Source organism: Neomonachus schauinslandi, chromosome 6 (genome assembly GCF_002201575.2).
Source record: "Neomonachus schauinslandi chromosome 6, ASM220157v2, whole genome shotgun sequence".
Taxonomy (NCBI): Eukaryota; Metazoa; Chordata; class Mammalia; order Carnivora; family Phocidae; genus Neomonachus; species Neomonachus schauinslandi.
Window position 1 is genome coordinate 142,895,902 of NC_058408.1, and position 70,987 is coordinate 142,966,888.

General features: G+C 47.3%; 2 protein-coding genes across 10 annotated transcripts in view; both read right to left on the reverse strand.

Annotated features, from left to right (window-relative positions):
* Positions 1 to 7,575: 7,575 nt before the first annotated feature.
* On the reverse strand, positions 7,576 to 45,335 carry RGS10 (regulator of G protein signaling 10). 3 transcript variants are annotated; one of them, XM_021699877.1, is made up of 5 exons: positions 45,237 to 45,335; positions 33,543 to 33,661; positions 32,264 to 32,350; positions 21,226 to 21,369; positions 7,576 to 7,985 (listed from the first exon to the last, which is right to left on the reverse strand). In XM_021699877.1, the coding sequence occupies exons 1-5, from the start codon at positions 45,283 to 45,285 to the stop codon at positions 7,839 to 7,841; spliced, it is 546 nt and encodes a 181-aa protein (XP_021555552.1). In that variant the 5' UTR covers positions 45,286 to 45,335; the 3' UTR covers positions 7,576 to 7,838. The 3 variants fall into 3 exon arrangements, with proteins under 3 accessions (XP_021555552.1, XP_044772547.1, XP_044772548.1); XM_044916612.1 differs by lacking the exon at positions 45,237 to 45,335 and adding an exon at positions 40,953 to 41,052; XM_044916613.1 differs by lacking the exon at positions 45,237 to 45,335 and adding an exon at positions 39,750 to 39,769.
* Positions 45,336 to 65,089: 19,754 nt separating this feature from the next.
* Positions 65,090 to 70,987, reverse strand: part of TIAL1 (TIA1 cytotoxic granule associated RNA binding protein like 1) — an 18,534-nt gene continuing 12,636 nt past the window's right edge. For 3 of the 7 annotated variants that reach the window (XM_021699474.1, XM_021699473.1, XM_044916166.1), the window contains exons 5-12: positions 70,947 to 70,987; positions 68,981 to 69,056; positions 67,743 to 67,851; positions 67,332 to 67,427; positions 67,147 to 67,231; positions 66,773 to 66,896; positions 66,296 to 66,435; positions 65,090 to 65,467 (exon numbers count right to left, since the gene is read on the reverse strand). The exon at positions 70,947 to 70,987 is cut by the window's right edge and continues 47 nt beyond it. In XM_021699474.1, the coding sequence (XP_021555149.1) occupies positions 65,341 to 65,467; positions 66,296 to 66,435; positions 66,773 to 66,896; positions 67,147 to 67,231; positions 67,332 to 67,427; positions 67,743 to 67,851; positions 68,981 to 69,056; positions 70,947 to 70,987 (798 nt within the window). In that variant the 3' untranslated portion in view covers positions 65,090 to 65,340. Of the gene's footprint in view, positions 65,468 to 66,295; positions 66,436 to 66,772; positions 66,897 to 67,146; positions 67,232 to 67,331; positions 67,428 to 67,742; positions 67,852 to 68,980; positions 69,057 to 69,517; positions 69,803 to 69,824; positions 69,894 to 70,946 lie in introns of those variants that run through there. The other 4 variants (XM_044916169.1, XM_021699483.1, XM_044916168.1 and 1 more) reach the window with 4 other exon arrangements.

The following is a 70,987-nucleotide window of genomic DNA, read 5'->3' on the forward strand; positions in this document are numbered from 1 at the left end:
TAAAGGTTTTGCCACGTGACTGATTTCCCTAATGGCAAAGAATCAGAAGAAAGTCTGAAAGAGCTCTGTGCATGGAGGAGAGGCCACTTGGTTCTCACTCCGCGCAGCTAGACAAGGAGTTGGGGACAGGGCATGGACACTCTCCATCTGCTGAGAGCCATAAAATATGGAAGGTAGGAAGGAGGAGAAGCAAGGTGGGAACTCTGGCTTCCTTGACGCCCCCCTAGTTTCAGGGCTCAGGTCAATGTTCCTGTGGGTTCCTGGGCATCTTAAGAAGATGCCCCTTAAAAACTATACCCCAGGGGCACCTGGGTGGCTGAGATGGTTGGGCGTCTGCCTTTGGCTCAGGTCATGATCCCGGGGTCCTGGGATCGAGCCCCACGTCTGGCTCCCTGCTCAGCGGGAAGCCTGCTTCTCCCTCTCCCTCTGCCTCTCCCCTGCTCATGCTCTCTCTCTCTCTCTCTCTCTCTGTATCTTTATGTTTCAAATGAATAAATAAAATCATAAAAAAAAAACTATACCCCAGATGCTGGTGGTGCTTCCATATTCCCTGAGCTGCCCACTTAAGATTTGTCTACTTTACTGAACATTAGTTTTATCTCAATTTAAAAAAAGCCCCCCCCCAAATAATCACTCCAGAGAGTAGGGGAAGAAAGAGTAAAATTTTAGCTTCTTATCTTGGCAGCTTCAGAAATAATAACTACATTTCAGAACAAATACCAGAGCTGAAAGATGGGGATTTGGAGATATATTTTAAAATCCAGCCATGGGAGAGGGAGAGACTTAATAGCTCCACTATTTTAAACCTTTAAGCCTCTGCACACACAGTCATTTCTTGATCTCGTTGTTAATATAACTTTTAGTAGCAGGCAGTTTATTGCATGAAGTCTTAGAGTTCTTTAAGTAATAAACTCGCATCAAAACATTGTTACCAAGGGTTTAAAAAAAATTAGCAGTGACTTTAGAAATGAATGAAATGAAGAAAACAGTCTCCCACTGATGGCCCCCGGGGGGGGGGTTATCTGGGGTCTCTAGAGCCAGCAGAGACCAAGGTAGGGGCATGGGGGACAGGTGGGGGGTCAAGAACGAGTGGAAAGAGAAAGAAAACCTCAGTGCAAGCCTGAAAGGGCCTCGTCCTCCTGCCTGAACAGCCCTGGGACTGTGGGAGCTAGGCAAGGTAGAGCAGCTACCCCACCTTCCTGCCCAGTCTCAGCCTCGGTGCCACTCACACCTGGATGCCAAGGTGGTGGCCTTGGTCAGCTGACACACACGTGGTATTTCCAGGGCTGCCCCGTCCCTGGGCCCGTGCTCTCTGAAGCTGATTGGCACAGAAACCCCTTTAGGGCTGGACCTGGGGAGGAAGGACTGCAGTGCACCTGCAGGGGTGGGGCTGGCGGGGGGGGGGGGGGGGCCAGGGCCTCAGAGGGTCCTACACGGCTCTCTCCCTCCACAGCTCACTAGCTCCCCCGTGAGCCCAAGCCAGGAACTTCAGGAAGGCTATCCTGCCGGGTTCCTCGGCCTCGAGGACTCTGGGGCGCCCTGGCCATCCTGCAAAGCACCAGGGCAACTCCTCCCTGGCATGCGAAGGTAAAAATGGACCCACATTTTCATGTCTCCAGATCACCCACCTAGAAAAATTCAGAGAAATGCTCCCTCTGGGAGGGACAGGGTCAGCCTTCCTGGGGGATCAGGGTCTCCCCTCTGTAATCATCAGGATCTGTGAATGCAGATATTTATCAAGCAGCCTACAGCACTGTATTTCTTCCCCCTTCTTTTTAGGAGGGTTGGGGTGGGGGGGGCATGTGGACCAAAAGCCACATACTTGCAAAGGCATCCTTCCTCTGGAGACCAAGAAGCACCAAATTCTTTTCCTGGGAACATCTCTATCAAGCAGACATCTGTTACTCTTAGGCGATCTGTATGCCATAACAGTTTAAAAAACAGTGTTTAAATGCTTAAATAAGAAGAAAACAGTTTGCCTGTGTTGCAAAACAGCTTATAAACCGTACTGGAATTAGCACAAGGGAAACATTTATCTTCCCTAGATAATCTTGAAACTGGACTTTTTTGGGGGATGGTGTATAATTATGTTTACTGGCATAGAAAGATGGTCATGATGTATCACTAAAGGAAAAAACTGGTGGCAAATACAAAACCGGTCTATTTAAAGGAGCATTTGACTCTTACTTCCCTAGTTGGGGAAAAGCCCCTTCTGCATGTCCTGCAAAAGAAAAGGAAGAATAGGCCAAGAGCGGCTGGGTGGTGGCCTTCTCCCTGGGAGAACAGAGAGGAAATTCTCTTTTCTCTAGTTGGAATGGCCAAAGATTGGCCCAAGCTGAAATCTGGCCCCACTCAGGACCATGACAGGCAGTGTCCTGTGGGGTCTGAAAGACCTGCATTCTAATCCTGCCACTATCAGCCATGAGCCGTGGTCCAGGTTTGGTGCCTCTGAAGAGTATTTCCCCCGGGATACAGTGGAAGTGTCCTACCATCTGCAGTGGGCCTCACCCAATGCCCAAGCTCTGGGAGGCACCCAGGAAATGGTGGGTCTCTCCCATCCTCCCAATTCTGCATTTTTATGACCATCACAAGAGTTGGCCATTAGCCATGGGCAACAGCAAGGTGCCAGACTGTGCAGGAAATCAACCAAAATTCAAGATGCTGATCCATTTGGCATTTCATTCGCTCATTCAGGAAGCATTTACGGAGGGCCTGGGGCTATGTGGCTGCTCTGGGCCGGGCACTGGGCTCACGACCCAGAACACAGTGAAACACAGGGGTCCTGTTCCTTAGGGAGAGAAGTCACAAACCTGTAACAAATAAATAGTCATGTGCCAGGCTCCGAAGGGGCTGGGAATGGGCCTACAGGTGGAGGACAGCTTAGCGGGGTCCTCAGGAAAGGCCCCTCCCAGGAGCTAACATGTGGCCTCACACCAAGGACGGAGCCAGCCACACCAAGGTCACGAGGGCACAGCCCATGAGAAGCCGTGGAAAGCAGCATCTCGGATCAGAAAGTAGGTCCGGGAGCCGTGGAGGGGCAGAAGGTGAGGGGGGCTGGGCTCGGCTCTCCTGGCCTCTGATTTTTTTCTTCTGCAACCAAGGAAGGCCTGGCAGGGGCTTGCACAGGGGAGCAGCACGGGGAGGTTTGTGCTTTTACAAGATAGCTGCTGGGTGTCGTTGGGGAGCAGGAGTGCAGGGCGGAGGACGGGCCATCGGGAGGCTGTCTCGGGCTTCAGGGCTGGCGAGGAGGGAGGCAGCTGGGCCTGGCTGCGGCTGGGCTGTGGACATGGGGAGGCATATTTGGGCTCAATTTTGGAGAGCATCTAGAGGACCAGCTGATGAATCAGACATAGAAGTACAGGCAAGGGGAGGTTCTTAGGCTACAGCCAGGTGCCCCTACCTGGGGGCATTGTGGGAATTGGCCAAGGTCCCCCTATCCCCAGACGGATGCAGCGCCGTGAACGCCCCCCCGCCAAGCACCAAGGGAGGGCACGACCCACAGGCCCCTCACTCCGAAGTACCAAGACAGTGGCCCCCTAGGTTTCTGCTTGGGCAAGTTTGGACTCACAAAGCACGGAGAGCCTGTGAGAATCCAAGGAGAACTAGCCTGCTCTGCCCAGGGTCTGGGAGCCACTTGGGCAGTGATCCTGCCCCCGGCATGAGCTTTCTGCCCTCCTCACCCCGGCGCCAGCCCTCCCCCAGTGCCCACTGCCTTGGATGCAACCAAACTTGGGAAGAAGCACAAGTTTAAAAAACCTGGACGCTAATGGTACAATAAGACCATTTAGCACTTGAATAAATGCACGTTCTAGAACATCTGCAGCCAGAACGAAGGTAAATAATGAGACACTATGAGTCATGACTGTGCTTGCCTAGCAGTTTACAAAGCTCATAAACAAAGCGTGCTCCCAAATTCAGAGCCGGGACCTGGCGGTGGGTACCAATTCGTCAGGCCTCGACGCTGTAACACAGGAAGGGGCCTGTGTCCTTGTGAGCAAAACCACAACGGGAAACTTGGCCAAACTAATTCTTCACTTCCCAGAAGTCACCTGAGACTAGAAGGAAAAGCTTATGCTCACAAGAACAGAGCACCCATTCTTGTGTTTTTGGAAGCAGTGATTTCCCCAGAGTCAACATAAAGCCTGACGTCCTGATATTTAGGGGAAAGATAAAACGACTGAGCTTGCAAACTGAAGAGATGAGCACAACCAGCCAGTCACGTCCCAGTGGCCCCTCTCCCGGGGTGGGGGGTCGGTGCTGGTCACTCCTGGGTCCAGTATTTGGCCTGGGATCTAGCAGGGGGTCATTCAGCCTCTGTCCAGGCAGAGGGAGGGCCTGAAAGGGAGCTGGGATCAGGGGCCAGAATGCTTGGTTCCAGCCTCAGACTCTCCCACTCACAGGCATGCTCCTGTCTGACTCAGGTCACTGGTTCTTGTTTCCCTTCTCTAAAATGGGGGAAGTAGCTGTTCCCCTCACCCTCCACTTCTTTTTTTTTTTCCAAAGGAGGCTCCACACCCAGCATGGAGCCCAACGTGGGGCCCAAACTCATGACCCTGAGATCAAGACCTGAGCTGAGTTCAAGAGTCAGATACTTAACGAACTGAGCCACCCGGGTGCCCCTAGTTGCCCTACTTTTTAAGCTTTGGTGTAAGAGGCAGTGAGAGAGAAGCACTTGAAGGGGGGCTCTGCGTGTATGTTAGGTGCCCCCCATGCCTAGGAGGGAGAGCTGCCCGTGAGAAGGCAGGGCAGTGAGGACCGTGCAGAGGACATGGACCACAGCCCCCTCCTGGAAAGGCAGCCAGGTCAGAGAGTGGATCCGGGGCTGTCCTTAAGGACTGCGAGGTCACAGAGGAAAATGCCACCCAGGCCGTGCTCTCTGCACAAAGGAAGGCGAGCTCAGCGCACAAACTCTGCAGTGGACAGAGCGTGAGTGAATGGCCCAACACAGGCAATGGGGAGTGACGGGGCCTGCAGCCACCTGATGCGGACACTCACGCTCTGTCCTAGGCATTTGCATGGAAAGATTTAAAACACCTGCCCTGTCACACGCATCTATGGCCTGCAGGTTGGGAGTGTGAGACCCCACAGACTGTTGTACTAAGCATTTTTAAAAAAATTTTTTTTCTGATGTCGGGGGCCTTGCTGACCCTGGAGGGGTGCCCTTCCCAGGGCTCGCCAGTTCCTAGAGCTAGCGCCCCACTGGGGCTAACGAACCGATGCAGAGCTCCTCTCCCAACCACATCCTTTCTCAGGTTCTCACCAGGCTCTCACCCTCCGGGCCACCTGCCCTCATCATCTGGGCCCGGGTACCGGACAACCAGGGACAGCCCCGGGGCCGCAGAGCCTGGGGAGGTGATTCAAACCAGCCAGCCCCACGCCTGCTTACCTTGCTTGGCCTTTCCCAAGGAAACCACAACAGATGCCCTTGCCCACAGCTTCCCGCTGTTCCCTCTGCTCCGCAGCCCCAGGCAGCTCTGCATGGCACGGCCTGCCCCTCCTCTCCGGCCCCGTCACAAACTCCCTTTGCGATGCTCATCATCTCCCGATCTCCTCCCCACACCCGAGTGAGAACAAAACCTCCATTTGGTAACACCGGTGCATGCCACGAGTGCATGACTCCTCGCGGCTGCCCCCCGCCCCCCGGGGAATCTTGGCACCCAGCCTGGTCGCTGGCCCCCTGCAGACACGACTGAGATCCTAATCAGCACGTGCCCGGATGGTCAGACGGGGGTGGTCAGGGGGGCGAGGGTGAAAGCCGGGGGAAGCGTCTGTCTGGCTGCCTGGATTCCCCACACTTCGGCTTGCTTCCGCAGGAGCTTCAGGAAGCTGAGTTCTGTCCAGGCCTCAGCCTGGCAGTTGGCGGAGGGTGGGCAGCCAGGCGGGAGCAAGCCAGAGGAAGTGGCGGGAGCGCGCGTTAAACGTCCGTGGCTCGCATCCCCCTGGTGCCCAGCTCTCCAGGCAGCTCCTTCGTGACCGGCTTCCCTTTGCTAGACCATCTCCTGGCTGGCTCGGTCTCCTTTATTCAAGCGCTTATAAAGCGGCCACCACTCTAAAGGGTCTCGGAGCCCAGGAAGAGGGCTCCCGGCCCAGCTGCGGTGCCCCGTACAAGGCTCTCCAAAGGGAGCACCAAGCCGCTTGCTCAGCTCGCTGGTGACCCCAAGTTACCCTCTCTCCACAATGGTGCAGTGGGCGTGCAGCCCTGCACTTTTCTGGTTAGGAAACTGCAAATTGCAAATAGAGGATGGCGTGTCCCTTGCTTGTCCGTCTCAGTGACAAGACCTCGTCCCAGGCAGAGAGAAGGCCTGTCTGGGATGTCCTAGGGAAGGCAGGGAACCCCTGTTAGGGGATCAAACATTTGCCGTTTCTGATGAACGCTCGGTCGGGTGACTCGGTTCTCAGCAGTGAATGGCTCCCTGAAGGCCGTCCCTTCCCCAGGCCCGAGATGGATGGACAAGAAACCTTCGACCACAGCAAGTGGACAATGACGCTGGGGAATCAGGGGAACAGCAGAGGGCTTCACGTGAGGGGAGGGTCATCGTCGCAAACTGGCTCACTCAGAACAGAACCCGTCTCTGCCCGTTATCCCGTAATGACTAAACTCCGTTCCCTTCTCTCTCAAAACTATCCTGGTGTGATTAATAAACTACACAGTCCCCCTCAACATCAGGGAATTTTGCAAATGGAAAAGTCTGAGTGGGAAAGCTCACAAGTAACAGTCTGGTTGCTCTGTTTGTACAAACAGGAGCTGAAGGTTTGGCAAACATGCTGGAGAGGTCTGGCAGCAGCAGATGGTGGGAGCAAGCAGCAGAAGGGAACCGTGCCTGACCTTGGGCTCTGCTCGCAAAGGGGAGGCGGGGGGGGGGGGGGGGTAACCTGGGCTGGCTGGCACAGCCCTGGCCAAGCAGGGCTTCACTCACAGCCTCTCCACCGAAGACGAGACTTTCAAAGAGCATTTCTTTCCCCTCGTTGGAGTGCCAAGCCTGGAGTTAACAAGTCCAGTAAAGGGTAGGGGAGAGGAGAAAGGGTTCCAATGTGTCCCCAGACGGGCTATGGGAGAACGGAACATCCCCCCAACTCCGTCATTGGCACGGGCCAATTCATTCAACACCACCTTGCGTTGTCGCAGGGACCCTGAGTGATTTTGCATTTATCTTTCTTCCTGGTTGAGATCTTGTTTCTGTCAAGATGAACTATTTATCTGTGTTGCATGACATGTCACGGACTGTAGGCAAAACCAGGACAAACCCACACATAAGAAATAAGAACCCTCCGAGGGTGCTCATACACTGCTCCCCAAATCTGTAGAGGCTGTCAGTGATGACTTTTCTTTTCCCAGCCCTGAACTTACTCTCGACAAGTATTTAACCAAAAGGCGCCTGACAGACGACACTCCCAGGGGCCTGAGTTTGTCAGATCAACTCATTCTCGAGCTCATTTGCCAAGTGAATCTGTGGACATGCATGACCCCTCCCCCAGAGGCCGGGCAAAGACTTAAAAGGTAACAGGTGGCTCTAAGTTTCACCTGGTGGCCTCAGAGGACGTTTAATCAAGTTACAAAATGCTCAAAGTATCCAGTGTTTAAGGACTCTTCTGCTTATGTGTGCTTGTGTGTGTGTGTGTATGTGAACTAAAACTTCAAAGCTATTTATTTTTTTATGTAAGATTAGCCATCATGCAAAACTCACTGGTCAAGCAGTTAATAAAATACACATATCCCACGGGAGGGTTTTGTACATTTCAGTCCTTACAGATAACAAAGCAATTATAAACCCTGCGTGGTCCTGAGAGGGAGTTCCTTCGCTTCTGAAAGCCGCCAGTCCTGCCAGCTCTTCGGAGGCTCATGTGTTATAAATTCTCGAAGCCCTTTTAGCTGCAGTTTGGGCATCGGGGGGATCTTCTTCCTCTTCCTCGGTTCGCTTGTGTTTTAAAAACAAGTCAGACTTCAAGAAGCGGCTGTAGCTGTCATACTTCATGAGGTTGAAGATCTAAGGAGAAAAGGAAAGACTCAGACTCAGACCATGAGTCATTCTATCAAATGTTTATTAAATACCTATCACGCGCCCAAGAAGGCAACTACGTGCAAAACACACAAAGCAAGTAAGTCATGTGCTGGGCAAGGAAGATTTCCTGGATGGTTTTGGTAGTTATGAGACCGTCTCAACGGAATATAATAGCCACACGAGCGAAGCTACCTTTACCTTCCTCGGAAGGATAAATGCACACAGCACTGATTCATACCCTTGTATCAAGAGGTCCGTTAAGAATCTCTACTTTATTTGAATAGATGACACAGGGACGTATCTCTCCAGAAACTTGAGGTGGCAGAACAGAAACCATTCCTGTAGGGAGGGTGGTTATTGGAAAGGCCACCGTCCTCTCAGATGATGCCAGTATTGTTAAGAACCCCCCAGAAGTCCGGCATCCAAGATCTCAAATAAACCTGTTATTATGCCAAGAAACAAAATGGGGCTTCTTTAATGCAGGCAGGGGAGTGAAACGACCGTGTTAGCGAGGAGAGGCTCTGGGAACAGGCCCTAATTAAAGGAGCAGTTGGCTGCAGCGTGTGGACACCTGCACACTCATTCAGCCCAGGAGCATGGCTCTGGGAAAGCAATGACTCTCAGGTATGTTCTGCAGGTACGAGGGGAGGACCCCTAATGGAGCCTAAGTCTCCTGGATTATAGGGCTGCCTCATGCACCGCAGGTCCTCAGAATTGCCCCCTCTCCTTAGCCATGGTCCCTATTCCCAGCATCCCCTCTCCCCCACTCCTACCCGATCCTTTGCCACCCTCCTCCCTTGCCCTACAAGAGCGGTGGAGAAAAGAGAAGCATTTTCCAGCTGTTGTGGAGTACAGTCTCTTGAGAAATCTTCCTCCTTGTCTCTCTCTCAAACCTTTCAACTGAATTTTCAGGACATTCTGCAGATGAAAAATCCACGCCGTGCACCCTGGTATCTTCGCTTCCTGCACTACGATGGGCTCAACAAGTGGAAAGTTCCAGAGGTGTCTAGAATGTCACTCACAGCCAGGAGGGGTTATCAAGTGGGTGGTAAAACCCTGACATCTTTTAAATTCCACCTCTCCCAACACACACGCAAACTATTTTGAAACCGAATGTCTGATGGAGTCTAAGGACTCAAAACATCTCCCAGGGGGATGGGAGACCTGGAACCTTCTGCCTTTGTACCTTCCTTCCCCCAAGACGGCTTCACCCACAAAGAGAAGCGCCTAAATCATTCTGCTATCATCAGAGTCCACTGCTCAGGGAAAGATTTAGGACTTTGTGTTTTCCTTAAACTCTTACACTAGTGCCTGCCCTTCCTTCCCTGGGTATCCCCCCAGTCCTGCCTCTGATCTGCAGCTGTTCAGGAAGAGCACGCCTCCGTAAGTCCCCACCTTGTGCCTCTCCTTGGTCGTCACCTCTTTTACAGCAATCTTGCAATCCTAGACTGATTTGCTGAGGTTTGGAGAAATGATTCATTTTAAAACAACAACAACAACAACAACAACAAAAACCCTCCCAGAAAACACAAAAATCAGAGCCAAGGGCAAGGCGGGGGATGAGGAATGCCATTATCGGTCCAAGGCCGCCCACAGATGTGCTGTGCAGGTGTGACCATCCCTTACCACCTGCATTATTCAGCTTTTCCAGGCACAGAGCTCCCAGAGGGCACTTTGACATGCGCACCTAGCTGGGAGGCTGGAGCGAGGCTCCGAGTGACTCACAAAAGCCACCTCGTGAGGACCCCTCCTTGCTCTCAGCCCTGCACCCTCTCCCACGCCAGGTCCGCGGCAGATGGGACCCACCACTGCCAGCAGGATGCGGTTCGACCCAAGTGTCTCGTCTGAAGTCTCTGCGTGTGGGAGTGGGACATCCTGTTTGCCTGCCGCAGCTCGAAGGCTCACACTTCAAAGAAGAGAAGAAAAAGGCACCCCGGGACGGAGGAGGCGGGGGACAGAGGGCAGGGGGTTGCTTGGGCTGGGCGGTGGGCAGGACTCGGCCTTCGGGAGATCCCCAGAGGCCGCAGGCTCTCGGCACTCCGCGGTGCCAGCCAGCTCGAGGGGACGGGTCTGCCAACTATTTAACAGGAGCGTAAGGGCCACTCCCTGCCATGGGCAGGTGTGAAATGCCCATGAAGGCTTTCGGGCTAGGGGTCCCTCCGCCAGGGGGCTTCGCCTGCCCCTTGGAGCTGTGCAGTCACCAGGTGGTGGCCGCAGCCATCAGACCCCTATGGGAAAAGGAAAAAGGAAAGTGATTTTCCGGGGCTGCGAGCTGCCTAAATAGCTCATCGCTGTCCCCAGCAAAGGGGCTCCTGGGCACTGGCCTCGGAGCGTATGGCAACAGGGTGCTCCCATCCCAGGGCCCCCCATGGGGGGTGCTCAGTGAAAACGGCTTGGAGGATAGAGAATGCTCCTAAAAATCCCTTCCCAGAAAGTGGCCAAAGGCAGCGTACCCCACTGCTGACCGCAGGCCACACCCTTATTTGTCACGGGGCAAATGGCCACGACCGGGGTCCAGTAAATACCTGCCCAGTGAATGAACAGAAACCACCCAATGTGCAGGGACAGAGGGCTGGCGAAATGAACCAGGGGGGTACCAACCCCGCCGAGAGCACCTTCCAGCCCAGCGCCAGGCCGCGCACAGAGCATTCTCTTGTTAAATCCTGAGACCCTGTGAGACCTGATTGCAAAGAGAAGAAACTAGGCCTCAGAGGTTCGGTGCTTTGCCCCCGTGGGTAGCGTATCCATCTGCTGGGGCTGCCAAAAGAAGTAACACAGACTGCAGGACTCAAACAACAGAAAGTTCTTTCCTCGCCTTTCTGGAGGCTGGGAGTCTAAAATGAAGGTGTTGGCAGGGTGGGTTTCTTCTGAGGCCTCTCTCCTTGGCTTATTTAGATGGCCCCCAACTGAGGAGGGTTCAACTTACGATTTTTTGATTTATACTGCTGCAAAAACGACGCACATTCAGTACAAACCGTACTTCGAATGTCGAATTTGGATCTTTTCCCGTGCCAGCGATAAGCGGTCGGATCCTCTCTGGTGATGCTGCCCCGTGATCACGGGCGCAAACAGCTCATGCTGACAACCATCCTACTCCCATACAGCCGTTCTGTTTCCACTTCCAGTACGGTATTCCATAAACGATGTGAGATATGCAACCCTTCATTGTAAAACAGGCTTTGTGTTAGATGATTTCAACGAGCTGTAGGCTCGTAAGTGTTGGGAGCACGTTCAAGGGGGCCAGGCTAAGCCATGAGGTTTGGTAGGTTAGATGTGTTTAATATCATCCTCAACTTGCAGTATTTTCCATTTATTGTCAGGATGCACCTCCATGTTGAGTCGAGGAAGATCTGTACATGGTGGTCTTCCCACTGTGTCCTCACACGTTCTTCCCTCTGTGTGTGTCTATGTCCTAAACACCTCTTCTTAGAAGGACACCAGTCGTATTGGATTAGGGGCTACCCCAATGACCTCATTTTACACTCATTATCTCCTTAAAGGTCCTATCTTTAAACACAGTCATATTCTGAAGTACTGGGGCTTCGGACTCCGACATCAGATTCTGGAGAGGACACAGGCCATAGCAGCCCAAGAGAGATGGGCGGGATGCGAACGCGGGCCACCTCGCTCCCGAGCCCATACTCCGAACAGCTAGGCTGTCCTGCCACTCACCTGGCAGACCAGGAGGCAGTCACTGAAAATGAAGTCTACAAAAAGAGTTAGACGTGGAAAGAATGCAACATGTGATTATTACACGTCTAAACACTAAATTTAAAAAACGTGCTAAAACGAAAAACAATCCCAAATATGTTCCTCAAGAGTGTATCTGTGGGGGCGCCTGGCTGGCTCAGTTGGAAGAGTGTGTGACTCTTGATCTCGGGGTCATGAGCTCAAGCCCCATGTTGGGTGTAGGATTACTTAAAAAAAATAAAAAAATCTTTTTTAAAAAAGTGTATTTGTGTGTATAATGGGAAACAAATATCCCTAAAAATCAGTGTGGTGGGTTGAACAGGGGACCCGCAAAGTGTACGTCTACCTGGAACCTCAGAATGTGACCTTATCTGGAATAGGGTTAGTTGAGGATCTCGCGATGACATCTTCCAAAAAGTGGTGTCTTCCTAAGAAGAGAGGACACACAGAGGGACACAGAAGAGGTCACATGAAGGCAGAAGCAACAATCAGAGTGATGCAGCCGCAAGCCAAGGTACAGCAGGAATGCCAGCCCTCACCAGAAACCAGGAGGAGGCAGGGAGAGAGTCTTCCGTAAGCCTACCGGAGGAACACAGGCCTGCCGACACCTTGACTTCAGACTTCTGGCCTCCTGAACTGAGAGAATAGATTTCTGTTTTAAGCAACTCAGTTTGAGATCATTGGTTAAGACAGCCCTTGGAAACTAACAGTCGGCTTCTTGATTTCAGCTCACTCCTGCTTGTGCATAGACAATGAGATGGCCCTAGGTGTTCCAGAAGATTCTACAAGAGGAGGACTCTCTGATGGGGAGAACTGGCCTCACGGGGCCTGAACTGAGAGCATCACCCTTCCAACACACCTCAAGTTGTCCGCGGGGAAGAGAAAGCAGAAGGTGGAGACAAATCGGGGGTGGGGGTGAGGCTCCAGATGGGCAGACGGCATCGGAGCAGAGTGATATGGCAGACAGACGGTCCTTCTGAGAGACAGGCAGCCGATGAAGCAGAAAACCCCAGCTGGCAGCTAACGGGCATTCCATACCTTTTTTTTTTTTTTTTTTGGCCAAGACAGCTGGGGCTCAGCAGGTTGCAGGTTTGGGCAGCCCCACATCTGTCAGCGGCATGCCTCGACTATAAACTATTCAGCATCGTTGCCTTGGGCTCCACTCCGGCAGGTGGCCAGAGGTGGAACTCTCAGTGATACAGGCAAAGGGAGCCTCCTGCCCACGGGCATCAATGCGCTGGGTCCCATCACACAACCAGGGCCCCTCCCTCTCCAGATCCCGGGCCACTGATTGATTAGGATTGGCCTTTCTGCGAGGGAGAATATCCACGCGGCGACTCCAGCTGGAGGTTGTTCCGAATCTGCTGCTCCAAGAAAGGACACCCTCCCAGAAGCACGCTCGGCCGTGGAGAAGACCGGACGCTTAAGCAGGCTTGAAGGCCCCTCGGGAAAGATTTCATCGCTGTCTCTAGTAAGTGCGTTTCAAGCCTAATCTTTTAATGCCTCTCAGACAGCAGGAACATGAAAAGACCTAAATGAGCATCCTCCCTCCTTTCCAAACCCCTCTGCCATGTTATTTCAACTGGATGCAAGGAGGAAAAGAAATCCTTTAATGCAGCAGAAAATTTTAGTAGTGAGATTTCATATTTGCTTCAAGAACTGGGTTCTTGAAAGAAGGTGGCAAGTGCCACCATCTCTGAACTGCGCCTTCTAGAACATGCTCTCTTCCCACGCACCCAGACCACAGACATGCTTTCCTACCCACACGTACAGATAGAAAGTGCCAAGAAAGTGAGCTACCTCCCTCCAGCCCTGAGGCCATGAAATGATCAGAGGCCATGGGGCAGGGCACACACAGGGATGTCCCCACCACGGAAGTTCAAGACCGTCTCCCCATCTTCTGAGTGGAATGCATCCAGAAGAAGGTCTGAGGGCAGCCAGCAAAGAGCAGCTCAGCTCAGCCCTTGTCCCAACCTGCCAGGCCAGGCCGTGGAAGTTTCTCTCCTGCTTCCCAGACAGGCTGCCAGAGAAGGACGCCATGCCGGGTGGGATCAAAACTCCAGAAGGAGGGTGGACATGGGCAGAGGAGGAGAGATCCCTGCTCAAGGGTGATACCCCTCACAGGCCCATGGGTCTGGTGCTGTCACATGGAGCAGCGGAGCACTTGGTCCACTTTTTTTTTTTTTTTTAAGATTTTTATTTATTTATTTAACAGAGATAGAGAGCACAAGTAGGCAGAGCGGCAGACAGAGGGAGAGGGAGAAGCAGGCTCTCCACCGAGCAGGGAGCCCGATGCGGGGCTCGATCCCAGGACCCTGGGATCATGACGTGAGCTGAAGGCAGCCGCTTAACCAACTGAGCCACTCAGGCACCCCACACTTGGTCCACTTTTTCCTGGAGTCCATCACACTCAAATCCAAGGCTCAAATGACATGCTTTCTACATGGAGTGAAGGTATTTTATTTTTGCCTTAACTCAGGAGAGTTAAAAGCTATTCTAGCACCCACCCCACCTTCTTCCCCTAAATACCTTTTTAAAGGTATAAAAAAAAAACAAACAAACTCAAAGTATTTCAAATACTATCCTTCCTGCCCCGCCCCATCCCTCCTAAGGCTGTGGTAGACGCAGGGAGCCAACTTTTCTTCCATTTGAATGAAAACCCACGACCTGCCCTTTCGGGCTTTGCACACTGGAAAATGCCAATTTCGGAACTGGACTTAATCTTCAGGGGCAGATGTCAGCAAGCACCCACAAGGCGGAGGCGCCCAGAATCCCCGGGCGCAGCCACCACTGCGGACTGGGAGATACAGGGGGTGGGGGAGGGAGTGGACCCCCACCTGACCCCGGAAGCACGGCAGCCCCTCCCCCACGGCCGGGTCCTCCCCCACCGGCCCACCCCTTCTTGATGTCTAAAAAGGAAGTGTTTCTCACTTCTCGGTTTCTGGGGAAATTCAAAGTAAAGACACTGCCAACAAGGGGCCGGACGCATGGTTCCTTTCTCTGTCAAGGATGTGGCTGGGAGCACTGACATCTCACTGAAGTCGTTTCTACCTTTTTTTTTTTTTTTTTTTTAAAGCATCAGAGGTCGAGGGCTTCCTTTCCCGTGGAGAAGGCCACCTGCATTCTGCCTTCCCCAGACCAGACTTAACACCAAGCCTGGGTGAGAGTGTCCCGGCAGCACTTGAAACCTGCTTTAAGTGTAGGCACTGGGATCCCTCAGGTTTAAGAAAGAAGAATGAGCAGCCCTGCTCCCCCTCAAACCTCTTTCATGGTCCCAGAAAGCAATGATTTCAAGGTGCCATGTGCAATGACCTTGACCCTCCCATCACCTCCAATCTCCGCGTTGTCCCAGAGGGAACCAATCTGGCTAGTCTGTGGAATTCAAACCAGAGGCTTCAGAGCAAGAAAGGTGGTAGAATGGTGCAGAAGAGACACTTCTAGGAGCAGAGTTGTGTTTTAAATCATTAACATGGCACAATCTCAAGTCACTGAGCAGATTTCAAAGCATTCCATTCTTACACCTTCAGGGAAGGGTCTGGAAGGATATGAAATATACGGGCGTTACTGTTAGGGAGGGAGAGGGAAGGCACGGCCTGAGGTGTTTTAACGTCTTACTTCAGACCCTCCTGGGTTATGTGAATTTTCTTTTCTTCTCAACAATGAACATGTAGTTATTTAACAATTAAAATTCATTTTCAGGGGCGCCTGGGTGGTTCCGTCGGTTAAGCGCCTGACTCTTGGTTTTGGCTTAGGTCGTGATCTCAGAGTCTTGAGATCGAGCCCCACATGGGGCTCCGCACTCAGCATGGAGTCTCTCTCAGCTCAGATTCTCTCTCTCCCTCTGCCCCTCCCCCCACCTGTGCTCTCTCTAAATAAGTATACAAAATCTTTAAAAAAATTAATTTTAAAAATTAACCTGCTCAGAATCTGAGGTGACACAGTAACGGGATGTGCTCACGGCTCGTGCTGGCCGAGGGGGTCCCTGGGCCGGCCCTCCTCCCTGGAGCTCCCAGCCATGTGGCGGAACGGCCCAGTGTGTTCACCCCGCTGAGCCGACAAGGCCAGCAGGGACGGGCACTGTCATCTCTTGTACAAAGGAAAGCATGTTAGGCCGCTGAGACCGATTTGACCCCTTCCTGTCGTAGCTGACTCGGTGCCTGAGGGACCGACAGGGATGTTCTAGAATCAGCCAGGCCGGGGGTACACGAGAGCCCGGCGGGGCAAGGGAGACGGGTGAGGGAAAGGAGAAGGCGAGAGCCCTGGTGGGTCTTTCAAGGCCAAAGACAGCACTGCTGTGAAGCATGTGTGGAAGGAAAGAGGTGGCCCAGACCAGGAGGAGGACGGCAAGGCCGGGTCCCACGGGGTGGCAGGCCAGCAGGTCGGTAGGACGGGTCCAGGTGCACAGGAAGCCCCGCACCCACGCGGGGTCCCCTCTCGGGCTAGTCAGGTCGCCTTCCCCTGGGGTGAACTTTTTCACTTGCAAACCGAGGTGCCGGCTCCCAGCTTCAAATAGATGCACAATGAAAGCACTGTGGGAGCGGTGAGGAGGCTCAGCCCCAATGTCTTCCCGAAGTCACGACGGTGCAGAAAGCTACACGTTATTGGCTGTTTCTAGGTGGGGACCCGAGGCTCGGTGAGGGCAAGGCACGGCCACTCTGCATGGCTTTGGAAGCCGGGGTTTCTCAACCTCAGCACTGTTGACACTTGGGGCCGGATAATTCTGTGTCGGGTGGGGCTGCCCCCATGCATTACATTTACCAGCATCCTGGCCTCCACCCACGAGGTGCCGGTGGCGCCCCCACCCCTGTTGTGACAGCCAGAAAGGTCTCTCCAGACATTGTGCAGGATCCCCTGGGGAGGGAGGCAAAATGGTCCCCGGTTAAGAACTGCATGAAGTTAAAGTTTATCTTCATGTGACATTCTAAAGGACACGTGCACTAACACTCCTGGAGGGCCCTGAGTAAACACGCCACAGATACACCTGCATTTCGCCTCCCAAGCGTCTTATCATAACCTCCATTTCACCAAAGAGGAAGCTGAGGCACAGAGAGGGACTGCATCCTGCCCAATGTTTCACAGCTACTAAATTCTAAAGTCAAAGGAAAGGGGGAAACGTCAGGTCTAAGGAAATAGGGGTGTGACTAGCAGGGAGCGACTTTTTAACATCAGGGCACTGGAGGTCTGCAGACGGCATCTGGTTACCACAGCTTCAGGGCCTAACCCCAACCAGTCCCTCCTGACTTAGTTTCTACCATCTTCCTCACTGACTGTATACTCCAGCCATACTGACCTCCTCCAACACACCTAGCAGATCCCCACCCCAGGGCCTTTGCACTTGCTGTTGCTGCTCCCTGGCAGGTCCTGCCCCCTTCTCACCTGGCTTCCCCTTGCCACTCAGGGCTCAGTCACCTCCTCAGGGAGCCCTCCTTGACCATGAGATCCAAAGTAGGCCCCTCCCAGTCACTTTTAGCCCACCACCTGCTGTATTTACTTCATAGCATTTATCTTTTTCTGTCTTCATGGTTGGACGGGGGCTGATTTCTTCTCTGCACACACAGTTCCTAGCATGGTCCCTGGTACACAGTAGGCTCTCCATCAAGATCGTAGCATAAGGGAGTGAATGAAAGAACAAATACCAGCAAACCGACCAGAACTGAAATAGACCTGCCAGCAGAGGATTTTTATAAGAAAAAAAAAAGACACTGCAGGAAATTGCAATTCATTCAAAAAACCAACTCTTTGTGAGGTCGCCTCCTCCTTCCTGCTTCCCACAACTTAAATTTGTCCTTTGATTCTAGGCTAAGGTTCCAAGGAAACAGACACCGTCCAACCCCCACCTCTCATGGCCTTCCCAGCCTTGTGCTGAGCACACAACCAGGCCACGTTTGCAGAACTGAGTTAAATCAGAGAACGATCTCTCCACTTCCATAAATTTTCAAAGTGATGGAGTTTTAAGCCCCCAAACTTCTCTTAAGATAGCAAAATGTCTAACACAATCCTTCGCAGAACACGTCAACCACAATTTCAGCCTGATGGTTTGGGGGATCAGGATCACTAATGGTGTCACCATCCCATGGCACAGGGATGCCCCTGGGGTGGTGTGTGGGGCTGGGGGCCCCCACACTCGGTGGCTCCAGATATCACTGTGCTGGGGGCGGGGTTTGAAGTTTAGTTTCATTTTTCTGTCTCTGCCCTGCCTGTCAGTTGTCGCTTCTTGCTGCCCATCCCTGCCTGGCCTCTACCAGCATCTCCAATCCGCCGTGACCTGAGAAGCCGAGGCCGCTTGAACTGTGTGTAAACCAAGAATAAACAGGACTTGAAGACCCAAGAAGCTCTCCTTTAAATCAGATGCGTGAATGTGGGGTCATCTAATTTAATGCTCATGGAGGATTTTCCCACCTTTCTAGGCTCCGGCTGCACCCCTGAGGAGGGGCTGAGGCTCCCTGAAGTCTCCCTGGTGAACGGGGTGTGGGCGGAGCACAAAGCAGGTGCTCAGACAGCTCTGTCTGAGCCAAGTGGTGCTCAACACAGCCAGAACCACTGAGGGGGGCAGGGCTCGAGTTAGGTGAGCTCTGTGGTTCCAAACATGCTCCTCTCGGCTTCAAACTCCTGCACTTAGAAACACAGGGCCCTCCAGGGGGCCCTCTGGGGCACAGAGAACTACAGGCCATGCTGAGCGCACATTTTGATCGTTACCAGCAAGGCTTTTGAGAGGCAGAGTTCTCCGAAGTGAAACAGAACGCAGAAGCCCTTCCCAGGCACTCGCTGCGGAATCAGCTCCGAAGCCAAATACCTTGTTTCCGCCCTGTTGCACCTTTGGAAGATAGTGCCTCTTTCTCCCTCTCAAGTAACTGAATTTTTAGCAACAGGATACACACAAGTGCCTTCTTCACATTAAGTACTTTGAGCTGCACTGTGGCACATGGGTACTTACAGGAACGAGAAGGATGGAAAATCTAGAAATCAAATATTATCTGTGGTTTTTTTCCAGGTATGGAATTATGAATTTTTTCATCTTTATATTTTGATTTCCCAAACTTCTTTTGTTAAGCCTGTAGGATTTTTATAGTCAGGTTAATAGAAGTAATTTTAAAAAATATTTTTCTTTGGGGGCGCCTGGGTGGCTCGGTCGGTTAAGCGTCTGCCTTCGGCTCAGGTCATGATCCCGGGGTTCTGGGATCGAGCCCCGCATCGGGCTCCCTGCTCGGCGGGAAGCCTGCTTCTCCCTCTGCCTCTGTCGCTCCCCCTGCTTATGCTCTCTCTCTTTCTCTCATGAATAAATAAAATCTTTAAAAAATATATTTCTTCTTTGTCATTTAAAAAAAGATTGGTCTCTGTCCCTTGTGTTTCCTTCTTTCCATGCATCCAGGAGAGTGTGCCCAGTCACAGGGGTCCAGCTCCACCTGGGGACATGCTTCAGGCCTAACTGCAGGACATCTGGGTCCTTGGGAGCCCGAGGTCCCGGCAAGTGGAGTGACGTCTGCCTACGGCATTCCTCCCTACTACCTTGGCTTCTGCGGTCCCGGAAAATGGGGTTGTCGGTATTCGCCTGGCCCTTCCAGTCCCTCTGCTCCAGCTGGTCTTTTGGGGCTTTGAGGAGCTATGAGGGGCCCCCATGAACCCAGGCTGTGAGCGTGGCAGAGACCGTGTGGTCTTTGAAGGCAGGTGGACGAGAATACATCTGGTCTCTAGCACCTCCTGCTCCCTTTATGACTTTGTACTAACAAACCACCGAGTCTCCCTGAACCTTGCTTTTTGCATCACCAAAATGGGAATAATAATAATCGTGCTGGAGATTAATGAGATGGTACACGCCAAGTGGGCATCAGACACTGAAGGGTACCCCTGAACAGTAAATACTGTTCTTATTGAAAATATCTAGGACACAGGGGGTTCAGTCCAGGTTCTCAACTGGCTGTACTTTCAAGTACCCTGGGAAGCTTTTAAAAGACTCCAAGGTCCATGAGGCGCCTGGATGGCTCAGTTGGTTGGGCATCCGACTTTGGTTTCAGCTCAAGTCATGATCTCATGGGTCATGGGATCGAGCCCCAAGTGGGGCTCCATGCTTGGTGGGAAGTCTGCTTCTCCCTCTCCTTCTGCCCCTCCCCCCCCTCTAAAATAAATGAATAAATCTTTAAAAGAAAAAAATGCCTCAGAAGTCCAGGTGGGGCAGATATCCTCATGCAGCTATGGACACAAGAAGTGCATTTTCACCATACATTCTATTCCCTTTCTGGCCACAAATCCATGTCCATGGCCCCCTTCCCATTGGCTCAAAACCACCACCTCCAGGAAGCCCTCAACAAGTCACCCACAGCCACTGGAATTCCTTCAACACCTAAATTTGATTCAGGATTCAATTCACATGGAGTTTGCCCTTTCCACCGTGTCAGCTGGAAAACATTCTTGAACTACTTTCCATCTTTGTATTTGCTACCTGAATAACTGTTCCTAATCTCACGCTGAGCAAAGATGGGGCACCGTGGATGCTGGGACAGGCTCTGGGCTCTGTGCCCACTCCAGATGATCCAAAAAAGGCCAACCGAGGCACTGTACCAGTTCCCTGAGTGTGGTGCCAGGACCTGAAGCATCCGCATCACCTGGGAACTTGTTAGGGAGGCAAAGTCTCAGGCCACCTGGGAACCATCACATTTGAAGGTTAACTCTGGGGGTGAGGCCTAGCGTCTGTTTGCACAAGCCCTCCAGATGGGTCTGCGCTTGCTCACCTGCGAGGGCTGCTGAATGAAGCTAAAGACTCATTCGCACCTGTGAGCCAAGGAAGGCTTTTGCTCCCTCGATAAGGATGGAGCCAGGAGAAGCTTGATCTTGGTCTGTGTTCCATCGTCAACAAGGGTATAGATAACATTTCATAAGTGCACTCTGAATAGTCACATCTGCAAATTCATGTCTAAGAAATCTCTGGAGTGCAGTTTCGTCCCTTTTCCTATTACCACTGGCATATCTCATAAAAAAGCTTGCCAGAAAACTAATTTACCCCTTATAGGTCCATTTTTTAAACTCAATTTTTCCTGTGTTAAGTGGAATAAAGTGCCAAATGTTAACCTTTTCCTTATAATTCAGGAGCCTCACTATGAACTAGCTTACAGCCTTGGGCCACCAGCAGTGGGTGGCCATGTTTAGATATTTGCACAAAAACAGCCCCAGTTTCCCTACCACTGTGAGTCCTTGTGCTTGCTTTCTAGAATTTTCTCTCTGTTCCTACCTTCAGCAGCTACATGTTGCTTCTTCAGTGTGGGCTCCTAGAATAGCTCCAGTCTCCCTTCTAATCTGGGTTGAGAAGACAGACAACCCTGCTGGTTCAAACTGTGTGTAGACCAAAAGTAGGCAGGCCTGAGGGAGCCTCCTACAGATCAAATCCCGAGCCTGGCATTCCAGTCCCCTCTCGTTCACCAACCACAGCCCTTCAGTGTGCCTCAACTTGCCCAGCCAGAGGGGACGGCTTTTGGGGAGTCTAACATTCTTCCAGCCTGGGAATAAGTGTCACATCCAGGGGCAGGTAGGGAAGTCAGGTTACCTGGTCCTGGAGTTTCTGGAACATCAATGGGTGTGGTTCTTCCAGTATATTCTCATTGAGCCGGGACTGCCCCTCGACATTGACTTGGGATGAGGCCTTACTGGACAGGAAGGTCATGTAGATCTCTTTTGCCTTTTCCTGCATCTGGAGGAGACACAGGGAGCCTGTTACCTGGGAGCCCAGCCCTTCCCGCCTGAGCCCAGTTCTCTACTCCTGCCAGACCCAGAAGCAGCTCCGTCGCCCCTGGGGGCTCTGGCTGCCGCCCCGGGGCTACGCTCTGTGTTGGGAGGGCTCGTGATGGGCCTAGCCCCTACTCCCACCCCTGCCACATGTCTGTAGCCACAGATCCTGTCACGAAATTGCGACACTATCCATTTAGAAATGAAGAGAGAAAGAATCCCCGCCCAGAGTGAATGACAGTCTGCACCATTCAGGACCATCCTGTGAAGCCTTCAAACGAAGGACTCGAGGGAATATTGTTCAGTCATAAAAAGGAGCAAAGCATGGACACACGCTACAACATGGTGGAACCTTGCAAACGTTGTGCTGAGGAAAGAAGCCAGGCCCTAAACACTGCACGGTTCCATTCACGTGAAATATCCAAAAGAGGCAGATCCACAGAGACAGAAGACTGAGTGGTGGCCCAGAGCTGGGGGAAGGGGGCAAGGGGGAGCGACTGCAAATGGGTAAGGGGTTTCTCTGCAGGACAGTAAAAGATTTCTGGAACTAGGGGCGCCTGGGTGGCTCAATTGGTTAAGAGATTGCCTTCGGCTCAGGTCATGATCCTGGAGTCCCGGGATCGAGTCCCGCATCGGGCTCCCTGCTCAACAGGGAGTCTGTTTCTCCCTCTGACCTCCCCCACTCTCATGTGCTCTCTCTCTCTCTCTCATTCCCTCTCTCTCAGATAAATAAATAAAATCTTAAAAAAAAAAAAAAGATTTCTGGAACTGGATAGTGTGAACGTACATAATGCTGCTGAACTGTATACTTTAAAATGATTAAAACAGTAAAAATGAGAGCCCTAAAAAATGGTTAAGTGGTAAGATTTATGCTATGAGTGTTTTACCACAATTTAAAAAATCAAGTTTGGGGCGCCTGCGTGGTGCAGTCGGTTAAGCGTCCGACTCCTGATTTTAGCTCAGGTCATGATCTCGGGGTCGCGAGATGGAGTCCCACATTGGGCTCCATCCTGGGTGTGGAGGCTTCTTAAGATTCTCTCTCTCCCTCTCCCTCTGCCCCTTCCCTCTCTAAAAAAATAAAATAAAAGTTAAAAATAAAAATAAAAAAGATAAAAAACCAAGTTAAACCATGCACACATATCCTAACCGGTCATCAAGCACCTACTATGCCTGAGACACATGCTAGGGGTTTTACGGCTATGATCCCATTTCCTTAATCCCCTGATCATCCAGCAAAGGACCATTTCCTGTTGATGCCACTTCCCTGATGAGGACTCAGAGGAGAGGCGATGTGGCTTATTCAAGGAGCCTGCAGGGAGACTGAGGGCTGTTTGGCTCCAAAGCCTTGCATCCCCCCACCCCCCCAGCCCCAGTCCACGCCTGTGAGCTACATCACCCCCTCCAGTCAGTCCACATTCCAGGACAGGGATTTTTTTGGTACCGGGATATGAGCCTAAGCAAAGGGGAGAAGGCTCGCTGCCCACCCTGAGTCCCAAGTGCCGACCTGCTGGAAAGCATCAGTCCTAAGTAGATACAGGCCCTTAAAATGCTTCTAAGCACAGTTGGAAAAGATATGCCCACGTGCATTCAGGTTGCAGCGAAAACCTAGAGCAAAAACACTTAGGGTAAGTGCTCTCTGTCTTAAAAAGAGCATGCCTCCTTGCTGGGGCTGCACAAGGCAGCCTGGTCCTCCAAGGCATCCCCTGAGGGTTCTATTTTCTCCTAGAGAAAGGAGGCACCTCGCTGGTGGCCAAGATGGGGGTCGGTTCTCTGAGCATTATAGCCTCATCTAGTACCTCACCCCACAGAGCAAGTCGGGAGACCACTGCTTCTGATCTGCAGCCACGGAGCCATGATGTGGGGGGTGGGGGGAGCTGGGGGGCTTCATGGGGCCGAGAGAAGAGCCATTGTCTCCAGAGAGCCCACCTGGGACCCTGAACAGGCTTGCAGAGCTCGGCTCAGGACAGCCCAGGCTCTGGAAACATTTGGCCTTCTAGAAACCACCAGAAGGCTTCAATACTTGGTGCTTGAAAGGAGGGGAGTTTAACTTATTTTGGTTCCAGGGACTAGTTGACAAAAGATGCCATGAGGCCAAGGCTTGACCATCCTACCCCCCCTCCCCGGAAAGAAAGTCTTGACAGTACATACAGGAAGACTTCCCCGGGTGGGAGATCAACGCCCCAGGCCATGGTGTCATTTCTGGATCAACTATTGCCGTGGACCATTAATTGATGTCCAACTTAACAACACAGGAACATCTTAGGCTAAATATGGCTACTCCAAGGGACAAGTCTGGAGGCCATTGCAGAGATCCAGGCAGGGCAGCACTTTGGAGTTTCTTGCTTTCCAAAGACCCACCGCTCCATGAAGTCACGAGCCCCACTTCCACCACCCCTTCTGTCCGTGAGGAACAATTTTGGAAAACCACTTCCTGTTTTAACAATACTTCATGAAAATACAATTCCAACTAGTCTGATCAGCAAACTCCATGCAGAGCTCTGGAAATAGAAATCACTTGGGTCTCTCCTCCCCCTTGAACATTCACACACACGTTTTCCAGATGAATCCAGGATATCTTGGGTGGTTCTGCAAAGGAGAAGTGTACCGAGTAGCCTGAAGCTTGGAGGTGGGGGCGGGAGGGGCCTGGAGGAGAGGAAGCAGGTTGGGGGGCGGGGGGTGAAGGTATGCTAGCCTCTGGGAGGCTCAGCCCCACCCTGAGGTCCCCAGCCACCCCTCCTGAGTCTGTCTGGGAAGAGTGTGGGGTCCCCGAGGCACCCAGTCCAGGGACGACCTGGTGCATGGCTGCCCCCACCCCTGGCTGAACCCACACAGGGCAATGGCTTCAGCCACAGAGCTTATCTGGGCTGGGATAGGAAGCGTGACTGAAAAGGGAAACCCTTAGACTGCAGACCACAAGCCAGTCACGGGAAGGCCTGGTGCCCATGCCGAGAACTCTTAACAAAAAAGAAGAACCGGGTCTCTCGAGTTATTTTGGTAGATTTTCCATCGTTCTGTTAACCCTCTTCTAGCCCCACCGGGACGGGGACAGAACGTGCACCACCAGACTGGTGGAGCTGCCCGGGTCTACGGTTCTGGGTGTGAGCTCGAAGGATGGCCAGCTTCTCTTCCCCAGCCCGGCCAGCCTCCCCCAGGACACCTGCTCTGCGGAGAGCCAACAGGCCCAGCATCTGACCCTGCCTGTCCAGAAGGTGCTAGAAAAGGATCCCCCAGGGCCCATGTGATGACTCCTGGCATCAACCTGAGGACCGCCTGTGGGAGTGTTTGCACCCAGATGAGCTTCTCCCAGACACCCCGTGAGTCTGGGGCCTTCACTCCAGCCTGGTAATGCGTCAGTCATAACAACGCCCAGGCAGAAGTCAGCGCTCAAGCACTGCACCCTCAGCACATGCGTGTGGAAGGGAAGCAATTCGTTTAGTATCAGCCCGAGACACAGCAATCTACCCAGAAGAACGACAAAAGCATCAGCATCCCAAAGCTCCCTGCTCTTTCTTCTCTCCCCCATCCATTAAGGGGCTGAAACCTTTTCCACTGGGAAAATAAAACCTCCTTCCACTCCACGTGCCCTTATCGCTAATGACCTCCCCACTCCTGACTTCTTCCTGAAACATCTCAAAGGAAAAGCGTGCACTTTGCATCTCCATCGTCCCTGTGCCCCCCTCCTCGGCCCACTCAGCCTGGCTTCTGCCCACCTGCTGCCCACCTCCCAGCAGCTCACCGACATGCACCAGTGCCTCAGTCCCTCAGACCTTCTCCTGGTCTGCTCTCTGGCCCCTGGCTGCCCTCTCAGGATCCTCCAACACCTTCCTGTTTCTATCTGTCTCCTTTGTAGGTTCCCGTCTCTCTGTTCCCCCATAAATTCTGGGATTCCCAGACTTCTGCCCTAGCGAGGATGCTTTCCTAACCACGTGCTCTCCCAAGATTTCAGCCCAACCCTCTTCCCCAAGCTACTGACCATGGAGCCAACTGATTTCTAGAAATGTGGGCTTGGATGTCCCACAGACACCTCCAACTTAACACCAAAAAGCAAAGTGGCCCCTCCTGGCCAGTGGTCCTGCCATCTCTACTTCAGGAAGCTGAGAGCCACGGTCCCCAACACCTGTCTCACCCCACACTGCACCTGTCACCGAGATCTGTTCACTCAGTTCACTCTGCCTCCTTCACGTGCCTGCACAGTCAGTCCTTGTCCACTCCCAGCGCTCGGCCGGAGATAGACCGCAGGAGAGGACACATGAGAAAACTTAAGGATTGAGCACTACCTTTATTCATATCAGCTTCAGAAAAAGAAGGAGGCAAAGAAAATAGCAAGTAGACGATGCGAGAATATTTCTGAGAACTGGCTCAGGAAATGGAAAGCAGTTGGAGGGACAGCGGATGACTCCGCAGAGAGTGTGACAACAAACGCGCACCTGCATGGGTGGGGAGGGGGGTGCCAACAAGGAGCATCCGAAAATGGCAGGAACTCAGGGGGCATCAGGTGGCCCAGACAGAAGGGACGAGGAGGGCAGCAGAAAGAAGCCATTAGACCCCCAGAGCCCCGATTCCCCCAACCCTGAGCAGTTACCCCCCATCCCTTCTCCATGAGAGACCAGAGTTTTTCCACTAGAGAAACTGACTCAGGGAAGCTGCAGAACAGAGGCACGAGGAGGGGAAGGATGAGACACCAAACGGTGCAGTGGAACTCTACTTTGGACCCCCAGCAAAATCCTCCCAGCGCCACGCACTGGACGTACGTGCGGTTTATGAGCATATCGGGCTTGTGGCCACCAGGAAGAGACTACAGGGCCCCAGGCTAGAGAAAACAAAAGCAAAAAGGAATTCCACAGAAGGATGTGGAAGTCAAGTTGAAATCTCCAAAAGAGAAGTGGGAACCAAAAGCCAGAGATGAAAAAAATGGGAGGGAAAAGAGGTAAAAGTGAAGGTCTCACTCTGTCCAGGGGAGGAGGGCCGTCACTGGGAAAGAGGCCAGAGAAAATGGAAGGAAAGGAGTAACCAGAAGTCACGACAATCGTAACAACCTAACATTGCCCAGAACTACACATTTCCAGATTAAAAGGCTCCACAAAACGCCCATGTGGTGGATGAACCCCAACCCCCCAAAGCCTCTGACTATATAGTTGTAGAATATTTGTGATGAAAAGAAGAACATATGCTATTCCAGAGGGAAAAGAGCAAAAGAAACAAAACAGCTTACAGATAAAATACTAATTCTTAACAAAAATGGAAGACAATGGGGCAGGTGTGTTCCAAGGTCTAAAGGAGTGTCGACATAGAATTCATTTCTGTTCCATCACAGTATCAGTGAAGTGGGAGAGTAGGGGAAAAAATAACATTTTCACTCAACAAGATCTTTAAATGTCCACCTGTCATGTCCCCTTCCGCAGGAAGCTACTGCTGCCCGTGTCGCCCCAGGATGAGGGAGCGACTCGGGATAGAGGAGGTCTCAGGTCCTGGAAGCAGGCGAGGGGCTGAGGAATGCCCATGATGGCAAAGGAAGGCCTGGGGACGCCCCGGTGGGAGCTGTGGCCAGAGGGCCCCCCAGGGGATGGTCCCCAGGTGAACCCCAGCTGCAGAGGCGAACCGAGAGGCCTGAGCCCACGCGACACCGTGTCGAGAGGCATTTTAGAGGGCTGCTGGAGGTTATAAAAATAAAAAAAGCACAAGATGGTCCAAGAAGAAAAAACATGGAAGCATCCCATTTGGCTCAGCAGCAAACAGGAAAGAGACTTCATCGTGAAAATACAGTAGACAGGGATGTGAGTAAGTGAAAGCTCGGTTATAGCAAGAGGAAGCTGGTAGATAACATCTAGAAGTGATGAGTTAGCTCGGAAGGAACAGGGGCGCAGGGCCAGCCAATGCTGGGTCTAAACCACGCCAGGAGCAGCTGAGCTCTGCTCTGGCCAGCCTGAACCCAGCCAAACCCATGCTGAAAGGCCCAGCAAGAACCAGAGGGGGAGTGAAATCTGGAGGGTGCTGCAGGGTGAAGGGCACCAGCCCATCTTACTCCAGAAGGAGCGTGGGTCACTTGGGGATTTTTGAATATATATATATATGTTTTTAATAAAGAAGATGGTGTTGTAGCCTTTTAGGAAAACCTTTACTTTGGTACTTTATTTTTTTTTTTTTTAAGATTTTATTTATTTATTTAAGAGAGAGCGAGAGCGAGCACACGAGTTGGTTGGGGGAGGGGCAGAGGGAGAGGGAGAAGCAGCTAAGCAAGAAGCCTGATGGGGGGTTCCCTGCCAGGACCCTGGGATCATGACCTGAGTTGAAGGCAGACGCTTAACTGACTGAGCCACCCAGGCGCCCCTGCTTTAAGTACTTTAAATACGAACCTCAAACACTCTAAATCCTGGATCAGGTTGTAGTGTTAAATAATATGTAATTGAAATCATAAATACCATAGATCCCTTCCCCTATAACCCTGTTAACTCTAAAACACTATAAAAAGGCAAGGTACCATTATATTTAAATACCAGTGCCAGTCCCTCTCAGAGCTATGATTATTAGAAACCTGCACTGCGGGGCGCCGGGGTGGCTTAGTTGGTTAAACGTCTCTTGATTTCAGCTGGGGTCATGATCTCAGGGTTGTGAGATTGAGCCTCACGTCGGGTTCCCCATTCAGCTCAGAGTCTGCTTGAGACTCTCTCTCTCCCTCTGCCCCTCCCCCCCACACTCGCACATTCTCCCTCTCTCTCTCTCAGACAAATAAATAAATCTAAAAAAAAAAGAAAGAAAGAAAGAAACCTGCACTGCCCCACCCCTCCCCCTCCCCTACCCCTGGCTTGGTTTTTACAAATCTGCACAAACTGCCATGTCCATCTCCACTCTGTCACAGAGTGAACAAGCCCAGTATGCACATGCTGCTGAATGAATGAATGAGTGAATGAGTTCAGGGATACCCAACACCTCGTTGGAGCTTTTCCTGAGGTTTTATCACTCATAAACACTGCTCAGTTTTAGAAAACAGATCCATCTCTTGTGCGAATTCATGAATTCATGGGGGAGAGGCACTTCTCAGAAAAATTTCAAGCCATAAAGAAATTGGGAAGGGAGAGAAGTGCTTTGAAAGCTGTCTGCTGAGTATGAACACCCTGAAAGGTACAACCACCCTAGGTTCCCCAAGGAGGGCGGGGGTACGGGGCGTCATCCTCCCAACTTCCTAAAGCCCAGCATCCCTGCCACACATGCAGAGTGTCAAGACCTTCCCGTTCCCTTGGCGAAGCACGGGCCAGGGAAGAGAGCGGGGCACAGTGCAGGTCCACTGTTGGAGCTTCTGAGAAAACATGTCTGTCCCTAGGGCCATCACCACAGCAGGAGGGTAGGGCGCTAGGACCCCGCCCCGGGTGGGTCCTCAGGCGCCAGCTGACCTGAGTGGGGAGAGCAGGAAGTAAACAGCACCAGGCTGCTCTAGGCACTTGAATACAGTGGGGAGAAGACAGACAAGGATCTCAGTCCCACGGAGCCTTCGTGATAGAGGGAAGACAAGACAGTACAGAAAGGAAATAAAGAAATCCTACACACAAGAGACCAGAGAAGTTGTAAGTGCTCTGGAGAGATCCAGCTGCATAATCCTAGGGAAAGAATGAAAAAACAAGCCAGCACAGAGCCTATTTAAAATAATGGAGGGGTGCCTGGGTGGCTCAGTCAGTTAGGCGTCCAACTCTTGGTCATAATCTCAGGGTCGTGGGATGGAGAGCCCCATGTCGGGCTCCACGCTCAGCATGGAGTCCGCTTGAGATATTCTCTCCCTCTGCCCCTCCCACTCGTGCTCTCTCTCTCTCTCTAAAATAAATAAATCTTTAAAAATAAATAATAAATAAAGCAATGGAGGCAACGTAAGATTCATACGGATCCCACCACCGCCTCCATTCACCGTAGAGATACACCCTCGACAGACTCCCTGCTGGACCAGACAGGGCGAGTCTTATTGTGAAACTCGGTTGGGCTCACTTCTCCCCCTGCCTCTGTCCTCCTCCACTTTTTAAAATTAGTGCTTTGGAACTTATTCCTGGTTTTACTTCCCCTGTAGCCAGACCCACTGGAGAATACACAGGCCCCGCAGTCAGAGACCTGGGTCTGCGCTCTGGCCCCGTCCGCACCAGGCCAGGCAGCGTGGACAAGCTGCTGCGTGCCCTCCCAAACCACAGCCCACACATCTGGAAGGATGGGGACAGTCATGAGGCTCAGGGTGATAACCCACACGAGGTCTGGGCGCCATGGGCCTCACGGATGCTTGCTTGCTTCCCAGCACTGTCTGCCTTCTCAGGCGGCTGGCTGGTGAGGCACTCACTGCATGTTCTAGGCTTCAGGACACGAACCTTCAAGGGGTCATATGCTGGGTGTCGGGGTGGGGGTGCAGCGAGGGGCTGCCAGAATCTGGAAGCTCTGCCTGTAGGATGCGGATGGGCCAGGGCAACCCAACCCCGTGGCCTTCCAGTGTTCACCTGGACTCCCAGGCTCTCCAGGTGTGAGCTCCCCTCCCTCCCAGCCTCAAGCCCAGAAGAACTGGCCTGCCCCTCAGGCACTACTCTCCCACCACCTGGCCTTCCTTCGGCTCTTCTCTCCAGGCTGTCCTCCCCACAAGCTACCCCCACCCCCAAACTCCACTTCAGGTGTCAGCTTCCCCACCGACCCCCACCTAGGCTCCCACGGAACCCACACTTCCCATTTCTCTGCTTAGCACACTTGCAAAGGCTTGTTTAACAAGCTGCTTTCCTTCTCCATGCCTGTTCCCTAAAGAAGCTCATCCGTCTTTGTCCCTGTGTGTCCCCCACACACTTTACAGGGCCTGGCCCTAAGCAGGCCCTCCACAGAGATCTGGTGGACTCAACTGAATCTAAGGACGCATGAGCATGATGCAGGGAGAGCGTCCAGGAGACCTCAGAATGTTGGTCCAAGTCCCAGCTCAGCTGTGGGGGGGGGCCTCAGCTTCCTGATTGGTACAATGTGGTGGCAGAGTGGTGGAGGGAGGGCCGGCCGACCTGTAGGCCCCTCTCACCCCCAACACATAAAGAATATGGCAGAAGAATGGACATCTGTTTGCCTGCTGGGCTCTCGCCTAGGGTTTTAGCCTGAGGCTGGACAAATCAAACCGCACAGTCCAGCATTTATGGACAGTGGCCCCTGGGCCCTGTCTTGGGTGCTGGGGCCGAAGGAAAACAATGACCACTCCTGTCTCCAGGGTGGAATCCCAGCTTTCCAGGGCAGGCAGACTCACCTGCTCACTTTTCCCCAGAAGCCATTCACCGCCTAGTAGACTCAGACAAAGTCATCCAGGGAAGAGAAGAAGCCCAAAGGAAGCAAATGCCAAGGGTCCTGCTTGGGAAGGCTTTCTAGGCTGACCTAGGAAATTCAAGCTAAAGGGAACCTATCTTAGCATCCACCCTCAACCTCACAGAGAGGAAGGTGGTAGAAGGAAGGCCCCGCTGCTCCATCTTGGGGGAAGTGTGTCTGAGTCAGGAAAAGGCTCTGAACACACCAATGACGAACATTCTCCAAGCTGTTGTCTACAAACACATGCGTAACGGCTGCTGGCTTCATGGAATCCAGGTTTTGGAGACAGAGGCTCAAAAGCTGGCAGCCCACGAGCTGCTTCTGCCCATGGATATGTTTTGTTTGGCAGGCAAGGTTTTACATTTTTTTACAAATTAGTTCCAACATTTATTCCTAAGAATCCAAACGTCCAACTTCTCTGGAAAACCAGGCAGCGCTGGGCTGAAGATGGAAGAAGGTGCCTTAGGAAGAAAGGCCCGCCCGTTAGGGTTCTGGGGGAAAGGGTGGGCAAGCGAAGACCTGGGTGGGCAGAACTCAAAGCACGGAAAGCCCAGTCAGCCACAGGCCCCAAAGTCAGCTAAAGAATCAGCCACAGCTCCTAGAGGCGGGGCCAGCTACCCACAATGGCCCCAGTCCCCACCACTCCCTATAGCCTCACACCAAAAGCTTCATGGATTCATGTTTACTCACCGGCCCCTGTAGACATTTAGCTGGTAGCCTCTTAGACATACACAGGCATAGGCCTCACAAACGTACCCAATCCATAGGCCTTCCTCCCCATAATCTCCTCCACCTCCCCTCGCACCCAGCCTTCAAGGACAGAAAGTCTACTGACATCAGAATGAAAGGTTACCTCCTGCAAAGAGCACACATCTACCCAGGAGAACAGTCAGAAACTTTCTATGTGGGATGCCTGCCAACTACAGGATGTTTTGTAAAGATACATTGAATAATTGACAATCTATCTGATTCGAGTTGCGCTTTTATCGCCACACATCTGTTTATCATTTTACTACATCCGTACAAAATGCCGACATGTCAAACTCTGGGGAAGCATGCTCATAACTTATTCATGAAGAAAAAAATCGGGTGCAATGATAAACTTGAAATGACAGAAATCGTTATTTTTACTTTAACTATTTGTCCATTTAAACAGCTCCATTTAAAAATTAACACACTTTGGGGAGCCTGGGTGGCTCAGTCAGTGAAGCGGCTGCCTTCAGCTCAGGTCATGATCCCAGGGTCCTGGGATCAAGTCCTGCAACGGGCTCCCTGCTCAGCAGGGGGTCTGCTTCTCCCTCTGCCCCTCCCCCCAGCTCGTGCACACTCTCTCTCCCCCTCTCTCAAAAATAAATAAAATATTTTTTAAAAAATCAACACACTTTTTAAATTATTAATATTTGATCAACACAAGATACCTAATTTGAAGCTTCAGTCTTTCCCTAAATCCAATATGGCTCAGATTTCTTCAGGCAATTTCAAAGTCTATTGGAAAGGCAGCTGTAACTTTATAATGAGAGGAAAAAAAAATTATCAAGAACATGATCACAGACTGGAAGACATACCTGCTTCTTATCCTGTGTTTTCTTAAAGTCTTCACATGCTAGCCAAAATAAAACATTTTCTTCACTGAATTCCTTTTTTAAAAATTCCTATGGATAAAAAGAAGAAAAAACATCAAGCAGTATTCCACTTTAAGGTAAGAAAGAAACAAATAATGCATTTTCCTTCAAGGGTTGGTTTGGCAAAATGCAACTAATGAGTATGGTTCAGTCACCCTTCGAAAACTCCATCCTGAAAAACAAAGCGTATGTTTAATGTTAAAGCTAGAATTTCATATGCATTTGAACTTAATGACTTGGACATCATCAGGAAGAGTAAAAATGAAGCAGGAATCTCCTCACAAGTCTAAGCTGACAATAAATTACCAAAGAGTAAATTTAAGTGGGAGATATATTAGTTCCTTCCAGACAGTGTTTAAACAAAGTACATTCCTCTAAAATCAGGCCCATTTTTTTTAAACAAAAGAAAAAAAACATATTAAGCAAATATTGAAAACTATTTTAAGTTGGAGGTGTGTTTTCTTTTGTCAGCTGTTTGGGGTTAGCAGCACAGCCCGCCATCCCACTGTGTGCAGAATGGGGCCCTTCCCGAGATCTAGATGGTGCTCCCAGTGGCCTGGTGTCCAGGAATGTTAGTAGCCCAGCCGGCCACCCCCTCCCTCGGCGCTGCAACAGGGACCAACAGCATCAGGGCTTATGCTGACCTGAGCCAAGACTTAAAGACAGAAGGCAGTGGGACTCAGGCAGATACGGGGCATTCTCGAAATTCACATGTGGTTCTTCTGACACCTGGGGTTTCTGCTAGCCAAAACAGTTCTTTCTAGGCAGTGCCGACACGCCCCATCCATCAGCCCTCCTCTTGGAGTTCAACTTCACTTCTCCAGCTGTTGTCCACCTCTCTCACCGGGTTAATAAGGAGTCCCGAGAATCCCCGACACACAAGAGAACCAACTTTCACATCAGAGAGACCCAGACCACCCCCTCCCAGCTGTCACAGAGCTAGAAATTCTTTGTGGATTCTGCCAATGAGCAAAGTGCCTCTTTTCCCATCACCGCCTCCCCCTCCCATCCAACTATATAAAAACCAGAAACAGTCGGTGCGTGCCCCTCAGCTCTGGTCCAAGGCTATCCGCGAGAGCGTCTCCACCTTGGCCATGGCAAGTGAGAAGTCCTTATTCTCAGGTTGGGACACACACAGTGAAACCAGCCTGTGTTTCCCCCACAGATGTCTACACTTCTTCATGTGCTGCATCGATCCCGGTCAACAATGAAAAAGGCAAACCCTAAATCTTTTCACGCCTTCTGGGTCTTCAAGCAGATTCTCCAGAGAGGCCGCCCATTTGGCTGTGCTCTTGGGGTTCTGCTGGCTACTGCTCGAACTCCCGTCGCTGCCGTGGATGTCTGCAAAGCAAAGTTCAGACTGTGTATGTGGTCCAAAGATACTTCCATGTAAAAATATCTGCAAATAATGGTCATCGTCATCACCACTGTGGCTAATACAGGTTATGTGGCAGAATCTACATTAATTGCCTTAAGTGGCACTTAAGTGCCTTAAGAGGCACTTAACACAGGGAACTCGTTCTAGTCCCAATGATAACCTTAGGAAGGAGGCACTGCCATTTCCTCCATCTTACAGCTGAGGGAAACTGAGGCGCAGAGCAATGACAAGAGGGCCGTGTCCTTGCCCACCACTCTCCATCCATCCTTCCCCCACCCAGGGTCCTCTGGCCAACCCTCAGGCAGCCCTCGAGTCTCACTCAGACCATCCTCCCCGGGACCCTGACACAATGGCAGCTGCTTCCCCATTACACTTTGTGCACAGTCTTGTAATTACCGTGCTGTCTCGTGAGGGGATTTGCACGACTGACGCACTAGTCTGAAAGCTTCTGCGTATCTTTCTGTTGTATCGGCAATATGTAGCTCATTGCTTGGCACATAAATAAAAGTTTGCACCAGGGTTGGGCCAAGGGTGGGAAAAGGGAGACACTGGCTACAGGTGCAAGGTTTCAGGGGGTTGCTAAAAAACTCAGGCATCAAGATAAATGGTATTTTCATGCAAATTTTGAAAAATCAAAATATGCAAAGAATTCCATAACGTGGGGCACCTGGGTGGCTCAGTTGGTGAAATGTCTGCCTTCGGCTCAGGTCATGATTTTGGGGTCCTGGGATTGAGCCCCATGTTGGGCTCCCTGCTCAGTGAGGAGCCTGCTTCTCCCTCTCTCTCTGCCTCTCACCCAGCTTGTGCTCTCTCTCACTCCGTCAAATAAATAAAGTCTTAAAAAAAAAAAGAATTCCATAACAAACAAAATACCAAAATTGTAAATAAAGACAGGATCGGTATTACTTTTTCCTTTGCCTCCAATATGGCTCAGCATCACACCGTTACTGTGTGTGTAGATTGAATGAATGACTCTTTGTACCCGCACATCTGCTGCCTTCTCTTCCTCAAGACACCTGAAAAGTCTCTTGACTAAAGGAAAGGGGACAGGGGACCTCCAACTAACACACTCTGACTACTTGCCCACGAGGAAGTGACAACACAACACGCCTCATTCTACAGAATTCGGCCCCTTCCTGGAGTCAAGGGAAAAAACCATGGAATGTCACTTCGGGTGGGCCCAGGTTCCAAACCCAGTTTAGCCAATTCAAACTGGGTGGTAAGGGGCAAAATTCTGTGTGCAAGATAAAGCTAATCCTCCTATCTGGCTGGTTATCCAAAAGACTAAAAGGGGAAGCACATCAGGCATCTAGAAGCTCACAGTGGACCCAGCAAATGTTAGTTCCTCTCTCCTCTTGCCTAAAATAATGACTTATCAAGTGAACTCTTTTCATAGCTAATACTTTGTCTCCATTGCCTTTTTTCATTTAAAGGTAGAAACCTGTTTCTATAAAGCAAAGTTGGAATGTAGGAGAAAATACGCTTTTAACTAAAAAATCAGCAAAGCAAACCATTTGAAAAGGATAAATGAAAAAAGTCCTATGAATATTAATTGCTGCAAACAGCTAGGATGCCACACAGGTTAAAATGTTTTTGGAAGAAAGTTGTATCCGAAAACATTGGCCTTAACAGGAACTCAGCTTGCATGATCTTTTTTTTTTTTTTTTTTAAAGATTTTATTTATTTATCTGAGACAGAGAGAATGAGAGAGACAGAGAGCACATGAGAGGGGGGAGGGTCAGAGGCAGAAGCAGGCTCCCCGCCGAGCAGGGAGCCCGATGCGGGACTCGATCCCGGGACTCCAGGATCATGACCTGAGCCGAAGGCAGTCGCTTAACCAACTGAGCCACCCAGGCGCCCTCAGCTTGCATGATCTTTCATGTTCTGTTGGGGGTCCAGCACGTGTTAATTTCTCAAGCAGCTGGGACCCTGTCTCCCAGCATCTGGGAGAACTACCTGGATTTTAGACATTCGCTGGCTGACTGGGGCTAAAAAGCAGAAGCCAGAAGCCCCGCGAGGGGTTGGGGACTGTGTTTCAATACACACTGGTGATAGAGCACATAAGAGAATGACCCAGGACAAATCTATTCCTTCCATCGAGAAGCAAACTCACTCAAACACAACACAAATGGACCTGATGCTTCTCTAGAGTGCATCTTCAGTCTGTGGATATTACATTCGTTCCCTGCTCTCTTTGCAAATGCTAGAACGGCAAGCCTCTGAACACTGAGTTTCTTCCCGACAAAGTACAAATCGAATCAAGAGATCACCATTATAAGAAAGTTCTGCGAGAGGGTTCATTCTGCCAAGCATTTCACCAATTTACTCTCCTGTTCGTGAATACAGCTTGACAATTTGCTGCCCTCCCTCAGCAGATCTTCTGTGACGTAAATACACGCGGAGACACAAGTGGGCCGCTCCGGGGAACAGTCTTAGGCAGCCACAAATTTCTCCTGCTGTCACGCACCACCTACTTTGCCCATAAGTTTTCAACCTTGGTCTGAAAGGGTTCCAAAGCTCCTGACACTCTTCTCAATAATAGACCAGACCACATTTGGGTTTTTGCTGCTACGCTCTCTTGCAAATAAATACACTTGGTGGATTCCCATTTAACCAAAATGGGAGATAAGATACCTGGCCCCACCATTTGATAGTTGTCACCTCCCCCAACCCTTAATTTGTACTCCAATCATTTTGCATATTAGATTTCTGTGCCAGCTTTCACTTGATCAAAGACTCTTATAACTCAATGCAATTAGTCTGGTATTGTCCCCTTATTTTATAGACTGGGAAATAAAGGTTTGGAGGATAAAATAAGGGTTCAGAGGGTAAATGACCTACCCAAGGTGACCCAACTAAAGAACTACTCGATGGAACCAGTATTGGGACTTCAATGTGAAGGTGACTGTCCCTCCCAGGGCCACCTCCACAGAACCCCAGGGGCTCCTCCAGAACACAGGACTTGGCAAATAAATGGCCCTTCCTCTCAGTTCTCAGCTGGGCTACCATCTCCCTGCCATCAAGAGTAATGAAATACATTGACCCCCACACTGTTACTGAAGGGCACAGAATTTCTAGGGCTGGCTCAGGAAGTCCACCAAGATGCAGCTACTCTCCATAGCCATAGCCACTGGTGTCTGGCTTTGGTGCCCTTGATAAAGACAAATTCCTTCTTGCCTTTTTGCCCACTTCTGCCCCCACCATCCTTACCGTGGTTATCTTCTTCCCACACTCTGATGTGTGTTTTTGCTTTTCCCAGAAGTATTGGTTTGAATTTTTCCAAGACTTCCTGATTGCCTTTCAATTTTGACAAAAGCTTTTGGCTGTGCCCTTTTTTCCTTAATCCTTCTTGATTGTTATCAATATAGATAGATAGCTCTAAATAGAAGCACATTTGCAAACTCCAATCATTTAATGGTGTATCTCTCTCTCTCTTTTAAAGATTTTATTTATTTTTGACACAGAGAGAGTGTACAAGCAGGGGAAGCAGCAGAGGGAGAGGGAGAAGCAGGTTCCCGCTGAGCAGAGACCCCCATGTGGGGCTCGATCCCAGGACCCCAGGATCATGACCTGAGCCGAAGGCAGACGCTTAACCGTCTGAGCCACCCAGGCGCCCCTAATGGTGTATCTCTTTTCCAAGTCATGCTCCTGACCTCCAGTGAGACTGAGCAGAGGCCCCCGCATCTGGCACTGCCCTAGAGATCACCCCTCAAATCGGGTCATTTCTATTACTCAGGGTCCCCCCACTCAGGAGACTTTCACTACTTCTCAATGCATGTAAGTAAAGGCTTCCTAAGACAAGTTTATCTTAAATGTTACAATCAGTCCAGCAATTATAAGAAAAAGGAATAACTTTTCTCTATAGTATGCAGGTTTACTTCTGAACTTAAGAATAAAGCAAAACCAAGAGTTCCCAGCTTCCCAACTCCTGGCACCTGGCCATAAAGGTATAATATTCTTTGTTTTTTCATTGATAAAAGTTGCCATTTTAGACGGATTACAACACAAGAAGGTAAGCTCGGAATGCACAGGAGGAAAAAGAAGTCAAACGTAATTTTCTAGCAGCTTTAAGATCACTCAAGCTAGTAAGGAACTATGAGTGACACCATTTGTTTCAATTTTGTCCAGCTGTTTATCTTGTCTTGTTTAGTTTACCTATAAAATATTTTTACAGTGAAAAAAATTTTTTAACCTCCTGAGGTCTTTAAAGCATTTTAGATCAGATTTTTGTAGGCACAATACTTATTTTTCAATACATTTATATTTATATTCAGATTAATCTATCATTAGCTAATAACAGCAGCAAACACTTATACATTGCTTACAGTGTGCTGGGGACAGCTTCAAGCTTTTTCTGTGGCTTAAATCATTCATACCTCACAATGAACCTGTGCTTAATATTATCCCCACTTCAGAATACGAAGCACAGATGCAAGGGTCACCCAGCTAGGAAAGGGGGGGACCGTGCTCCAAGCACAGCTCCAGAGCCCACTCTCTTTATCATGAGGCTCTCCTGCCATTTTTGTTTTTGATAACTGCTGATCTTCACACTCACAAAGGCCAGAACACAACGGCCTTGAAGAGAAAGACAAAAACTGCACCGTGGGAAAAGACTGAGAAAACCAAGAGGGAATTCAGTGCAGACAAAAACCCACACCAGACCGGGCCAGAATCATCTAGCATGCAAACACAATGTACATACGTTTTCCATTTACATTTATGCTGTTCTGTGTGGTTTCTGACTTCAGCAAAAGCCATTATTTCAAAGATACAGATGGCTGAGGCTGGTTGCTTGCAGCATATTTCGTAATGCATTATTTATAGATGCTATGATGTCATATCTACCAGAGACTTTCTCCAGACATTAATTCCTTGGAAATCCATACTCAAAAGGCATCTGTAACACTCATCGCAACTGAAGGCTTACAGCATGGATTCCTGCTATTAGTCTGCAGGAAGGTCTGGATAATGATCCTGCATAGACAATTTTTCCAAGTCAAATAATGTCCTAGTAAAATCTCAATACCCAACTTCCTCAAAGCAGAGTCAGTGTACATTATCAAAGAGTCTATCCTAAGTACCCCCAAAACTTAGAGCATTATTAAAGAAAACAAACCAAACATTCAAGCCCAGGAAGAGGCCGAAATGTTCACTCGAAATTCTGAAGCGGTTTGATGCAACACATACACACTCACACACACACACACACACAAACACACACACACACACACACACCATACTCCCATAAATATTCAAGGAAAAGTGCACACCCCTAGAACCTTATTTAAAACCTCACATCAGGGGCACCTGGATGGCTCAGTCAGTTAAGTGTCCGACTCTTGGTTTCAGCTCAGGTCATGATCTCAGGGTTGTGAGATAGAGCCCTGTGTGGGGTCCACACTCGGCACAGAATCTGCTTGAGATTCTTTCCCTCTCCCTCCCCCTCTGCCCCTCCCCTCCCTCTCTCTCTCCCAAATAAATAAATAAAACCTTTAAAACCTCATACCAACTATACCACATCAAACATATTACATTTTTTTAAAAAGTCATCCAAACTTAGAAGCAGAGAATCAGTTTGTCACAACTGGTGATCTATGTAAGGTTCTGGAGAAAGTGGGTCATGGAAACGCTCTATCTAAATATTACTTAAGTGCTTATCGGCTCCAGTATCTAACTTCTGAGAATAACTACCCTTCAAGGATGCAATTCCCTTGGTGGGGAGTTTTGCGTGAAGTGCAATTAGCAGAATATAATAATAAAAATGAAAAAGTTTTAAAATGATCATAATAATAGCAAACATCAAAGACCAGAGAAGGCGAGGAGGCTACAGAGGGCTGGCTGGACCCAGAAAAGGCATCATGGCTTTTTTTTTTTCCCCAAGAAGCCAGAGACCTCAGAGAAAGCCAAGGGCTCGGGCGGGGCCTCCCAAGGGCACCTGTGTCCCTGTGTCTCCACTCCCCTCTCCCCCCAGCCCCTGCCCTGCGCCGCTGTCAGCCGGGCAGTGGGCAAGCTGAGGACATCTGCCCAAGGGGGGTGGGGGCCAGTCCTTACGTTCCATGCTCTGGGGTCCACCTGAGGAGTCTCACGAAGCCCAGGAACCCACTGCCTTCTCAGAGACGCTTCGTGGGAGACAGGCCGGGGGCTGCGGGGCTCCTGAGCACCCTTGGGTCTGGAGGAAAAACAAGACTCCACATCCTCTTTTGAGTGGACTAAACAACAGATGGCCACTGGCTTCCAGTTTCTACCAGAGGGAAGGAAATCAGAACGCCAGACTGTTATTTGTAGCCTCCCTAGAATCTCTACTTTCTAGGCAAAGGCCCAGAAAAAAATAAAATTACCCAGGAGCTCTATCCTGGGGGTGAAAATGAAGACCCTGTCCTGATTTCCTTCACTTCCCAGAGGCCTGTGCTACCCCCCACCCCCCACCCCCAGGGCCTGACATTCGTGCTCAGATGTGCCCTCACCCCCGCCCCCGGGGCCCCTACGGCCAGGCGGGCAAGTGACCTTCTCCCTCCAGCATCAGAGGGACTGTGCATTTCTCGGGGAGGAGCTGTGTCTTCCCTGCAGTCCGCCATGTCTGGCACTCACGTTCACGTTTACATTGATGGATGTTTTCTGATAGATTGGGGGCGAGACAGCGAGCAGGACCACTGTCAAAACAGCTGCCTGACTGAGCGCTTGCTATAGATCTCGGCTCCACCTCACAGCGACCCGCCCAGGTCAGGCCCATCGGGGGCCCATTTTACAGAGGAGGAAACTGAGGCACAGTGAGGTTAAGTAACATGCTCCGAGGAGCAAGCAAAGAAGGGGACGAGGTGGGACTCAGCCCCAAGCCCTCTGGCTGCAAAGCCTGGGAAGGGAAGGGCGGTGACAGACACAAGAAGTGAAAGGCGGGGCCCTTTTTCTCACAGAACTTAAAATTAATTGAGAAGATGAGACCAGGAGTTCCCACATGGCTATCTGCCCACAATGCCACAGGCTGGCATGAAGTTTTTTTCACTGGTTCATGTAGAAATGAAAATAAGGATAAGGAAATAGTTACCACTTAAGCTGTCTTGATACCGTCAAGGCGGCCTTGGGTTGTTTTTAGGAAAGAGATCATTATATTTATTTACATGGTACAAAATTAAGAGACACAGTGGGAGCAGAGGGGAGAGCAGGGCTTCCTGTCAGCTCTGTCCGTCAGCCACCCAGTGCCTCTCCCTGGACACAATAACCTCTAGAAAATTCTGGTGGATCAGGACATTTCCTTACATGAGATTCTGTCTTTACTCTCTGGGGTGTTCAAATGCCCTTTCATTCATGGAATGATAAAGATGGCTGATGATGGCATTGTTTTTAATGTCCTGACTGGAGAAAGGAAGAAAGGGGGGGAAAGGAAGAAGGGGCGGGAGGAGAGGAAAGGGAAAAGTTGTCAGCTCCATATTCATATATATATATATGAATAAAAAATATATATATGTGTATGTATTTTTTTTTAACTCTAAATATATCTTAACAAGATGACTAAATGGATACTGTGTGAACTCATGCAGGTAGCTCTGGGCTTGGGTCAGAGATTTGAGTTCTCTGGTCTGTCCCTTCTGAAATGGGTGGTTCCGGACAAGTCCCTGCCCCTTGGTGGCCTCTACAGCTGTCCAGGGAGAGACAAAACAGGCTGCATTTCGGGGGCAGAGAGGGAGGGAGGCAGGAGGCTGGGGAGAGTGGCCCTGCTGGGGCAGAGGGAGACCTAGCTGTGGGAGAAGACAGGACAGAGGACACCCTCGGAAGCAAAGGGGCAGAAGTGGGAATGCGCAGCCCCCCACAGGCAGAGTGAGAGCCAGGGGGCTGGGCCTGGGAGAGAAGGCAGGCCCGAGGAGGGGTCCCTGAGCGCTGCACAGAGGGGACAGCACAGCTGACCCGCAGACCCTTGGCAAGGCCCTGGAGGGATGGGAACTTGCTTAGAAGGGAAATGAGTCCCCGGAAGTCTGCAAGGGTCTGTTCCCCCCGCAGGGGACGCCTCCTGACAGCTCTTATCAGGGAGCTGCTGCTGTCGCCTGCCCGGGGCCCCCTCTGCCCCCACCGCCCCTCTCGGGCTGCAGCAGAGGAGAGCTATCTGGGGGAAGCAGAAGACAACCAGCAAGAGGAAATTTAGTACAATTTAAACAGCAACTTTCTGAGCCCGGAGCCCTGGGCCGAGGGGATTACTCAAGCGCACGGAGGATGCGCCTCAGTCCACCCAGGAAGCCCCAGGAAATGGCCCACCAGGCACCTGCCAGGTTCGCCAAATTTCTAACAGTGCGGGAGGGAGATGTCAATCACATACAAAGTCAATGAAGGCAAATAGAGCTCCAGTAGCACCTGACACCCACCCGTCTAGAGGGTGCTCTTGGTGGCATTCAGAGCTGGTGGCATTCAGAGCTGACACCACGGACTCAGTCGGCTCGTGGGCTGACCACACTGGTCTTAAAACAACACCCCTCAGCCCAGCCCGGCCTCTCTGTCCTTGAGCTGCTCTCCCTGAAACCACAGGATGGCCGTGATGTTCCGCAGAGAAAGTTTCCCCAGAGGCCAAGACTGCCCTGCTGCTGGGTTGTTAAAACAAAGACATTAAGTTGCTATGTTGACTGTCATCTTTAAATAAAAACTTAAGCCCAGCAATAAATCCGAAACTGGTCCCAAGGGTTTAATGGGATAATGTACAACAGACCCCCAGGGGAGGGTCAAGACCTGCCTGGCAGGGTGGGCATTCCCTCCACGGGTCGCCCCTCAGTCTGCTCGCAGCGGGAAGGTTGTGGCTTTGGCTTTGCTTTCCAGGTGAGCGGCATCACGATTACCATCAACAGTGTGAGCCGTTGTGGGGGGCGAGGAGGTGGGCAGACAGACTTCAGTGGCATAAGAATCAACCTGGGAACTTATTGAAAATGCAGCTTACTCTCCCTCCCACCTCGGGTCCCCAAGACTGAGTCAGTGGGTCCAGGTGTGGCGTGGAAAGCTGCATTTTATCCAACCCCTTCGCACCCCCAGTGGGTTCATGAACACACTTTGAGAAATCTCCAAAAGGAAAAACAAGGGAATTGCACTTTGAACCTTGGAATTAGGGGTTAGGAACTCCAAACTCTGAGCTTGAAGACATGGTCTCCAATAAGGTTTTGCTGAAAAGCAAGAAAAGTCTAGACAGTAGAAGGTTCTGGGAGGCAGGACTGCGGCTGGGTCCATATCAGGAGTCTGCAGGGCTGGATCCAGCACTGGTGGGGCTGGAAGCTTATATAATTTGGAGAGCCAGTTTAGGAAAAATAATTCGGAGTTACCAAATAAAAATGTAGTACAGGGTCCCATGGATCACTTGCCTAGCTTCCCAGTACCTCTGCCTCGGGGCCCACGTTCCCTTTCTCACTTGACTCCTTTTCTCACTGCTGGATGGTGATGCCCAAATGGCAGGGCCTCATTTGCCCTTTCCCGTCAGTGGGGTACACTTTAAACCTAAAAATCCAATGGCGTTTGGGCTCTTGGAGGCCAGGCACCCAATACCAATCCATGATGCTTAGCTACTAATCTTTCTGTCACCTAATCCCATGTCGTAAGGCTGAAAAGTGGCTGCCCCAAAAGAGGTACACTCCACGAGTGTCCCCAAATTGCCCCAGTCTTTCTGGGGTACAACCCTCACCCATATAACACCCCCCCAAACCAGGGATGCTCCAAAACGATGCAAAGCAATGAATAACCAGGCAGAGATGTTCAGAGCAGCTCTGTTTATAATACGAAAGGGGGAAACCAACCATTATTACTCATTTATTACGTGCCAGGCATTGCACTAGGGACTTCGTATGATCTGATGTGTCTAATCCCAGGACTCTATGAAACCCACTTTATAGATGGGAAAACAGACACAGAGGTATGTCAGTAAACCAGCTCTCGTAGAAAAAAAAAAAAAGCTTGATCTTTAGCATTTGCCCATTTCCATGGTAAAAATATCCACCAACAGCCAATTTCAAGCTATCTGTGATTTAGCACCCAGTTCTCAAATTTCCCAATAATTTAGCAATTGGCTCAGAGGTCAGGAACTTGCCCAAGGTCACTGAATGATAGAGTCAGGGTGGGAACCAGGAGTTGAACTTCAGTCCAGGCTCTGACTACAGCTCCACAGGCCTGTGAAGAGCCACCAAGAGGGAATGGCTAAAAGGAACATCTGAAGCAATCCTTTGACCCACAGACAACACAGCAAGATATACAAAGCCCACTGACACAAATATAAGCTCTTTACAATGACCCTATGAAATCCTACTTTATTAGGGGGGTGTCCTGAGTATTAACACAATGATTTGCATCAGTTGATGGATGGGAAACCAGCTCCCTTTAAGGGCTCACAGAGGGATAGCGGTTTTATTCCCATTTTGCAGATCCTCATTTGCACAGACTCGCAGTTTTCACAGTGGTGGAGGTGGGATTTGGTCCCAGCCGGTCTGGTCCCAGTCCATCCTCTTAACTGCAATGTCCCTCATAAAATATGATATTCAGGGAAAACAGGACACGGACCAACATGTCCAGACTCCTAGCACTAGGAAGAAGTGAGTCTGCGAGTGGAAGGCAGCAGAAAAGCCTCTGAACTCCACAGTCAGGCCAACGTGGGTTTCAAAGATTCTCCATCACTCCCTAAGTGTGACTTGGGGCGGGTTACCTAACAGCTCCCCGCTTCAGTTCCCTCTTCTGGAAAGTTGCCTTAACAGTACCTATCTCACAGGCTTGCCCCTAAGGGTGGAGAGAGAACACAGAACTGAGTGAACAGAGACCTGGGCCCACATTAAGAGCTCAAAGGAGCAGAGGCATAATTGTGAACGAAAAGGGTAGGGTGGTTGGCATCAAAGGCATGGTCTCATCTTCACCGTGGATTCTTTGTCCTATCAAATTGCTCCAAATTGTGGCATTGTGACAGCCAAGCCGAGTCCACGGTAAGGTCAGCGCTCCCCTGGCGCGAACTACAGATGTGCCTTCTCCACCCTGGTGTTCACCCTCCTCGGCGGCCCCACATTTCGGCCCCGCAGCGCAGAACTGAAGGCGCCGGGCGGCCGGGGCCCCGCTGCCAGTCCGATCCCGGGGGTCCAGCCCTGCCTGCTCTGGGCGCCGCGCGGGCATCATTCGCACCAACATCCCGCAGCGGAGAGAGGCAGAGAACTGCAGAAGGGAAGGAGCCCGCGCGACTTTCTGCTTTCGGATCTAGAGCCCGTGCTCCCTCCAAAGTTTGGGGGTGTATGGGATCTCCTTTCTTCTCCCAGACCATCACTAAAAAGAAAACTCCTGTTGTTCCCCCTTTTCTCCAAACTTCCCTCCGCAGCGCCGCTCGGGGCTCTGCGCTCCCGCCGCGGCTGCGACCGCAGGGACGGCGGACGGAGCGAGGAGAAGTGGCGCGGTCCGCGGGGACCCTCGCCTGGTGGCATCGCCAAGCCGCGCCCGAGCACAGGAGGGAGGGAAGGATGCCCGGGACCCTGGGCGGGCAGCGTCGGCCGAGGCGGCTCTTCCGGGCGCCCCGATCCCCAGCCCGCGGGGCCGGGAGCCGCTTACCTGACGGCGGCCGCTTCCTGCTGAGCCGGCTCACGGCGCGGTTAAACATCGCCGCGGTCGCCCGGGGAGGAAGGAGGAGCAGCCGGGCGGCGCGGCAGCTGAGCCGGAGGACGGAGAGGAGGAGGAGGCCGAGGAGGAGGAGGAGCCCGCTCAGCACCGCCCCGGCGCGCCCGCGCCCGCCCCCGCCCCGCCCCGCCGCCCTCCCCACCGCCAGGCGCCGCGTGGCGCGCTCCGTGCGCCCTGCCCGCCCGCGCCGGCGGGGGCCCAGCGGTGCAGCCTCGGGGGCCCGGGTGGCCCAGGGCGGCCCCGGGTGACCAAACGCCGAGGCCCGGCCCCGCGCTCGGGATGGAGTGCACTGGCCTGGAGGGAGCCCGCGCCGCCCGTGGCTTAGGAACCCTGCCCGGGCACCCGTGCGCCCCGGGGGTCCCCCGCCGCCCCCACGGAGCTCGCCAAAGCAGCCGCCCCGGGCCCCGCCCCGCCCCGCCCGCCTCGAGACTCGGCGTCCATCCCGGTCTCCCGCCCTCTTCCTGCAGCCGCGAGAAACGGGCACGGCGCCGCGGGCGCACCGCGCTCCGTGGCTCCGTGCGCCTTCGCGAGGCGGCAGGCCGGGGTCCCCTCCCGCTACACGGACGCGGATGCCGAGGCCTCGAGGTTCTGCAAAACCCGGACGCGGCCCACGGCCTTCGCCTCCTCGCCCCCGGGATCCAGGATCCCCGCGGGCCCGGACCTGCCCGCCCCTCCACGAAAGCCGGTGGGCATGGCCAGAGTCCGGGCCGCGGGGAGCGAGCCGAGCTGCGCTGCGCGGGCGCCGGGAGAACTTGGATGCCTTCTCCCCGTGGCCTGGAGGCTCCAGGGGCCTGCCTCGGTGGAATTCTGCAGGAACCCTTAGGGTTCCAGCGCCGAGAGATGCCTCTGCCCCGCACAGCGACTTGTTGGGGACACTTCTCTAACTTTGGGGACACGTGGCGCAGCTTCCGGCAGGGCCTTTAGCTCAACTCTCGGAGTCACTCAGGTCCACACTGCGCTCCGGCTTGATTTCTCCTCTACCAACACACCAGTCACCTGCTCAGCGCGACGCGCCCCGCCCCCCTATCTATTGTCTCATTTCTGTGCAAAACAGCCCCCAAGGGGGTGTCATTAGCCTCATTTCCTTGAGCGTTCGGTTTGCGAAGAATTGTCTTTCTGGAGAGTCTTATTTTTCTCCTTGTGTATCTGGCTTTGTCTCCAAATTGGTCTTTTATTTTTAGCTGTGCTAATTGCTATTTTTCTAAACCGCTCCCCAGTCGTCGGGCCCTGCCACCCATCCTTTTGCAGTGTTTTCTCTAGCTGGCACTTTCTTTTATATCTTCTATTCTGAGCGACCCGTTCTGCTCATTTTTTCTCCCTCCTTCTACCCACCCGCTCCGTCCCAATTCCACCCCATCGCTGGCCTTCTGTGGTTGCTTCTTGTTTCTGGCCCTACCCTTGCCCTCTCAAAGCCACTTTTCCCCCCAGTATTTCTGAGCACCCACTCTCCCCTCCTGCCAGGAGAGCTTTTTCTGGCTCCTGAAGATAGTGAAGATTACGGGGGTTTTGAGCTTCCCTGGAGGATGGTCACTACGGGGACCAGGAACAAACTTAGAACCCAGCAGAAAAGCTCAATTTAAAAAACGCCTCCTCCTGTCCTTGGCCTACTCTGGGGGTGGGCTCCCCACCTGCTTCCACACCCCCTTTTTTTTTTTAAGATTTTATTTATTTATTTGACAGAGAGACATAGCGAGACAGGGAACACAAGCAGGAGGAGTGGGAGAGGGAGAAGCAGGCTTCCCGCCGAGCAGGGAGCCCGATGCGGGGCTCGATGCGGGGCTCGATGCGGGGCTCGATGCGGGGCTCGATGCGGGGCTCGATGCGGGGCTTGATCCCAGGACCCTGGGATCATGACCTGAGCCGAAGGCAGACGCTTAACGACTGAGCCACCCAGGCGCCCCTGCTTCCACACCCTTTGTAACATGCTGCAACCACAGGCAGCGGCTTCCTCCGCTGTAAGAGCAGGGCTTTGAAACTCAGGCAGAGTCCTGGATCCAAATGAGGTTGCTACATTCTCGAAGCAATGCCGAGGGTATCTGTGCTGCGGATCTCCCCAGAAAACCGTCCTAGAGACCAAATTACAGGTAAAATGACAGGTAATCCTAACACAGGAAACAAGAAGACTGGCACAGTGGGTAAGTATCAGGCATAGCTAAATATGCCAGTTGCCAGGTCCAGCCCCACAAGTGTCCTGAAATGCCCTGGGGTGGCCTAAGACATACCGGTGAGTGCCTCCTGAGCTAAGAAGGCGGCTAGGCCTTTCTGAAATAGGAGGAAAATAGCCCAGCTTCAAACCACTTTCACGGTCCTCTTAGCATATCAGATGGTGAGTTCAAAAATAAAGACCATGGTCAAGGTTTAATGTACACAGTTTAGAATTTCTGCTTCGGAACATTAAGAGACTGTCTGGGTGAAGTTGTTTTAAATATCTGTTTTAAGTGTCTAAAGATCCAAAAGTCAGTTTTCAACAGGCACTGTAGAAAAGACCAAATATACAAGTATAGAGCTTCAGGGTTCCTAAAGCTTGCCAAAAGAACACACACACACACACACACACACAATTAAGTTCTGCCTGCGGTTTGCATGTGGGCTGACAGTGCCCACCATCCAGATAGCATCACTCACTTTCTGTAGCTCATCTCAAGCCTTCTCAAATGATGATAACCAGTCTGGACAGGAAGAGGACAGGCAGCTTGGCCTCTTCCTACCCCTGTTGGTCTCATCTTTGGTTGAACAATCTTCATTCAGGCAAGCAAGGAGAAAGAGCCTAGGATGTCAGAGTGATCATTGACTTCAAAGTTGAATATTTTTTGTTCTACTCAGAAACCTTTAAAAATTAGTAAGCTGTGAGTATATTATAGAATTTCTTATATTTTATTGTATATATTGTATTTTTGAGTCTCTCATAAAGAATATTCTAGGCCAGTTGAGGCAGGTGAGTTATATAGTGAGATAAATAAATAAGTGCAAATAAGTGCCTGACTTGGAGTCAAGAGACCTGGGTACCAGTCCTAGGCACATGCCAGCCCAGCTGAGCGTCTTCAAACACAGCCTCACAGGATTGGACAAGGAAAGGATGCCACCTACATTCTAAGGGTATGAGGCCCAGAGAGCTTATACAGCAATAAACAAGAAAGCCACCTGGCACAGTGCCTGGCACATGTAAGCTCACAAAAATTTACTGGAATCTGAATTACTCTTGCTCCCCCTTACAGTGCTGCTTTAATAAACTGTAGCCTATGTGCAGTGAGAAGTGGCATTTTAAAAAGAAAATATGGGGAATGGGCAGGGTTGGTCACAGTGATACAATTGACAGGCAGAGAGAAAGAAGGAAAGTAAATTGTTACAACCTCTCTGGAAGCCAAGAGAGGCAGATATGTTAAGATACATATTTGGCAACATGTGTAAAAGCTTTCAAAATGTTTATACCCATGGGACCAGTGAATACTTGTACAACTAGTAATTTATGCTGAAGAAAGATTAAGAGGGGCAAAGACTTCTGGGTACTGTTGAACATCCCAACTCCTCTTTCACTGGCGCTGTTCATGGTGCTATAAATACTCATTAATGGAGTGACTAAGTGACAGTATATTCCTATGATGGGATATTTAACAGTTGTTTTTTTTCATTGAAAAAAATGAGGATACAAATATAGAGAAATTTTTCACTGGGGAAGGGGAGGAAATACAGTCGATTTGTGTAGAGAAAACTTGCAGAAAACTATACGAAAACATTACTAGCACTTTTATCTAGATGGGATAAGGGGTGGTTTTAATTTTCATTATTACATTTTCCAGTTTTGCAAAATTTCTGTGATGTATATGCTCTGAAATCAGGAAAAAAAACATCAGTAGTTGGAAACTGGTCAAAATCTCTATGGGGTTTAATGTACCAATATTTAAGCCCACATTTTTACAACATGAGTTTTGCTGTCTTTAACCTCTGCATTTCCCATGGAGGGAGCAAGCAGACACCAATGGCCTTTCCCATCTTTGATCTCCCTTGCATATCAAGTCACATATTCATGGCATATCACAGCTGGAGGTCAGCGGAGTACCCTGCAGATCAGGAAACTGAGGCCCAGGGTGCCTGGGTGACTCAGTCAGTTAAGCTTCTGCCTTTGGCTCAGGTCATGATCTTGGGGTCCTGGGATCGAGCCCCACATCGGGCTCCTTGCTAGGGGGAGAGCCTGCTTCTCCTTCTCCCTCTGCCTGCCGCTCCCCTGCTTGCGTGCTCTCTCTCTAATAAATAAAATCTTAAAAAAAAAAAAAAAGGAAAGGAAACTGAGGCCCAGAGAGCTTCGAAGAGGATGAGGATGTGTTGCTAGGTCTCCTGAGAGATTTGAGCCCGTTCTTCCCTCCCCGCTCTTGAACCACTCTCCTAGGTTTCCTTCTGCCACATTTGCTGTTCCCCCCCACCACCATCACCCCTTCTTCACAAAACTGGGCACTGCACGCTCAGTCTTTGGAGCTCTTCTCTTGCACACTCCCCTGTTCATCTCATCAAGTCTTGTGCTTTTAATACCATTTTTTTAAAATAGACTTTTTTTAGAGCAGTTTTAGGTTTACAGCAAAATTGAACAGAACATACAGAAGAGTTCCCATATGCTTCTTGCCCCCCAACATGCACAGTGGCCCCATACCCCCTTCCCCTGCCAGAGGGGTATGTTTGTTACAACTGACGAACCTACGTGAAATGTCATAGTCACCCAAGCCCATATGAAATCCCATCTTTATACCACAGAACTCCCACACTTCTCTCTTCAGCCTGGACTTGCCTGCTTGACATCTTCTCTTGGATGCCTAATGAGACCTCTCAAACTGAGTGTGTCCGGAATGGATCCTCCTCTTCTGGCCCACACCTGATCCACCTACAGCCTTCTCATCTCAATTAAGGGCAACTCCACCCTTCCCGTTGCTCAGACCAATTATCTGGGAGTCATCCCTGATCATGGTTTTTCTCACACCTCACATCTCATCCATCAAGTCATCCTGTAGGTTCGACCTCCCAAATGAACCCAGAAATCTATGCTTTCACCATTTCCATCTCCACTATAAGCACCATGTCCAAGGCACCACTCACTGCCTGGACTAGAGGCACGGCTTCCTACAGGTCTCCCTCCCTGCCTCTGCCTCGCTGCAGTCTGTTATAAACCCAGCACCTAGAGGGATCACTGAAACAAGGGAAGTCTCACCATATCAACCCTCTGCTCAGACTGTACTGGGGCCTCCCTGTTGCCCCAGGAGAAAGCCCAAGCCCCTTATAAAGACTGACAAGGCCCCATGTGACCAAGACCTCCATTCCCCTCTGACCTCCTTTCCAGGTCTTCCCTCTGCCCTCCAACTCATCTTCCCCCCCCCAACCTCTTTATCCCTCAAATACCTCCACACGCTCCCACCTTATGACCTTTGCACTGGCTATCCCCTCTGTCTGGAACACACCACACAGGGTGTGTGCATGGCACACTCCCTCAGTTGCTTCAGGTCTTCGGCCAGATGTTACCTCATCAGTGTTAAATGGCAACCCCACCTCCTGTACTTCATGCCCCCTTTCCTCCATCCCTGCCATGGGGCTCCGCATAGCACATAGCACCTTCTAGCATAGTGCATTTTACTTGTTATGTTTGCTGACTGTTTCTCCACATGGCCCCTACACTCCCCCGCCCCCACCTTCCATTCTCCCTGGAGTTCCAGCCCCTGGAGGAGGGCCTGTCACACAAGAAGCACTCAACAAAATGTGTTGATGACCCAAGACAATCCTTATCTCTTCTCTCCCAAATCCCCAGTCAGATGACAGAGAAGCTGCTAAACACAAAGTATATTTTTATAGTAAGGTATAAATCCCATAACAAGGTGTATGGGAAAGGAGGCAATGACGGAAGAGAGATTTTTTTTTAAAAGATTTTATTTATTTATTTGAGAGAGAGAGAATGAGAGACAGAGAGCATGAGAAGGAGGAAGGTCAGAGGGAGAAGCAGACTCCCTGATGAGCAGGGAGCCCGATGCAGACTCGATCCCGGGACTCCAGGATCATGACCTGAGCCGAAGGCAGTCGCTTAACAAACTGAGCCACCCAGGCGCCCTGGAAGAGAGATTTTAACCAATCTGAAAGCAGATGGGAATGCAGAAACTGTTAAGTCAGAAATTCTACTTCTTACATATCTACTCAAGAGAAATGAAAACAAATGTGCACACTAAAACTTGTACACAAATGTTCATAGCACCATTGGGTTTTTTTTGGGTTTTTTTTTTTATTCAAGAGGAGAGATAGAGCGCACAAGGGGGAGAAGGGCAGAGGGAGAGGGAGAAGCAGGCTCCCCAATGAGCAGGGAATCCAACTCGGGGCTCGATCCCAGGACCCTAAGATCATGACCTGAGCCGAAGGAAGACGCTCAACCGATTGAGCCACCCAGGCGCCCCCATAGCAACATGACTGATAATAGCCCCAAAGTGGAAACAACCCAAATGCACATCAACTGCCATATCCTTACAATAGAATATTATTTGGCAATAAAAAGGAATGAAGTCCTAATGCATGCTACAATACAGATGAACCTAAAAAAATGTTGCACTGGGTGAAAAGAACCATCACAGAATAACATACATCATATAATCCCATTTATATAAAGTCCAAAAGAGGCAAATTGGTAGCCACAGAAAATTGATTAGTGGTTACCTAAACCCTAAGCAAGGAGAGAGTGGGCAGGGACTGTTGATAAGTACAAGCTTGCTTTGGGGGGATGATGAAAAAGTCCTAAAATTAGATTATGGTGATGGTTGCACAACTCTGTAAATATATCAAAAATCATTTAATTGTGTGTTCAAATAGGTGAATTCGATGGTATACAAATGATGTCTCAAAATTGTTTACTTTTTTTTTTTTTAATTTACAAAGATCAAAAACAGATCACACACAAAGGTTCAGAACTCAAACTGCCATCGGACTCCTTGGAAAGGTACTGGAAGATACACTGCACCAAAAATGGGGGCACTTACTATGTGCTCGGCACGTTCTAAATGCTGTTTGAAATACTCTTCTCATTTAACAACCCCTTACCGGGGGCTCAATTCTAGACCGCCTCTACAGACGGCTAGATCACCAACTGCAGGTAAAATTGTGGCTCTTCGTGGATTAAAAAGCACATTCACACATATTTTTATTCAATCTTCACTAACACGGTGATAGGGGAGTTTCTAGATGTAGAAACCGTGTCCGAGAGGTCTGGAGAACAGCTCAATATCACAGGTATAGGTGGAAGAGGAGGGCTGGAGTTCAGGTCTCTTGGCTCCCGGTGCTCTTTGCATGACTGCCTCCCACCCAGGAAAAAAATGATTTAAAAAAATCCCTGTTCCAGGTGTCCACTTTGTAACTCTGTACCCTGGTGTTATTTTTAAATGTTGAAGAATCCAGGATTCCTAACCTGGACCTTCCTTCAAATCTAGATTCAAAAACGTCCTCTGAAAAGCAAACAACAGAAACAACAAAAAGTGCATGGGGCACACCTACACCTACACAGACGTATATAAGGTGTGGCCATTAACATACTACTGTTCTGGGGTTCCTGAACATCGCGCTACCAACACCCATGTCCCACGAAGTACTGCCCCATTCCGTGTAATCACAGACACCCCACAGAGGCGACTGGGGAGCCACCACTGCTGAGACCTTTTCAAAAACTTCTCCTTTGGGATGTCATATTCTCCTGGGTATTTCTCACAGTGAACGCTATCTTGTGGACCTATCCTGCGGTTTTGGGAAACCGCCAAGAGCTATTTGATAAAACCCGTGTACTGAGGTGCTCGAGATGGCAGGGAGGGTCTACAGCAGGGACAGAGGACACAGCTGTAAAATCCCTGAGCCAGCTGACCGGTGGGCCTTATAAACCAAGCCCCAAGTGACTTCAAAAGAACCAGCATTTGGGAAGAGAATTCCAGCTGACTCCTTTTAAAGACAAACACATATTTCACATCTTGGATATGTAATATCTGGCATGGTTAAGAGAGATTCACTTTACAAAAGCAAAAAGTTACATTACTAAAGGTTATGGCCATCATATAATATACCCACAAGTGTTCCTTACGACTTAATAAAAACAATGGACACTTTGTGAACTAATCAGCCCCATAAGACAGAATTCAATTAAAAAATTTTTTTTAAAAATCATTTTTAACCCAAGCCTCATAGATATTAAAAAATGCAAAAGTTTTAATGATTTTTATTCAGTCTTCTGGTTATTCATCTATGCTTATAATCTCTAAAACTCTTTAAATGCTTTTTAAAATCCTAAAACCCAAGCAAGATATAGTTAGAAAGCAATCTTCAAAAGATAGATCACTTGTTAAACTATTCCCATTTATGATTTCCTAGTACCTTTTGCCCAGCCATCAAATTTCACCTAAAAGCTATTTGATAACTGCTTTACATGCGGTTGTAGAAAACATGTCAAAAAAGGTAGTAAACATATGAGAAAATCATCTGACAAAAACACAGGGACTGTAAATCATGTCATTCTCTCTCAAATTTTAGCCAGATGGAAACTTCCCTGAATCACTGCTTCCTAGAGATATGTTGACCAAGTTCTCAGGGAATGTTGACCATGTTCTCAGGCTCACAAGTTTGATATTTTTATCAGTGTTACAGAACATTACATGTGAATTTTTACACCGTGAAGAAAAAAAAGCTGAAATAATATACAAAGCCATAACTCAGATTTTTAATATACTTGGGGTGGAAAAATACATGTGTGTATATATAAATAGGTGTGTATACACATATGAACCCATGTGTGCACATATATGTATGCATATATACATATTTAAATGGGCGTGTAAGCAAGGTGAAAAGCAGTGAGGATTGTTGACACAGCCACTAAATGCTGTTTTTTAAAGTTTATATATTTTTTAGCAATCTCTACACCCAAAGTGGGGCTTGAACTCATGACCCTGAGTTCAAGAATTTCATGCTCTTCCACCTGAGCCAGCTAGGCAACCAACAGCTAACTGCATTTTAGAGACAATCTGTACAGCTTACGTCTCTCAAGAGTAGGCATTAATTCCACCCAGAGATCTAGCATCATCAGATCCAAAGTTTAAGCCCAAAGATCTTTTCATAGGAAGGAGTTACCTGTATAGGGAGGCAAATACCACAAATTTCTGGTTATTAGTATCATTAGATGATCTCTATTGATAAAAGACAAGAGAACCCATTAACGGTACTTCGTTTTATATGCTTCCAGTCATAAATACCAAAACACTTTCTTTAATAACGGTAAATCCCTAGGCTATAAAGTGCCATTTTGGATCCGGTCCATATTTTGAAGGGATTTATAGATACAGGTAAAATTTGTTGGCAGGCACCATTTACAACTTCGAACAATCTTTTCCAGCTGAGGTTTTGGAAACCTCAGCCTTTTTTAGTCATGGTCACCAGAGAGTTTTTTCACCTTTAACATAAACAGCAGTAAATTCTCCAAGTGCAAACATACCATTTGTGACTTTATAGGCTAAACGGATACAGAGCAGTTGAGGAATAAAGACTGTTATCTGCTACATTTTGCAGGCATTTAGAACTTCCTGGTACTGGATCCACCTTCTTTCTTCAGGTCTAATATTTTTATGCCATTAGATTAAAAAATGCCAGTAGATTAAAACCACCATAAAGCAAGTTAAGTCAAGAGGAAACCACTAATAAGCTGGTGACTGAGATCTTAACTCTCCTAATGTCAAATAACATGGACAAAAAGGCAAAGATGGGGGCGCCTGGGTGGCTCCGTCATTAAGCGTCTGCCTTCGGCTCAGGTGTTTCTCCCTCTCCCACTTCCTCTGCTCCACCCGCCCCCGCTGTGCTGTCTCTTTCTCGCTCGCTCGCTCCCACTCAAATAAAAAAAGGCAAAGATGTGTAAGAATAATGTTTCTCAAGAGGAAAAGTATCTAAGAAGAGTCATCTAACAAAAGGAAAGCTGAGTAAATTTGCACAGAGACCCAGATTCGGTGAGCAGGGGACGAAACTGAAAGGTAAATAAGTAGCCCTGGGCAGGAGGGTTCTCCTGCTTATTACTTTTAAATGTGATCTATAAAATTTAGAAATCATATACTTTTACTGTGGTGAAAATACACAACATAAAATTTACCATCGTGGCCGTTTTTAAGTATACAGTTCAGCATAATTGTATAGGCTGAACATCTCTCATGGTTGTGAAACAGATCTCCAGAACCTTTTCATCCTGCAAATCGGAAACTACACCCTCTTCCCTCTTCCCTTCAGCCCCTGGCAACCTCCATTCTATTATGTTTCTAGGAGTTTGACTACCTTAGAAACCTCGTGTAAGTGGTATCATTCAGCGTTCGTCTTTTTGTGACTGGCTTATTTCATTTAGCTAATGTCTTCAAGGTTCACCCAGGTTGTACTGTGTGTTGGAAGTTCCTGCCATTCAAGGCTGAGTACTATCCCACTGTATAGATAGACATTCTGTGTCTCCATTCATCCACCGATGGACGTTTGAGTAACTTCTCCATCTTGGCTATTGTGAACAGTGCTGCTCTAAACACAGGTGTACAACTATCTCTTTGAAAATCTGCCCTTTTTTGGACATACACCCAGAACGCAAAATTGCTGGATCTTATGGTAATTCTGTGTTTAATTTTTTGACAACGTTCCATGCTACTTTCCTCAGTAGCTGCACCGTTGTTCGATCCCTCCAACAGGGCACAAGTTTCTAATTTCTCGACAGCCTCGCCAACACCTGTTAGTTTTGGGGGGGTGGCTTCCCTTTAAAATAAAATACACATAGGGCGCCTGGGTGGCTCAGATGGTTAAGCGTCTGCCTTCGGCTCAGGTCATGGTCCCAGGGTCCTGGGATTGAGTCCTCCATCGGGCTCCCTGCTCCTTGGGAGCCTGCTTTTTTTTTTTTTTTTAAGATTTTATTTTTATTTATTTGACAGAGAGAGACACAGCAAGAGAAGGAACACAAGCAGCAGGGGTGGAGAGGGAGAAGCAGGCTTCCCGCCGAGCAGGGAGCCCAATGCGGAGCTCGATCCCAGGACCCTGGGATCATGACCTGAGCCGAAGGCAGACGCTTAACGACTAAGCCACCCAGGCGCCCCTGGAAGGCTGCTTCTCCCTCTGCCTCTCTCTCTGTTTCTCATGAATAAATAAATAAAAATCTTTAAAAATAAAATAAAATACAATACACACATATATATACTTTTTACATCCATGGTAAAGTTTTCGGTTTAAGTTATTGAATGTGAAAAAACTTGGAAACAGTTGTCCAAAACGTTTCAAATATTTAAAAATGCACATCGCTAAGTCACTGTTCCCAGAACTTTTAAACATTTTAACTTCAAAATCTTTTTCTTAATTTTAGATTTCACCGCCTTCTTTCTCTTGAACACACCTGCCTTATTCTAGTGCCCCGGGAAGATAAGGGCAGGCCCGCTGGACAGTAAGCACAGGATGGGCGGGGCAGCGGCAGAGCAGGGACGAGGCGGCGGGAGGGTCTTGCACCCACACTGGCTGCCCTCAGAGACTTCCTTTCCAGCCACTGCCACAAGCACAGTCAGGAACACCAACGGGAGCTGTCAGGAAGAAGCGGACTTGCCCGCTCCCCAGAACAGCTAAGAACCGGGGCTCCCAGCACCAGCAGTAGCCCCCCTAGGCTGCCAGAGGAGGCTCTCAGTGGCCCCCTAGACTTTGGGAGATACCCAAGCAACACAGTGGGAGGCACAGGAACTGTCTTGGAAAATAGAACGGCCTGTACTGCTTCCTTTATTCTAAGCATCAGACTGCTACTCCAAATTTGTACACACGCATCTATTTCTCTCCTGTCCCAGTCCTACCTTATTACTTGCCATTAAGCCCTTTGTTTTTAGTTTGCAAATTTACCTCCTATAAATCCATTTATTCACTCAATAACTATTCATTAAGCACATAGACACCATGAGTGGTAAAGGAGACAAAATCCCTACTCCTGTGGAATTTCTAATCTAGTAGAATATCATTAATCAAATAATCACATCAATCCATATCTAGAGTCTCAAGGATCATAAAAAATACAGGGATAATGAAAGCATAACTGAGGGATCCTTAAATTATGTGTAGAGCTGAGGCACAGACTTCTGAGAACAATGACAGGCTGATGTAAACAGCCAGGTAGGTGTTGTTAGAAGCAGCTTCTAGGTTAAGAAGGCATATGCAAGGGCCCTGAGGTGGGAGACCTCCATGAATAAAGGAAGTGAAAGATAGCCTGGGTGACTGGAGCTTGCTAACAGAGAGGAGGGTGGAGGGGTGGGGGAGGCTGGATGGGTAGGTAGGCACCTGGTCCTGCAGAGCTCTAAAGCCTGGAAAGCACTTGGGATTTCATGCTAAGTGCAATGGTAAGTTACTGAGGCATTTTCAAGTTACATGTTAGTAGGTGTTTTAAAAAAATTAATGCAACTGTTATAATCTCTAAGATTTATTAAGTGAATAAAGAAAGGTGCAGAACAGTGTATACAACATGCTATCATTTCTGGGGAAAGGGGAAAATAAACGTTGATATATAAATGGATATCTCTGGAAAAATACCAGAGACCAGTAACACTGGTGTCTCCTGAGATGGGAACTAGATGGTATGGCTAGGAGAGAGGAGTGGGAGGAACGGTTTTTACTGTATATCTTTTGAATTAGGTATCATGCTTAATAATTACCTACATAACAGTAAGTTAAATTAAAAATTAAAAAGTCACTCTGGCTGTGTCAAAAAGACTAGATGGGTTAAAACTTAGGAAAGATACCAGAACAGTTAAAATGAAAAAGATATGGTATCTACTGTTGGCAATGTGGGGAGTAAGTGGAATTCTCATATGCTGCGTCCAAGTGCAAACCGATGCAACCATTTTGGGAGATTGTGGGGCATCATCTACTGAAACCCTTCAGACACACACGTAGAACCCCAAATTCTATCCCTACGTATATACTCAATAGAAATGAGTATGTTCCCCAAGACATTTATAAAAATTCATTACAGCACTATATGTAAATCCCAAATGGAAAGCCAAGTGTTTAATGAAGAATAGAATGGGTAACTAGAGCACACACACACAATACTAACAGCACTGAGAACTTGGTGGCATGCAACAACACATAGCATTAAGTCAATCAGATACAGAAGGATATAAACTGCTTAATTCCGTATTTATAGAGTTTGAAAAAAAGCAAACTAATCTATGGTCACAGCAATCATCAGGCTACCAGTTATTCAGGGGAGGAGTGGAGCTAGCCAGAAGAGCAGGCAGGCTTCTGGGCGCTGGCAACGTCCTTGCCTGGTCTCCTGCCACCTTGTGACTGTGTTCACCTTGTGCGAGTTTGGAGCTGTGCACACACGTGCACTCTTCTGTAGAATGCTCGGGCACTTTTTTTTTTTTTTTTTAAGATTTTTATTTATTTATTTGACAGATAGAGACACAGCGAGAGAGGGAACACAAGCAGGGGGAGTGGGAGAGGGAGAAGCAGGCTCCCCGCAGAGCAGGGAGCCCGATGTGGTACTCGATCCCAGGACCCTGGGATCATGACCTGAGCCGAAGGCAGTCGCTTAACCTACTAAGCCACCCAGGCACCCTGCTCGGGCACTTATTAGGTCTACGTGGCAGGAGCTCTTGCAGGGGTGCAGATGGAGGACAGTAGTGGGACGGGGGGGGGGCGGAGGGGGGTGGAGAACAGGGAGTGGGTGGGGACAAGATCTATAAAGTGACAGGCTTTTGTTATTTCCGTTTTTGCATTTTGTCACCAGCCTAGTAAGTCTAACAAAACCATCAGCAAATTTAACGTCAAAACAAAGCATTTGCTTGAAAGAGGTAACAGATTGGAGTAAGGTTATAAATACCTGTGAGTAAATGCAAGTAATTTCCAGATATGAAAATTTAAAACCTTTCTCTTTGACAGCAGAGTTAGATTCAGGGCACATTTAAGACCCAACCAAACTAAGAATACAGAATATAAGGTCTTCAATAAATACTTAACCTTCAGGATAGAAAGGCAAACCAAATTTTAAACAAGACACTATTTTAATTGGACACCGTGCCTTAAAGACCAACACCGTTCAGATAACCTGTTTTCCAACACTGTACAAGTCTTTTATAAAAAAAAAAAAGTTGTCTTCTCATCCTCACTTAAACAACTAAGAAACTGCCTTCTGCTCTAACCAATCAGTAAATACGCTGAAGCACATACTGACTTTAGATCTAGTCTATGTGCTATATATTTAATTGCCACTTTAAGAATCTCAACTGTGTTACTTCCCATGGCTATTTCCAGGTTGTCTGTTATACTCAGATGCTGCCTGTCCAGGAACCCAATTCCTGCCTTGCTGGTAGCCCCTCTTCCTAAAAAAGTAATCCTCCCCTAAACTATCTGTCACCACCGCCCATTCTTGGAAGAGTGCTATGCAGGGGCAGCTATGGTTCCTACCTGGTGCACCCCAGTGCATTACCAGAGGGGTACATCCATTCGAAAGATGCTTGACAAGCTCTAGTGGGTAGCAATCACGAAAACCACTTTTTTTCTGGAAAATGTGTGACCATGGCCAATAGGGTTTTCTTCCCCGGACAAGAGTTAGAAGAGGAAAAAAGGAATACACACCAATTAACTTTATTTCAGGTTACCTTTATCCACAACTGTGGATCCTCAGAATCTGCCTTCTGACAAGCACCCAGTTGATTCTGGTCAACTTCTACTCCAGTAGAACACCAGGTGGTGTTCTGGTTTTAAGAGGGAGACTAAAATATGTTTATCTTCACTTCCTCCATCGTAGTCATGGCATTCAACATTTACTTAACATCTACCACGTGCCAAGCACTGTTCTGTAAGCCCTAGGGTTCAGGCAGTCACCAAGAAAATCCCTGCCCCCATGGAGCTTACATTCTAGTGGAGGGTGACTGACAGAACCAAAGATACAAAAATAGCAAAGCAATCTGGAAATGAGGTAGTCCATTATTAAAAATAAAAGATTCCTGGTTATAATAAACTAAATGTGGATTTTGAACCGTATCTTAATCCCATTTTAATGAAAATGCTCAAAGGCAGTATTGAGCACCGCAGCATCTGCCCAACATTCTACCGGAAGTGTAGATACATTAATAGATACATACGTTAAAGGAAACTGAAAAAAAATCAGGGTAAGTAAGACAAAGGTGTTGATAGTATTTTATTTTCAATGACCTGCTAAGTCTCCTAGTCTTCCTGGTAACACGTGCATGTGGTCTTAAACCAAATAACATGAAATATCAGCACTGAAGCCCTGATCACCAGGGTTTGCTACACCTGCCCGGGACCATCTGTTCTCATGTCAGCACTCTTCCGAATCAAGGACCTCTGCCCCCTTCATTATCCTAGTCACCACCCCTTTCCCAGTCCAAATCCTCATTGAACAGATACCCAAGGCTGAGTGGGGCCATAGGCTAAAATATAACCTAGCCAAAGGAAACTAATTAACAATGTTTTTTACAAGTTTAGTTTTTTCCAAAAAGAAGCAAGCTAAGATTACTAAATGGGCATTCTCAATTTTGTTTAGCTATGTTAAGATTTATGAATTAACTTCTGTGAGCAAAAGTAATCATATAAACCACATACCAAACAATTCAACTCTTAACCAGTAAAATGAACTATGTAAATCTAAAACATATACAATGTTAGTATCAACTCTCAGAACAGGCAGAGTTGCATATGGCCACGTACTTCATGCCCACTTTGTCCAGATGGTTTTGGACTTTTCATTGGTATACTAAAACCCAAGGAAGAAAGATGGAAGAACAGGAAAAAAAAATCACAGTTGGGCAAGTTATGGTATCGACTGGTTGTTTATAGCAAAACCTGGGTTACCTCAAAAATGCAATTCTCCAGTATCACCTGGGAACTAGGCTCTTTGCAAATGCCCAATAGTTCCCTAGAACGAAGCAGAGTCAAAACAGGAGATCTGCAGGCGAGCTGAGTCCAGCTGCCAAGACCAACTGGACAGCTCCACCACGTGAGGTTCCTTTCCAGCATGCTGCTAGCCTGCCTCTCCACTAGCAGCCAGCAGACAGCACTCCAGCTCCATTTGTCTGGCAGACTTTCCAAGCTGACTTCAAAATACTAGAATATGGGGATCATTTCCCAGAGGAACACTTCAGAGAAACAATGGTTAGTGAATCGCAAAAAACACAACAATTTGGAAAAGTTAAAATTTAGCATCTGTATTAGAACTGAGTTAGAACATTAAGGAAGTCATTTGACACATACCTTTTGTTAACTGTTACTCTCATTGACATTCTTGTTTAAAAACCAAACTGTGAATGCTATGTGGATTAAGCTCTCTCTTCCCTCAAATAAAATCCTAACTAGATCAAAAAGTCAATTACCATTAGTGCCCTGACTCTTTTGCCCAAGATTACAAAAAACCCCCCCCAACTATATATACTTCCCCGCCCCTCCTCTATTTCCTAGATATAAACTGAACTTCCTTCACATTTAGGCCATTTAAAAACCAAAAGTCATTCTTGCCCCCAAAAGAGATATTTACACAAAGTACCTTGGGAATTAGTTTCCAGCCTCTGTACTAATTGTCAAAGTAGATCCATTTAAGTAGACTGGAGCCCACATTTCATATTAACCTGTACTAATTAACACATTTGTTTGAAGTTGTAATTATTCACATAATTTCGTTTCAAAATAGAATAGATGGCAATCTAATTCAAAAGTAACCTACTTGGACATAGTAAGTAGGACACTTTATTCCTACACATAGAATTCGTATTTAACAAAACCTGCTCACTTGGACCACTTAACAGAAGGCTTACATAAACTAAAGTCTAAATCATTTTCGCATCTTTCCAATGCATACTAAAAATGCAATTTCGACGTTCAAAATGTATTAAGTAGGAGTCCAAATGCTGATCTTTAACAAACAGGAAGATTTAATTTGGGCATGCCGCCTAGAAAAGTGTCTATAGATAAATTCTTTTCCTGTTTTTTTCTATTTGTTGAGTGCAAACTTTACTCACAGATACTACCAAAGATCAACCTAGACGTGGTAAAGCAAATGGTTTCCGTTACCCGGGGACTCTAAATTAATGAAATTTTACTATACTAATATTCAGTAGAGCATTCATTTTTAGAAGGATGAAAATTTCTACTGTTCCATCCAGAAATTAAATTTTAATTAAAAAAATTTTTTTAATTCAACAAAGCTAATGGACTTTTGATACTTACACAGAACATAGAAATAGACCCTGAATGTACACAGACCTTACTAATAAAAATTGCTTATTTCATGGCAGCCTGGAAGGAATAATTAAGTAATAAACGACAATAAGAAAAAACCACTTATCAGATAGTCTAGTCTTTATTGAAAGACTTACTTCAACTGTGGTTTACAGCTTTGGCTTACGTTGGCCAGTCATTTCAGCCTCTCACTGCCAGCAGACATAAAAACCACGTGGGAATGGTATAGGGGAAATACTAGTAGAGAGATTATCAGAGCAAAGAAGATGGCAGTCAGAAACACATCACCAAAATAAATCTCAAAATAATTAAGAAATAAACATTTTCTCGCATGCCAAAGAATCTCTGCTGTTGTTTTTAATGAACATGGAAAAGGCAATGATTCTTAGGCTTAAATTGATCAAGATAGCACTGACTTCACTTTGTTATAAAATAGACTTGAGTCTGTGTTAGCTTGACAGTTGTATTTTAAAATGGTGCATTTCATTTGGATAATTAGCTCTGTATTTTAAAAACCATTTAATATGAAATAACTTCCATTAACTGAACTGATCATGAAATCTTTCTTTCAGATTGAGACGAAGGACACTTCAGTAATAGGTTTTCTATGGCGCTAGAACTAGTTTGGATCATTTTATGAAATCCTAGAAAAGACAACCAGGAAAACATTGCAGCTACAGTTACCTGCTACTGCAATAAGCTACTTAATTTACTAGCAGACCAAAAAAGGCAAACTGAAAATATTGATATATTAAAAAAAAAAAAGTCTTTAGTTGTTCAAGTTTCACATATATTCAAGAAATTTTAAACTAGGAGGCATAATTGATATAATTTGAGTGTTCTCCTTATAAAATATAAAGTAACTTTTCCATAACATCCCCCAAGAACACTAGCCATAAACAAAGAAATAAGGATAACTTTTATACAGAAGAGGGTCACAGAGGACTCCTGTGGTTAAAACTAAAGTGCCGTAACAAATCTAACCCAAAGATGAATTTCAGACCCCGCAAATATTCATGTTTAATACATTTGACTGTTTTTCTAAATGGGGGAGGAAGAAAAATACCAGAATTATCGTAGTCGCCAATTTATAAAACCATCATTATTTTAAAGCTAATTGTAAGACCTTAAACGTTTAAAAAATAATACTTTGTGGGTATTAATTGCATCTTACTACTTAACTGGTAAGGGTTTTCTCATTTTGGTGCCCAGACCTCAAAGCAACATTTTAAATACACTGCCTAAACATTTGCACCCTCTAGCTGTCAGAATTCGAATACATAGGATTTTTATCTTTTACATTCTTGTTAGGATAGAAATTTGAGGCAGGTTTTATCCACATAGCCTGAAAAATACCTCAGAAGCAAAATTCAGTCTTCTACACCTACCCAATTGGTTCATTTACAAACTCTGCACACATACAACTCAGCCTCTGATCAGGCTTGTCATCCCAAGCACACTACCCACAAAGAAAAAAAGTTAAATAAAAATAAAAGCCACAACTCTGTGTACTACTTAAGCTGAATATCCAATTATAAATTGGTACATCAAACTGTCTAAATAAGATGTTTTAGCAATCTTGTTAAAAAAATTCTTGGGCAAAATATATCTAATTTTAAAAAACATCCCAAGATTTTTTTTAAAAACACTTGTACTATACAACTTATAGGAACCTTGGAATAGGTTTACAAGGTTTTAATCAAGGTATTTACATACCAAGTGATGTAAAGAAAGAAAAAAAAAAAAAGAAATCTGATTTCCAATGACATTTTAAAATGTACTAATGCATCAAAGATTTGTATGAAATTAAAATTAAGGCTTTTTCTGTATAGTAATTCGTATAATTTTAATTTTACATAGTAGCCAACCTTGGAAGTGTCAGTCTTAAACATTCTTATCAATCCACTGCATTCAATGCAGTGGAGTGTGTTAAGTGTTACTTCAAATAATTACATTGCTGCTACTTCTATGTTGAAGCATGCTTTTTGAACACTGTAGTTATTCAATATTTACAATGTATATCATTTAAACTTCATGTAAAAGCACAAGTATGACTGTCTGACTTTAATACAAACACCATACTTGGAATTTCCCCCCAAAATGAAATGTAATTTACTACAGTTTTAATAATCAACACTTTTTAAAGTTTTAAAAACATGTCTTAATGTGGACCACCAACATTCGCTCAAGTAACTCAGATAATGCTGTTCCTTATTTAGTTTGTAAAATTTCTTTATCAGTCTGGCTTCAGTTTCTTTAGGCATAAAGTAAGTATTTCCTCCAAAGCGACTCCAAAATCATGCAATTTCTTCTCAATATCACACTTTTTTCTGCTGACTTCGAATGTGGTCCACCTCAGGGGAGGGGAGGGGAGTATCAAGGTTCAGGATGAACTTATATGTGATTCCCAGTTTTCCACGATCCTCCCTTTTTTTGCTCTTTTAAAAACACAGTGAGTTAAAATACTGAACAGCAAGATAAAAATGGAATAGTATCTAAGAATCAAAATGTATTACCCATTTCTCCTATTATATCAAAATTTGTAGTCAGAATTGTCTTTATTGACTTTATTTTAGTTTTTGTACACAAAGAAAAATCATGTTCATATCCATCATGAACAAAAACTTAAAAAGGCAGAACTAGAAGACATGTGTCCTTCACCAAAGCAAAGCTGTGCTAAAGGTTCCAAACATTTCAATTTTTAAAATAAATATTTTCATTTTCCGATGTCTACTTTCATGTCTTCAGAGTGTCACAGGAAACTGAAGCTATCATGAATTACAATTTTGTTTAGAGTCCCAGCTCACTGTGTTTGGTAACTTGCCATACCATATCCAGCTTGGTTAGGAGGAGGTATTACAGGGGGAGGAGCTTGTCCTTGGGGAGGCTGAGCACCAAATCCACCCATCCAAGCAGCAGAAGGCGATTGACTTGGGGAAAAAAAAACAACAACAAAATCTTGAGCAAACACAAAGAAAAAACTGTCCATATATTTATCCAAAATCAAGCAGAGCCCCATCATAGAATAGACAAGAAATCAACACAGCCACAACAAAGAGCAAAGAAATAAATGACACATCCATACATGTAGAATACATATCCCAACATTAGTCTTACATTTTTGTTAATATAATCACAACTTAGCACAATGACTTCTCTGAAGAACATCTCAAAACTGATTTTTAAAAAATGACGAATCACCTATCATATATTGCACACATAGTAAGTACATCAATATAAGAAATTTAAAAATCACAAAATTCATGTTGGAAAGAGAAGGAAGAAGGAACCAGTAAAAATAAAGATCTGGGTTGGCCTGGGGGAAAAGGTGGAAAGGACCAACCCACTCTATGAACAAAGGAAAAAAAGCAAGCTACTTTGTACCACATAAATCTCTTAGACTTCTCACACAAGCCAACAGACACAAATCATTAAATTTCTAAGCATATCTAGACAAAGACCTTTTCCATGCAAAAATAAACGAGATAAGACAGATTAGAAATGTAAATGAAATTCTACCAACAGCTTACAGAGATAGAAGGACACACCGAATGTTACCCCAACCTCCCCTTCACCTAGGTAATAAAGAGCAAATTTTTAGCACTATAAATCACTTTTCATAAGGTTTCTGTAACACTTAAAATGTCGAACAGCCTGATGAATTTACTTTAAATAGATTCTCCCTAGAAAAACACACTTATGATTTCTTTTGTCACAACCGTATCGGTTTCTATACTGGAAAAACCCAAACAACTTACTCTACTCCAAATCCTTGTTGGTTCCACGGTTGCCCGTATACTCCATACGGCGGTACTTGCCACCCATTTGCCATATACTGTCCGTACTGTTGTGGGTTTCCATAAACCTGGCTCCACTGCCCCCACTGACTATAGTCGACCTAGGAAAAAGCAAATTACCGTTTTAGGGAGTAAGTAAGAAACACAGTATTTGAAGAAAGTGGGAGACAAGGAAGAGAAAAACTAAGTAAGCACCCTTATGTGAATAGGACTCTGTTATTTATCATTGTCTAAGTTTATTGGGGTGGTGACACCTGTGGAAAGAAAGTATTAAGATTCAGTTAATACCGCAAAATAATCACTTTTGAAAAAGCATTAATAAAATAAACTGAAAGCAGCTATATGCTTTATTTTCTGTTTATTTTACAGAGTTTTTAAAGCTTCTACGTAGATATGTAAGATGGAAACCTTAAAAAGTGCTGTGAAAAATCGAATTACCTGTTGGAAGTTTTTAGTCATATCAGGAGATTCTTTACCCCAATAGCATTTAACAACATGTCCTTCAATTGTAGTGCCATTCACCGAAACAATGGCATGAGCAGCACTTTCGTGGGTTGAAAATCTAAAAGGGGAAGATAAGAGGATTTTGTCTTTTTTTTTTTTTTCTTTCAAAAGAACTTACACAGCAAATAACAGAAACTCAGTTTATAACTGTCAACTTGGTATTTTCCTAAAGTAGATTATGTAGGTAGGTTAAAGTTCTATGTTGCAAAGAACTACTAAAATAACAAAGGCTGATACCTGAGGGGATCAAATAATGTAACTGAAAGGAATGGGTCAAACAGAAGAGTAACCTGTAGGTCGAATTTTACCTGACAAATGAATAGCCTTTCTCTGGAAAAACTCTTATTTCCATAATTTGTCCAAATGGTGAGAAAGTCTGTCTCATAAGCTGATCTGAGAAACAAAAACACACAAAATACTTAAGGCTCATGACACTGACACGAAGAGTGATAAAGCTCCTCAGAGAAGGGGAGGAGAAAACCACACGTTGTACCTGTTAACCCAGAGGCAATTCCTCCACAGTACACAGTACAATTTTTTGGACTTGACTGGTTTACTACATCTTCAAATCTCAACTGTTTAGTGTTATCTACATGCAGAAAGAAAAGAAAAACGTTGATTATACAGTAGTATAAAACAGATTACTATGTATGAAGATACACCTCAATGGGGGAGAAAATAGCATTTTTTTTCTTGATGCCATGATTTGATCTATAAAATCACTGGTTCACAACTCCAAATATACTAATTGTCAAAGCCCAAATTATTATTAGACAATTAAATTTCAAGATGAAATGAGCCTTACAATGCTAATAAAATTTAAATTTTAAGAAATTAAGATTACACTACTTGATGATTTTGTGACGTATCCATAATTTCAACATACACACTAGACGTATCTTACTTTCTTGTGTACTTTTAGGTGCAGGTGGTTTACGTGTGGCCCAGTTGGTTCTGATCTGACGACCACCCAACCACTGACCTCCCATATGCACAATTGCATTTTCTGCATCCTACAGAGAAAAAAGAGAAAGAAAGAGCAATTACAAACACAGAAAATTGTGGCATGTAAGACTCAGTAAAATGAAATAAAATGCTGGCACCACTGGATCCAATAAATCTTACCAGTACCGGGAATGAATTCACTAAGCATCCTAAATAAACAAAACTGAACTAATATCACCAAAAAATGATCTGAACTCCAGTGATATGTCAAAACTATTTTTCTTTAAGCACCAAGGGAAATTGATCATAATTCAAATATGCAAGAAAAAAATTATAACCCCACTCATTACCAAAAAGAGGGAAAGTTAAGAATCCCACAAGTATCTTAATTTAATGGCTGATCTGAAATGTAACTTTTACTGAAGGATACACGGAAACTCCCAATACTATGGTCTAAATTACCTACCCCCAAAATCTACATTCCAGTAGCAATGGATCAGGATTGTGACACAAGATTAAGAATTCATTTTAAGACAGAAGACTTCTCTATTAGGATTTAGAATGCTACCAATAAAAATGAGTTTAATTATCACAACTAATGTGAATTTGCAATGAATCTAAGCAAAGAAAGAGTACAGCTCCAACCTTTATCTTGCCACTTCAATAAGATGTAGATAATTTAAGTCGCTAAAATTGGTCTAAAATGCTACTATCAAAGCCTACTTTATTATAATCTTATAGTTAATGCAAATGCTTAGACATTTTGGTACCTCTAAGAATACATGCAAAACTCATGATGAATTGTTTTAACTTTCATTTACGTAATTTGGTGTAGTCATTAATATCCTAGCTATAAAAGTATGGATGATAATTTAAAAGTTAAAACTGAGATTTTCATGGTTCAGACTAAATATAATTTAACTTCCCTCCAAATTCTGAGATTAGTTCGTATGTGCTAATCTTGAGTTTGACTTCCAAAACATCTTACCTTCACCAATGCATAAATGCAACCATGATACTTTCTTATAATCAGCCTATCTTTTTCCAGCAATTTATTTCCAAGAAAACAATTACACTCTACTATTAAAACACACAAAATTACATAAAAGCTGTTGTTGGCAACATCTAAGAATATTCAAGATTCTGATTAACAACTAAATTTTGTATTAAATTTACCCTGAGTTGAAAAGAACATACCAGTTTGTTATAAAAAGATACAAAACCATAGCCTTTGGATTTTCCAGTTGCCATGTCTTTAACTACTCGGGCATCCCTGTGAAAAGAAGCACAGCTAAATGAGGGAAGTAAGAGTCATCCTCAAAATAAAAACTAAAAGGAACCACACACACTGTATTGTGAGCATTTTTTTAAATAAAATTCCAGTTAGCCCTAATTAACTACTGCCATTCCTGAACTCTCCCTAACGCTTCTTTACCTGTTAGAAAAAAGCAGTAGGACAAAAACATGTAATAAACATGCAACCTAATCAAATAGCCTGCACTTTCTAAACTAAATGCTCAAATTTGAAGATTAATAGGAACAATAGTTTCCTTTTCTAATATTCTATTGGCTAGTGTCCTCTAAGGTTTACTGGTTCTATAAATTACTGTAACAATGCTAACTACTTTACCATGCAATCTCTAAATAGTTAAATGTCTTCTGCCTAGTGATACAAAATATATGAAATATTAAAAAATTGAAAAAGAGGTAAAAATAGGAATTAAAAAGGCATACATGGCCTGTTAACAGATTTCTTTATTTTTCTTGGTCAATTCTCTACCATCATTTTGGAGTTTGGGCAGCTGTAAATTTTGAAAAATTGACATTTTCAGAAATTTAAGAAAGGAGAATAAAAAACTAACAACAATGCTAAGCACACCAGTACGAAAACAACAAATTTACACAGAAATTTTAGTGAGTAAGTTAAAATGATTGGAAATATAGAACTCCACTGAATATAGAATGTTAAAATGTAAATACTAAAATATGTATATATAAATAATGTATAATAAGAATAAATAGAAATGAGAAAAAAATCTACAACTGAGTTCCAGTGTGCACAGTTCCTTGCAGTTAGCCTTCAAGATCCTGTCCATTCTTATGAGCAATTCTGCAAAATAACCAGAATGCTATTACTTTTAATTGTGACTTGGACTTTAGAAAAACTGCAGGTCTCAGGTATAAATAAAGATTGAAAAACAGCAACCTGTATTATTTTTTATACTGATTTTTAAAACAGTACTACTTACCACATTTAAAGATTAAAAAGCAAAGCAAGTATCAAAATAGAAAATTAATAATTAAATCTTTCTTTCAAATAAATCTACAGAACAACAAATTGTATACAGAAAAATGTTGTTCTTAGGTGAAACATATTCCTGTAAAGTAGTACTACAACGTTTCATTTAAATCTACAGGAAGTACATAAAATATACGGATTTTAATCAGAAAGATATATTGTGATAAACATTTTATAGAACTCATAAAACCACTTTTAATTTTCCAATATATTTTATCACAATAACATACAATGAGATTTGAGCATAAACTTTGTTAAAAATCAAACCACATTTGGGCCCTAACTAGCAGAATCAAATACCAGTAACAAAAAAACATCCACTAATTAATTCCACATTTATGGCTCAGACAACAAAACATTTTAGGATTATAATAGTACTACTTTTCAGCTAAAATATCAAAACACATTTATCATTATAATTAAACATGTACATTTCTAATTTAACCGCAATATACCCAAGGATTTACCTACTTTTCCCAATTTATAAACTCTTCCTATGAAAGTTTAATACACAGTATACATCACATTCACTTTTGGTTAACCACCAAATTTTGAAAACATTTGACAGAAAGTTGGATTTTTTTATAGGCTGTACCACCCAAACATATGCTTCAAAGATAACAAACGAATCACTTAAAAAATTTTCACATATTATACACAGGATTAGATGAAAACAAGACCCCAAAACATTGAAATGACATTAACATTTTCAACAACATCTACTAATCAAAAAACAAAACAAACCAACAAACAAACAAAAAATCACACTAACTAGGGAAAGAAAATCTTAATTCCAGTACAAGTTAATCATATCATACAATTTTGCCTATCACTACTGAGTACAGTATTGATTATGATACTTACGATATTTTACCAAAGGGGGCAAATGCTGATTTGATATCTTC

What these genes read in the sequence shown, in the direction of transcription:
- RGS10 (XM_021699877.1), bottom strand. Translation starts at nt 45,285, where the DNA reads ATGTTTAACCGCGCCGTGAGCCGGCTCAGCAGGAAGCGGCCGCCGTCA. An exon ending in CAGGAAGCGGCCGCCGTCAG is followed by an intron (nt 33,662 to 45,236) that starts GTAAGCGGCTCC and finishes TTTGCTTTGCAG; the next exon opens with ACATCCACGGCAGCGACGGG. An exon ending in TCCAGAAACTCCAGGACCAG is followed by an intron (nt 7,986 to 21,225) that starts GTAACCTGACTT and finishes TTTTCTCCTTAG; the next exon opens with ATCTTCAACCTCATGAAGTA.